At 37.6% G+C, this 53,393-nt stretch overlaps 1 protein-coding gene across 2 annotated transcripts; it reads left to right on the forward strand.

Annotated features, from left to right (window-relative positions):
- The first annotated feature begins 8,219 nt into the window (after window positions 1-8,219).
- RAP1GDS1 (Rap1 GTPase-GDP dissociation stimulator 1) lies at window positions 8,220-45,291 on the forward strand. Of its 2 annotated transcripts, none has more exons than XM_015817400.1 (12): window positions 8,220-8,334; window positions 9,309-9,434; window positions 25,166-25,294; window positions 26,730-26,855; window positions 30,103-30,246; window positions 30,808-30,939; window positions 32,035-32,169; window positions 35,145-35,270; window positions 37,066-37,205; window positions 38,418-38,544; window positions 40,637-40,765; window positions 44,642-45,291. In XM_015817400.1, exons 2-12 carry the CDS (start codon window positions 9,314-9,316, stop codon window positions 44,767-44,769), a joined length of 1,437 nt encoding a protein of 478 aa, XP_015672886.1. In that variant the 5' UTR covers window positions 8,220-8,334; window positions 9,309-9,313; the 3' UTR covers window positions 44,770-45,291. The 2 variants fall into 2 exon arrangements, with proteins under 2 accessions (XP_015672886.1, XP_015672885.1); XM_015817399.1 differs by lacking the exon at window positions 8,220-8,334 and adding an exon at window positions 17,653-17,799 and having other exon boundaries at window positions 9,288-9,434.
- The last annotated feature ends 8,102 nt before the right edge of the window (window positions 45,292-53,393 follow it).

The following is a 53,393-nucleotide window of genomic DNA, read 5'->3' on the forward strand; positions in this document are numbered from 1 at the left end:
TTTTTTTGACACTCAGTCTCACCCAGTTACAAGAAGATAAATGATAGCAGAGGCAAGCATATCTTCCTTGGGAGAGTTTCTATAAACCCCAGGATTTTTCTTCATTTCAGAAGTCAGGAAATAAGAGTACAGGCTCAGATGTCAACTGAAGAGCATAACCTAATGTATAGAAAGCAAGCGCTCCCCATTAGAATTGCTGCAATTGATATCCAGAGAGAATGTTCTCTACAGGTTCCTAATTAATCCCAAAGAGAGTTCTGAAATAAAAACAAATGGAAGCTTCAGATCATATATTCAAGAGCATATCTATCTCGCTCTTCAAATAAATGAAAATACTTAAAGATATTCCTTTTCATTTTGATAAAAATAACTGGTTGATCACCACACATCTTAAAGATCTGTGTGTAACAAATGAAGGTCTTTGATAGGAGAGGATCCTTGAAAAACATACTTCAATGAGTGTTTGTATCATCTGAGGCAGAATATGTATACCTATTCATTATGCATGTTTTATTATATATTATGTTCTGTGAATAAATACTTTGTAATAGAAAATAAAAATTAGGTTTATGATAAATAATTCAAAAGATAGATTAGTGTTCTTCACTTTGAAAATAGTAAGTATAGGATTCAAACTAACATTCTCTTTGAAATACATATGAAATGTAAGGATTTAAAAAGCTCTCGCTACTAACAAAATGTTTGCAAATTGCCTTCCCTCAGCAGCCCAGAAGGTAGAAATTATTTTAGAAGTTTGATTTTAGTAGCAGTTTTCTGATCTGAGCCCTTGGTTTGTTAAGTCTGCTAGAATAAAGAGTCACAAATACATTTTTAAATATGACTATGGGAAAGCCTAAGAAGTACTGTGAAATATACTGAGGTTGATAATGTCTCTCTCTCTAGGAAGATAACTTCCTGCACTAGGATAAGTAATCAGAAAGGGATAGTTCTTCCTACCCTGATCATACCCGGGTCTCAGATATAAATTATACAAGAAAATATTGTGGTAGTGAAAAAGCAAAGTCTGAAATTTTGGTTAGCAAGGATAGAAGTATTATAAACTAATCTGAAATAGCAAAACCATTAATCTTATTCATTTGGATGGTTCTGTTTTTAATGAAACATGGAAGGAAATAAAAGGGCTTCCCTAACTTAAATAATATTAAATATCAGAGATGTCACTGCCAAGGTTACCTGGTCATTGGTAGGGTTTAGAGTTGGCTCCTGTACTATCCCCCCCCAGTCCAAGTAAACATTAGATTATTAGAATTGACAGGGTGTGTCAGAGGTAGCCTTCTAAGTAATATAGTCATACTGTCATTTAATACTCTATTGCCCCATATTTTAACATTTCAGGTTTTTAAAATTGTTTCTAACCTTAGTACACAGGTATATTAAAAATTAACAATTAGTTAAAATAAAACTAGGATACACTGACAGTCTCAGTAGCTGAAGAGCAAACAAGTACCCTACAAGCCTTGTGAAAGGTTTTCTGTGACCTATGTGCCCATTCGTGACAAAGCTGAAAGGCAAGAAGGGCCTCAGGTTCATAAAGGGACAGGAGATTGTTGAGATGTACCTGTCTATATTTCATTACCTTGTAAGCCATTTGAATGGGTGAAAACCATCCTTGAAGTATGTTTTTCAAGGATCCTCTCCTATCAAAGACCCAAGAGATATATAAAAGGTAGTCTTGGATACTTAATAATTGGGTTGCTACAGAAGATGAAGAGCATATTTCCTCCTATTTTAAAATGTGTTACAATTTTTCCTCTCTTATAGTTATTAATTCAGATTGCTTAAATTATTTGGTTTGGTAATAACGTTGCGAATAGATTAGATTTGAATTTGGAGTTACAATTCATATGATTCGTACCTTGGATCTCTCAACCTTCAGGATCCAGGCAGAGTCCACTAATATATTTGATATCAGTAAACTGGCTTAAAAAAATCTGAATTGGAGCAAGATATCTTGCACAAATATTGCTGTGATAATATGGAGAGTAATTTTGTCCCTAACTTTGTCTGCACGGCTATTCCAGTGTATAGGAGAAAATTCTTGTGACTTTAAGTGCAAAGGATCTTTTGAGCAGAATAAAAATGTATGTCCACTTAATGATGAAGCTTTCTTGTGGTGGTATGGTTTCTAGTTTCAACTTTTGCTTATATAAGAATGACTCACAGTGAACTGAGGATAATGAAGGAACTTACTTTAGAGGCTGAGGTTTTTTTTTCTATAGCAGTATAGAAAAGCTCTCATTGAAATGTTGTCAGCTTCGACTCTCAATAATGTAGCTCTGGAAAATCATATGGCATAGTTATATAAAATGTAGCATTAGCATTATAAATAATCTTGATAGCTTCATAAAATCAAAACATACACTTAGATTAGAGGTTACCAATCTTTTCAAACGTTGAAGCTTGCATAATACTTCAAGGATCCCATCCCCTTAAAATGTCATTTGAGACCACAAGGTATTGATATTCTAATGTGAGATCTGTCATCTCATGACTCTTATGCAGGATCATGGAAAACCTTGCTGTTTGTCACTTTCAGAAATTTCTGTCCTTGTCTATGTGTGTATAAGAGAGTACAGTATTCATTCTCAGGTGACATGGAGAAGTAATGGATGTCCTGGTGCCTGAAGACATCGTGCTGGCAACCTCTGTTTTATAAGGTTAAATTGGAACTTGGGAGAATTAAGTTCAAACTGGCATTGGATGAGTGATCTTGAGCAAATTATTCTCGCTGTAGGATTATTGCAAACATAAGAATAAAAGTGAAGGAAAATGTCTGCATTCTGCCTTGGATACTCTGAAGAAAAATGGATAATACATATAATGCAACAGTATAAATAGTCCTTGAATTTTATTAGGAAGTAGGGTAGAATCTTGCTTTAATGTAAAAAATACTGTTAAGCTGCACAGTATATGTGCTAGCTTTTATCTGGAACGTGATTCCTCAGGATGATTCTGATCTATTTTTAATCAATTCAAGTTGAATACATCACCCTTGATTTCAAAATTTAAAAGCTTTTCCATGTTATGACAGTGTATTTGACAAGATAAATGATTACCAGATTTCATTAAGAGGAAAGCTTTTAGGAAAGGGATCCAACCTTAATTTCCAGACTCAAAAGTAGACATTCTTAAGCGGATTCAGAATGTTACTTCTCCCTCTAGTTCTTTCTTCCAAAGCAAACACTCCTATGCTTGCAAACAATCAAAGTATATTGATTGTTCTATAAAATGACACCTTGCCACATCTCTTAAATTTGTGCAAAATCTACTAAATCAGTAAAGCCCCTTCTCTGAAATTTTCTGCTAGAGCTTGCTCAATTTTAAGATGCTTTAGTTTTAGTTGCGTTAAACATAAAAGCCATTCAGTGAAGAGCATGGTGACATTGGGTGATTGTGCATTTCGACTAATAATTCCTGTAATAGGTTTGGGGAATCTTTGGTATTGAAAATGAAAGCATTGCACATTTAATTTGTGCAAGTGACAAGTACCGCAACATACTGTGACATTTCCTCTCTTCTATTTAGAGTCATAGTCTCTTTTAATTTCTTCGAAGTCTTTGTACATTATTTTCTGGCCTCACTAGTTCAATTTTAAATTAAATAAAATAATAAATTCACCAGAAAGCCTGGCATTGTTACATAACAGTTTGAAGAATTGGAGAAAAGAATAATAGACTAAAATGATATCTTTTTGTAATATCTTCTGTTACGTCAAGGAAATCTATTTCATGTTATTGGTTACATTAGCTTTGATGCTGTTTACTTATCTCCAGATAAATTTATTGTTTTATTATCCTGTTATTATGACCTTTAACTGAGCAAAACAGTGCATCATAGAGTAACAATTTTTGAACCAAGGTACCTCAAATGGGCTAACTTACAGAATGTGTCCAAATTCCAGGACCCATGATTCCCAAGAGAATGAAATTTGGGAAAGTTGTGGCTACTTCAATGTTATGTTGCTGTTGCACTGCTGGGCCACTGCTACGGTCATGTGATCTTCATTTTCAATGTTCCATGACATTTTCCCAGCCAATCTCGCAATCCCTTACTCTTTCTCCTACCCAGCAACAGCCACTGACATGCCTGCTGGAAAGGGAAGGGAGAAGCAGGAGAAGCAGGCCCATACCACCACACATGCATTCCCCTAATCTATGCAACCCATACATGCACCTTCCCCAACCTCTTCTGCCCCTCCATGACCCATGCAACCCCTGTTGTGACTCATGCAGCACCTGTTGTACATTCTCAAGTGACACATGCTGCCCCTACGCACCTCTTCTAATCTGCATGGCACTTTTTGCAAATACCCCTATGAAATGACCCAATGGAGCACAGGTTGTCTAGTTAGTTTTAAAAAGCAGTTGAACTGTCCAGTAAATTGAAAAGTAAATAATACTTGGCTCTTAAAAGTGAATTGTACTGGATGAAAACTCAAAAGGTAACATGCTGATAGTTAGGTATCTTAGTATCCCAAGTTCATAACTGCACATTTTTGTAGTTACTCATCTACTGCAGTGGCTATGAGCAACATGGAATATTTTAGGTTACATGCCTTTGATTATCATGGTTGCTTATATAATATTCATTTCACAAGCTAAAGCAGAGGTTCCCAACCTTTGGGCTGAGGCCCACTATTGGGCCGCAGCCCATTTGTAACCAGGCCACACCAGCGGTGGATGAGTATGCACACGCCGGCGCTCTCAACCCCACGTGCGCAGGAAGCAGGGGCCGGCACTTGCAGGCCCAATCACGCAAGCGGCAGGCACCCACGCCTGCCGCTCACACAAATGAAACTGTGCACATGTGCGTGCACACTTGCCCCTTTTGCAAAACCATCCCCCTCCCCCCCCCGCGAAAGGTTGGAGAATGCTGTGCTAAGGCATTCACAACGTTTGTTAGATGATTTGAAATAGAGGATATATTCAACAGGTAGTACTGTTGGGCAGGTCAAATTCTATTATGTTGATCAATCTTTGTGGACAAATATTTGCAGTGCTGACTAAGAACCAGAAATATTGATCAATGTTGATACTTTTAAATTAATGAAGAAAGATTTGGCAAGTTTAATTAAAAAGCCAGAGCACCAGCAGTGTTGTAGCTGATCTCTGGTATGATAAAATAAGATTAAACAACTGCTATCAGAAGTGAATTTAATAAAACAATAGCACAGGGTAGAATTTTGATTTCCCCCCCCCCAAAAAAATCTAGAAATACATGTCCTGATCATAACATGGATGCTGGGTTAACAGACAGTAATAACTTAAAATGAAAAGATGTTACATTGGTCTTGACTTTGTAGAAAAATGGAAGAAAAATGACATATCATTTAAAGCAGAGTGGAATCTGCAAAAGCATTTTTTAGGCTTTTGTGTCTCTTTTGTTAAGTAGATTACAGAAGATGCAGTCTTAGCTTCCTGCATTTTTTCAGGTATTTTTCAACAGATGATGTTTATAAGCAAAGCATCCTAATTTTGTTTTCAAATTATTTCTTGATGTTCTGGTAGACAGGTGCTCTGATACACTATTTTTATTCTGGCTGTTAATTTTTTTTTAGATTTAAAATGTTAGCTATACTTTATCTCTATAATCCTTATAGTAGCACTCAATATTGGCTTCTTTAAATTAATGAAGTGGAGGTTCTAAGGCAGAGAGATAACACTTATCCAAAGTCATTCAGTGAGTTTCTGGCTTTGGGAGCAGAATTGCAGGCTTCATATAGACTTTATATTTCAGGAATGTTACCATGTATGTGTTTCCCTCAAACTTGTGTCCAGATGGAGATATTCCTTGGCTAAGACTCATAGCGGCTATAAATACCTAATACCTACTAATCTTTCAAATCTCATAAGTAGAATAGTAGAGTCATTTGAAATCTTACGAGTTCATTTGTGATCTTTTGAGAACCAGCCTTTTTCACATGCTTTATTGATTTATACATTGACCACTCCTTAAATATGTGTCTATAATGTTGATCCAAACCAAGAGGCGTGTTACTGTTTCTGCAGTGATAAGTTGGGAGACCTTTCTGCAGATGGGTTTGGTATCAATCCTTAGTACTTTTCATTATAATGATTGAAGTTACTGGGGGAAAAAACAACCCCCTTCTTTTCTCTGGAGAAGTTGCTGTTAGGGTACAAAGTGTCCAGTAGGTATATAAAGTAGCATTCTGTATAAAGGTAGGTAGGTAGGTGAGTTGATGGATGGATGGATGGATGGATGGATAGATGGATGGATGGATGGATGGATAGTAGGGAGGAAGATGGGAGGGGAGAGGTTTCAATAATAATAATAATAATAACAACAACAACAACAATAACAATAGTTGGAAAGGACCTTCCACGCAGTGACATTGACAGACTCTACCTACCAAGGCAAATAGGTGGGCGTGGAATGCTGCAAGTACATCAGATGGTTGAAGAAGAAGAAATGGCTTTGGAAGAATATCTGAAAGACAATGATGAAGATGCACTGAAATTAGTATATCAGGAAGGCTTACTGACTACTGGAGAGACCAAACTGGCCTACAAGAAAGACCAAATGAAGAACAGAATAGAGGCATGGGAAGAGACAGCACTACATGGCCAGTTCATTAAAAAAAATAGCTGGGAAAGCAGATAATAACAAGACCTGGCAATGGCTAAGAGCAGGAAAATTGAAGAAAGAGACTGAGGGACTAATTCTGGCTGCACAAGACCAAGCCTTAAGGACAAATGCATACAAAGCCAAAATTGAAAAGACAGCAACAGACAGTAAGTGCCGCCTATGCAAAGAAGCTGAAGAAACAGTGGACCACCTGGTAAGCTGCTGCAAGAAGATCATACAGACTGACTACAAACAGTGGCATGACAAAGTAGCAACAATGGTGCATTGGAAGATCTGCAAGAAATATCACTGCCTGTAAGCAAGAACTGGTGGGATCATAAAATAGGGAAAGTCATAGAAAATAATAAAATTAAACTGCTCTGGGACTTCAGAATTCAAACAGACAAACACCTGCAACTTAACACCTCGGACTTAATTATTGTCGATAAGAAAGACAAAAAAGTCTGGATAGTGGATGTGGCAGTGCCTGGAGACAGCAGAATAGACGAGAAAGAACTGAAGAAGATAGCAAAATACAAAGACCTACAAATAGAAATAGAAAGACTGTGGCAAAAGCAAGCAAGGGTAGTACCAATAGTACTAGGCGCCTTGGGTGCAATCCCAAAACAACTGGAGCACCACTTGAACACCATTGGCATTGACAAATTCGCCATTAGTCAATTGCAAAAGGCGGCCTTACTAGGAACTGCTTCCATCCTGCGACGATATGTGTAATACCATCAAACATCCACATCTGCCTATCCCAAGTCCTTGGTAAGGACTCAATAGGTAGACAAAAATGCCAAATCCAGTCTGAACATCTGGCTGACTATGCGATGGTAAATAATAATAGTTGGTAGGGACCTTGGAGGTCTTCTCGTCCAACCCCCTGCTCAGGCAGGAAACCCTATACCATTTCAGACAAATGGTTGTCCAGTCTCTTCTTAAAAACTTCCAGTGTTGAAGCATTCACCACTTCTGGAGGCAGGTTGTTCCACTGATTAATTGTTCTAACTGTCAGGAAATTTCTCTTCAGTTCTAAGTTGCTTCTCTCCTTGATTAGTTTCCATCCATTGTTGCTTGTCCTGCCTTCAGGTGCTTTGGAGAATAGCTTGACTTCCTCTTCCTTGTGGCAACCCCTGAGATATTTGAACACTGCTATCATGTCACCCCTAGTTCTTCTCTTCATTAAACTAGACATACCCAGTTCCAGCAACTGTTCTTTATATGTTTTAGCCTCCAGTCCCCTTTGTATGTTTTAGCCTCCAGTCATCTTTGTTACTCTTCTCTGTACTTTGTATTTCAGAGAATCATGGAAAGGGAAATATTCAGAAATCATTATATGAACAAATAGCAGAAGCATTCCTTAAGCCCTCGGAAAGGAGATAATTGTAGGAAAGATTTAGGCTGGCGCCTCACTCAGTGGGATATAAGAAGGAAGCGAAGAAAAACACAATCAGATTTGCCAAATTTTATTAATATAGCCTCTTAATAAAGCTTATATCTGGTTTTCTTGTGGAGTCGGTTTCCTGATAAAAACAACCTTAAAGAGCTGACAGTGATCTTCTTTTATAAAATATAGTGTTGTATATGTTTTTTTTTCAGATATTGAGACAAGTGAAAAAATCCAGAAAAGTGGCACTCTCCCGGTGTTTGCAAGCCTATTGACTCCGCAGTCTTCCTGCACTGCAAAAGTAGCTAACGTCATAGCAGAAATAGCCAAAAATGGTGAGGTTTTCCACAAAGCCTTTTTTGCTGGAACATCTTCAGTTTTGCAGATCACGTTGTCAGTATGTTTTACTTTTTTTAAGTTTTCATTTTATGGATGTTTCCATTTCTCTCTCTCTCCATGTTTTTGTTTAGTTCAATCTTTATGTTATACTAGTAACTAGTGCCATCAAAAAGAACATACTTTCAGAAATGTGTATTAATTGCAAGTGAGCATTGAGCATACATTAAATACAAAGAGTGGCAAAAATCAGGATATATGGGAAGTATTCTAATGATGAAAAAGACAAGACTGTGCCAGAGTGTACCTTAAGGATAAAAGATATGAGGTGGAATTGGTCATGGTATTTGATGTTTTAAACCTAAACAAGGCATATGCACCAGATTTTTTTCCCCATTTTTTTCTAGCCCCAAAAGATGGGCTATTAATTGCTATTAATCACTGGCTTATTGCCAAAATGTAGCAATACAATTCCTAGGAGTTCTCAGGGTCATAAAAAATAAATTCAAAACCTTATGCAAGGTGCATATTCATTGCATTCTTTAAAATCTACCCCTTTATTGAGGGCTTAGTTACAAAGATTACCATTTCATTCTGTATGCAGAGCACATTGAACATTTACTGCTTTACAGACCCTACTCTACTGTCAAAGTATATACTCAAAGCCTAGCAAGTAATAATCATACTTCAGAATGAAAATTCCCCCACCTTTTCAGGCAGTAAATTACTATGGGCTGGATTCAGATTTAGCCATGCTTAGACTCACTGAAAGTAAAGGGATGAAAGGATTTGCAGATATGAAGAAGGAATAAGAGATCCTCATTTTGTCTAAACATGAGAGTCTCGGGGTAAAAATTACAATGCTTAAATTTTGAACTTCATCTTAAAACAACAGCTGTTTCAAACGTACCAATAAATAATTCTTAGGCAATAGTCTTTAATTGATCTTCGTTTCTTTTTCCATGGATTGTAGAGTTTATGCGGAATCCATGTGTGGATGCTGGCTTGATCCCACCTTTGGTTCAGCTCTTAAACTGTAAAGATCAGGAGGTGCTTCTTCAAACGGGGCGTGCCTTGGGCAACATATGCTATGACAGCCGTAAGTCTTCAAATATCTATATTTTTATTTTTAAATCTTACCTATTCATTTTTTATAGTATTATTGGAGCTTTTGTGCAAATTTTTCTGAGACATTAGCAGGTGTTGTCCTACATGACAGGTTTTCATTGATTTAAATGGAAGCAGGCAAATCCTTGACAAATAGTCTAAAGATCTGAAGACAGAGATAGAAAAATTGTCTTGTGTGTTTACTTGTTTTACAGTTTTCTGTAGTGGAAGACTTGCCAAATTTTATTTTTATAAATAAATCAGTAGAGTTATGCAATGCAATTTTACTCCAACTCACAAAATAAAACTGGATGGAATTTGCCATATTTAGGTTCCCACTGATCATCGTATGTGATGTTACAAAATATGAATCCAGATTCTCATGTGTATATGCTTTGCTGTCAGTTCTGCTTTTTTAGCAGAAGGTTCAGTTAGCCATGTAAACCAAATAAAATAAAATAAAATAAAAATAAAAATTTCAGACATAGAAGCAGATAATTATCAGAGGGACTGTAGACAGTAATATATTATAACTGCTATATCACTGTCAAAAAGTATACCCAATACTTTATTAGTAGATGTTTTTACTGCCAATTTTACCTTGCTGGAAGAAAGGAACCACAAAAAATATATGCTGAATTTTATTATGAATGGAACAGGTTGGCAAATATTTAGAAGGCCCAAATATAAAATTGTAACATCAGAACAAGAATGAAACTGCAGCTGATATTCAGTGTATTTTAACATGTAGAAATATGTTTCATAATTATATTTGTCTAGAGATGAAACCAATGTTTCCTAATATATAAAAAGAAGCATACAGATTCTCGGTCTTCAGAGATAACTTTTTTTTTTTTTTACAAACATGGGCATGATATCTACATCTTTGTTCTTGGTTATTTTGTTGTTTGTTTTCTTGTTCTGATTACCATTTAGAGTAGGGGTATCAAACTCAATTTCATTGAGGGCTGCATCAGCATTGCGGTTGTCCTCGGGGGGGCGGGTAGGTGTGGCCAGGGTGGGCGTGGCCTACTGGGTGGGCATGGGTGGAGTGTGGCCTACTGGGTGGGCAAGGCCAGCTCTACATCGTTCGCGTCAAGGGTGCCTGTGGGGGCCTGGGCAGGAGTGGGACAGATCTGAAGGTCTCTGGCCGAATGGGGTGGGACTAGGGCAAGTGCCAAGGCATGGTCCACTGGAAGAGCCTGCCGAAACCCCTCCCCCGGAGCCCATCAAGCCGGATATGTGAAGTAGGCAAGGGCCATTTGGTGGCCACTTCCAGGCGATGGTGCATTTCTTCATTCCTCACAAAGGGTGACACCTCCCCAGCATGCACCCAGGAGGTGGGGCAGACGCGGCAGGGGCTGGTTCCTCACTGTTTCCAGACGGCCTTGTGGAGCTAAGACTGAATGCGTTTTAGCATAGATGGCCACCACAAAATTGTATATTGGCTCCCAGCTGGCCTGGGCCAGGGCCAAGGCAGCGGGGGCCGTTCCCTCACTGTTTCCAGGATGGCTTCGTGGGCCACATGAAACCACGTTGCGGGCCGCATCCGGCCCCCGGGCCTTGTGTTTGACATGTCTGATTTAGAGCCATACACAACATATTGTCTAATAGTTATAGAGACATATTTTAATTACCACTATAGAGGCATATTTGGATATCACAGGATTATGACATCAGCTGGGAATAGTTCCCCAACCTTTCCAGCTTGGTGGCTCAGAAGGAAAGGGAGTTGTAGGGAAATGTGCACGCGCACAGCCAACGGGCGTGTGCACGATAGTGGTGCTAGCGTGCGTGTGCATGCACAAGTGGGCCACACACATCCATGACACGCTGACGCCTGTGCGCATGCGCAAAAGGGCCACTAGCATTCATGTGATGCTGGTGGTGGTGCTAGCGTCCCCACACATGCGCAAGTGGGGCCACTAGTGCCTGCGCAGTGGTGCTACCGCGAGTGGGGCGGGGCCTCGCAAGCTATTTCCGGGGCCTGGTGGCCGTGGATCGGTACCGGGCTACGGACCATAGGTTGGGGACCCCTGCTTTACAGCATTCTCTGAGCAGTTTACAATGTCAGCATATTGCCCCCATTTTACCGACTTTGGAAGAGTGGAAGGCTGAGTGTGGAAGGCTGAGTCAGTCTTGAGCTGGTGAGGATCAAATTCCCAGCAGTGAGCTGAATTAACCTGCAGTACTGCATTCTAACTACTGTGCTATCGCAGCTCCTATAAAATAAACAATGGGAAATCAGGAATGCTCCAAGCAAATTATTATTTCCTTATTTGTGCAAAATGAGAATAAGGAAAATAGAAGTAGAAAAGTTTTGCTTCTAACAAGTCTAAATTGGTTTATCTACAATAATATGTTCCAAGCATCATAAATGGGGATAAATAACATCAGTTACATTCCTCAACGGTTTGTTGTTAAGAATAGTTGCTTTCTATATAATTCATAATTGCTCTGTTCATTCATATCTAACATGAATGTCTAAGTTATAAAAGTGTTAGTGTTTTATAACAATTAGTTCGTTGACGTGGTACATAGGAGCTAAAGCTACATTATGTTGTTGGCTATAGTGAGTTGACTGTCTGCTAAGAGTCCCCTTGGCAATTAATATTATTTTTCTTCTTTGCCAGGATAGCAATGAAATACTACATTAATTAAAATTGCATCATTTTTAACAGTGAAATTATAAAGAGATTGTTCTGGTCACAGGTTTATTTTAAATGTGGCAAATATATTGTCCCCTAGTGAATGAAACAGCAAAATGGTAGAGATCACATATTATTTCTTTTTGAACAGTTTATTACCTGTGTATCAATGAATATTTTGAAATACATCTACTGAATATTCCAATAAAGAGCTTCTTGACTGTTTAATGTTTATATTGTATGATAAGAAAATGATCATATACTGTTGTTTATCTTATAATTCCATTACAACAATGGAAGACAATAAAACGGATCCTTGCTCCAGCTACAAGAAAAAACAGAGACTTCTACCTACCCACCCTTTGGCTTAGCAAGTTATATGTCTGCCATGGTAGATTACATGGCACAAGATAGTTAAGCCAGTGATGAATCCCTAGTATGTCTGTCAAATAAACCAGCTTACTGCCTGATTTCCAGGCTGTTGATTATCATTGCTTTACTCTTAAATAGATTCATCTTCAGCCATTTTAATTAATCTAGCTAAGCCGCTAATAATTCAGAATCTGGGTCAAAATGTATTTGAGAAAGAGGAGATTATCTTCTTGTCTGTGTTACTGCTCTTGGAATTCTTAAACCAGATTTCTCCAGCTCATGTTCTTCAGAGGTGATGCTCCCATAATTTGCATAAGGTGATTATGAGCAGGATGTTTGAGTACATAGAGTATGCAGAGCACCTAAACATTTAAGTATGCAAACATGGCTGTAAAGCAAACTCCAGTGAATATTTTGAAGCAAGTTCAGAAATACAATACTTATGTCTTATTACTTAAAGACTGTCCTAGACTAGAGAAAGAGAAGAAACTTCATCAAATACAGTGATTTATGATCGCCATGGCTTTAAGTTATTGCAAGGGAAAAGCAGTCCTGAAGAGTAAGACATTGGAACTGAATTGCTAAATCCTCTTACAGAAAAACAGTAGCAGTAGCAAAAGCAAAATAAAGCATCCTTTAAGTCATCTCAACACATAGTGGCTTCATGAGCAACCTTTGCTTTTTCTTTCTTGGTAGTGGTACAGAATTAGTTTATTATTGCCTCAGGGATTTTATTTTTACTTCCCCATTTATCCTACAGCCTGAAATTTCCTGGTGGTCTCCTTTCCAAATATTAATCAGATGCAACCTCAGTTGGCTTTTCAAGTTCAGCCAGCTTAAGGGGAGCAGCCTTGTATGTATAAATGCTATAATTTTATGCCTGGGTTTTCTTACGCAAACAGGACCATGCTACGTTTCACCTTTTGTTGTTCTTGAGGAAGACTTATTGAGAACAGTCGTGATGCAAACTGTGTGAATAGAGTTTGTTTGTTAGGTTTGCAACCAGCAGAACATTTTTGCTTTTTTAAAAAAAAAATATATACTGTTTATTTCAAAAGGCAGCAACACCTTCCAATTTATTACAGAAACTGGGAATGTTTTACGTGGGAGTTTACTTCGCCGCTGAACTTGACAAGGTAATAGACAAACAGAGAATAAGACAAAACAACATGTTCCAAACTTGTTTTGACTGGGATGTGGTGGGTATATTTAGCAGGCAGTTCTCCAATACTTTATGCATGGAGAAGAGAGAGAGACGGTAATTAGAATTGTGACACCCTGAATTTACAGTGTGGTTTGTCCTTTCTTAAAGGGTGAAGACTGCTGGAACATAGTCACAGAATCAGCATTTCTGGCAGTTTCTCTCCCCAAATTAATTTTGATTAATTTTAGATTAAGTGGATCTAAAAAGGCACTGGTGAGTTTTCTCACTGTCAAGTCCTGTAAATAAACAGTTCTGTAGGCAGATTTACTTCACATCATCTGCAAGAAGGAGGCGGCTCAGGGAGGCTAAAGGGAAGAGGGGGGAAATTCCCCTAAACAACAATCTCTGTTATTTATAAGACCTCATAGAGTCCACCTAGTCTTTGGATCTCATGTGCAGTTGATTTGTTTTTGTGTGGATTTGTATATCATACGATAAGGCAGGGGTCCCCAACCTTGGCAACTTTAAGACCTATGGACTTCAACTCCCAGAATTCCCCAGCCAGCATGGCTGGCAGGGGAATTCTGGGAGTTGAAGTCCACAAGTCTTAAAGTTGCCAAGGTTGGGGACCCCTGTGATAAGGAACAAAATCTCTGGGTGCTTTACATACAGCCCAGCAAATACCTGCAAACTATGTGGCTTTTTTCAGCTTATTTTTACATATACACAATTTGGATTGCAAGGAGTCTCTTAAAAATCAGTTCATTTATGGTAACAAAAATGTATGTATATTTTGATGGGTTCTAATTGCAGAATATTGGTGTAATATAATATAAGTCGTAGGAATAAGCATTAGTTTCCTGGAATGCTTACTTGCTTGACCATTTTTTATCCAGTTCTCTCTCCAGAATACTTAAGACAGTATATACGATATTTTTAACTCCACGCTACTGATCAATCTTTACAGCTCCCTTTTCAAAACAAAGATTAGCCTGAGGCTCCTCCCTGGATAATTTTTGTACCATTAAAAACCAACATCTGATCCCCCAAAATGTTTGCTGCAGCAAAACATGACTGAGTCATTTGGTTTGGGGGAATTTCTTGTCCCAGTTCATCACAATAAGATCTGTATGTAGCATTTGATATGGAAATGCCTTAAACATGGTGATGAAAATATGATATTTTTGCACCCTTGTGTATAATCAAATAAAACAGAAATCGATGACCTTTCCTTTGTTCTAGAGAGGAAAATGTGTTTGTACATATGAACTGTTTTTGTGTTGGAGCTCATGTGTGTATCATAGCTCTTGTATCCAAAGTTCTTTACTTGTAGGAAGGAAAGAAAGGCATACATGTGGATTTTGACAACGTTGTTAATCTCTTTACCTTTCATAACAATTTTTATGCATAATAATGATTGCAGAGATTCCTTACATCCTACTATATTTTTTCTTTTTTTGCTAATGGACTGTGTTAAATGAATTGCCTCAAGATTTTCTTTTGCAAGGCATTACTTTATTGTCTGGGAGAAGGGATTTTAATGTTCAATATATTATATTCATATTACAAAACAAATGAGAAACATTATGATACATTATTTTAGATTATATAAAAATATTATAATACATTACTTTAGATTATATGATCCATAAAAAGTTCAGCAATCAAATAATGTATAATTTTGGGGGGGTTATATGGTCCAAGCATAAATGATTTCTTCTAAAAATATTGCTACAATATGCTTCAACAAATGGAAGACTAACTTTGAATCACTTGTAGTTAGATAGCAAACTAGGATCAAGTCCTATTTGAAGAACTCTTTGCAAAGTATAGTTAATGGAATTATGTTATGGTACAATGGCTAAACTGGCAAACAATGACTAATACCATTGCTCTGCTGCTAGATTTCTTTATACCATAGAAGAAAGGATTGAGTAGGTGGCAAGCAAATGCAAGCAGTTGTAAATAACAGCTGATTGGATAAATAAAGCAGAAAACAAAGCATTCTAAACTATAACTTATCTTTTGGAAAATATGACAGTCTGACTCCAGATTATGCTGAATGCCAGAAAGATACCATGATCAGCATTGTCAAATGCCACCAATACTTCTTACAGGACTACAAAGAAGTTCATGTAGTTCCTGACTAAAGTCATCTTCCAGAATGACCTATTCTGTTTCTTTCTGTGACAGAAAGAAATCTAAATAGTCTATGCCTTCTAAGATCCTGTATCCTGAATTCCCAACCACTTTCTCGACCACCTTCCCTAAAGAGGGAAGATTGGAAACTGGTTTGAAGTTGTTTAATATGGTTGAATTGAGGGATAGCCTCTTGAGCGGCAATATATTACCACTTCCTTCAAGGTGGAAGGTGGTAGAATTTTGTCCTTCTGTAGAGAAGCATTAACTTCCTCCTGAATCTGGATGTAGCCTCCAGCACCACCACTGTTCATACACAACTTTGACTGAGAATTTCTGACAATGGTAGCTCATTCTTTGGTCATCATGTAATTTGATTGTTGCAGTATGTTCTACATTTTGAAGGCAATCCCAAAGTGGCAATGAGTTCAGAAAACAGTGACCAGACTGTTAGTAGAAGAAATGCACTTTTGTAGGGTCCTTCCTATTCTGCAGTTGCTTTATTTTGCATTTTCTTTGGAAGTGGACTTCCAAGACCACTTCAGGGTTCTGGTTATAACGTATAAAGTCCTATATATCATAATGTCAGTATATATCAGGGGCCACCATATTAAACATGATCTTGGCTGTCTTATCTGAACTTCTAGAGAGGGCTTACTTAAGACCCCTCTCCCCATCCTCCTGGAGTTAAGAGAAGTATAAGCTAGAAAACAAACCTTCTCAGAATTGGATTTTTCATTCTGAAATGTGCTGTCCCAGAAAGACATCATTTTTACTTCTGACAGTTTGGTGTGCATGGAACAATCATTTTGCCTTAACAGATCTTTGCCGTTTTGTGAGGTGGTGTGGCAACCATCTAGTTTTTATGTTTATTGCAAAGCGTTTTTAATGTATTATGATTTTGTATATTGACCAGATTGATTAAATTGGGGATGTATATAAATGTTGTCAAATAAATACCATTAAAACAGCCTTTGCCTTTTAGCTGCTAATCATTATAAACACTGATTATCTGATCTGGCGATGGACCTCATCAGCATTTTTTCACATAACCGGCATACAGGTGCAAGCAGCTGCTTATGTATGTATGTATGTATAAACACATGTAGTCCATCAGGACTTGTTAAAGGAAGCAATATTTCAAAATATTTTACCTACAGATAGACTTATCTGATTTTGCAGGAATTCTCTTCTTGATTGACCTACCTTTTTTATTGGCTAGATGGATTTTGTAAAATGTTAATATTATTTGAGTATAATTGACTTTCCAAAATCCAGAGATACCGTGTGATATATCTGCGATAAAATAGGAGCTATGCAAGGTGATCTAAGGAAAATATATGCCTTTCAGGAGATTCAATTCTTCGTATTTTGTTTCCTTGTGAAAAAGAAATTCCCCTTCTTAACTCGCTACCTTCAGAAAGCCATTGAGATGTATTGATTAATATTTTGTTTCCTTGTGAAGAAGACATTCCCTTTCCTGACTCCCTACCTTCAGAGTGCCTTTGAGATGTATTGATTAAATTGTTGGATTGGCGGCAGAGAGACCTAGATTCTGCTCTCACCCATGGACTTCCTGGATCAGATCAAATAATTTTCATTTAGCTCACAGAGTATTTCTGGGGGGGGGGGGAAATGGGAGGAAGATGCTGTGACTCAAGATCATGAACAAAACTCAGCATGTAAATCTAATGAGTGTTTTCCCATGATATTATAGTCCCTGAAGTTATCCTAAGCATCTCTGTCATAGATAAATTATGTAAAATCCTACTGAAACATTCTTGCACAACACATTTACAATAGCACTAATAATCCAAGACCTTTATTCTCTTTATGATTATTGTTATGTTTGGAACTCTTAAGTGCCTTTTTAATTTTATTTCTTAATTTGACTCTTTGTTTTACAGATGAGGGCAGAAGTGCTGTTGACCATGCAGGTGGGGCACAGATTGTAATAGACCATTTAAGGTCACTGGGCAGTAAAACAGATCCAGCCAATGAGAAGCTCTTGACTGTCTTTTGTGGCATGCTGGTGAACTATAGCAATGAGAATGGTAAACAAATATGCTAAAAAACTGTCTTGCCTATACCTTTATCTATCTATCTACACACCTATTAGAAAAATAAATGTAGGGTTTATAAATTGAAAAACAAAGATGGGCGGCCAATTGATTTTATTAATTAAATTACTGCAACATTAATAGGTATCATCAAAAAGTCAATGCATACAGTACATGTCCCAGTTCAGACTTCCATGTCCTTCTCTGTGTTCTGGGAGTTTCCAGGAAAGTAGGTACTCTCATTCTTTCTAATGGAAGGGATAGCTTGAGTGAATGGGAGAAAGATTTTATAGCAGCTTCTAATTGCTAGGATAATGTACATAGCCAAGTGAGCTCTTTGCTTGTGCAGTGGTTTGTCCAACAGTAATTGTCCTTCTACACACTACCACCACAAAACTTGAGAAAGAACTTTCATGTTTTATGGTGGTGACTATAATTTTACATCCCTTTAAAACTCTGCCTATGTTGCGTTTAGATTCCAAACTTCATAAGCCTCAAGGTGTTAGATGAGCAGTGTTCAAATATAGGTTTTGTTCATTCTTCCCTTCCGTGTTTTTTGGTTCACAAGGATCTATATAGAGAGTCCCTGTTCCAGGCATAAGGAGGGCAAGGGGGTGGTTTTCAAAAGGCTCTTGTGCCAAAATTGGCACTTGAGAAGAAGAGAAATAAAGGACAGATACACATTTTTGATACTCTTTCTCAGTTTCATAGATGCCAGGAATCATTAAGAACCAGGTCAGCCTCTGACTGGTGTCTATGTATTGGGAACTTGCTTATATGGAAACACAAAGGTGAATATTTATAATAATACGTTGTTTTCTCCTTAAGAAACTTATATTAAACTTCTATACCCTTTCTTGTAGGTGTCATCTGCCAATCTGCCATCTTACTCTGTTAACTCTTCTCATTCACGTTTTTTTACCTGTAACATTGTTTCAATTTAAATGTTTGTGTGTGTATGTGCGTGTGCGTGTGCGTGTGCTGAAATAACTAATTGGATTTCTTTGAACTTCTCTTGAATGAGGGAGTCATTATTTCCAACTGATAGTTGATTCGATGGCCCAAGTGAATTTGCTTTCCATCTCATCCCAAACCTGAGGATGATCATTATATTCATTTCATTTAGTTATCTATGAGAGCTTTTTTGAATGAAGTGATTATAATATAAATTCCCAAATAAATTGCAGTCTTCACAATATAACACTAAATGAACTACTAATTCCATCCAAGAGAAACATTTCAAAGAAAGTCCTCTCCTGGATGCCAGGTCTCCAACTAAATTATCATAATTAATAAAAACGGCACTTGACTGTGTATGTTTTCTTAATGTTTATGTGGCAAGGCACACTTAGAAAATTTGAGTCTGAAAATACTGCTCATGGTTTCTCCTTTTACTTGGGGTATACTGCTTTATTTTGGTACAGTTATGTATTGCAATGTTAGCAACCAATGTGACTTCCAAACTTGGAACCTTCTCCCATTTGTGCAGCAGCTCCACAATCCGGAAGCTCTATCTAGTCAACACCAGCTGTCCTTGGAGTCAGGTGTCACAACCATGGCAAAGAAGTAGACTATGCACAATTATGGCTGGCATGCCAGCTGTGATTCTTCCTGAACTGGTCAGATTTGGCAACAGCAATCCATGGTTATATCTAATCTTTTAAGCTGGTCATCTCACAAGAAAGCTATTCATAGGGTGTCCTTTGAAATATGTCTGGAGTTTGCATTTGATGTGAAACATAAAAATTAGACTACTAACCTGTACAAGATACAGGGATCCAGAAGGTTTGCCCTGATTGTCAAGTGCTTCCTGAGCATAATTTAAGGTAGATGTGTTTGTATTTCTATTACTATTTCAGGCCTTAAAAATCTTTGAGCTCTGTGTATGTATGCTGCTGCAGAAGGACTCCTTCTTAAGATGCTTCATTGCCTATCTGGTGCAGAAGAATTCTGCAATACACTTGGGCTGTTGAATGTTCTTCAAGAACTGATTTTGACTCTCATTATCTCAGCATATAGAAAATACATGTTGCCTTGATTGGTTTATATTTTACCTTTTTACATTTCTCTTTGTTCTTTTAAATCTGAAATAAGCGAAAAAGAGAAAAATAACCAACATTCTACTTTGATAATTATTTTATCTACCAAGGCTTATGACTTGTTAACTGCTGTTTGAAAGCTGTTTCTAATGACAGCTAGAATTATGTTGTAAGTGGAAGTAAATTGTATAATATGATCTAATGAGTATTATTGAGATTCAAAACATTTACATGGAATTTGTATGTTTAGTTATCCTTTGTTTGTATAATAATAATAATAATAATAATAATATAACAACAACAACAACAACAATAATAATAATAATAATAATAATATTAATAAAGTTGGAAGGGACCTTGGAGGTCATCAAGTCCAACCCCCTGCTCAGGCAGGTAACCCTATACCATTTCAGATAAATGGCTGTCCAGTTTCTTCTTAAAAACTTCCAGTGTTGGAGCATTCACAGCTTCTGGAGGCAGGTTGTTCCACTGATTAATTGTTTTAACTGTCAGGAAGTTTCTCCTTAGTTCTAGGTTGCTTCTCTCCTTGATTAGTTTCCATCCATTGCTTCTTGTCTTGCCTTCAGGTTCTTTGGAGAATAGCTTGATTCCCTCTTCCTTGTGGCAACCCCTGAGAAATTGGAACACTGCTATCATGTCCCCCCCTCGTCTTTCTCTTCATTAAACTAGACATACCCAATTCCAGCAACCGTTCCTTATATGTTTTAGCCTCCAGTCCCCTAATCATCTTTGTTGCTCTTCTCTGTACTCTTTCTAGAGTCTCAACATCTTTTTTGCATTGTGGTGACCAAAACTGGATGCAGTATTCCAAGTGTGGCCTTATTCTGTTACTTGCTATTCAAAAGTTACTGATGTAGTAGCACAGGGTAAACTTAGTGTAGGTAATCCTCACATACCATTTGCCTGAAAATTATGATGGTACTGAAAAACCCATACTCAGAACTTGTGGCAGTTGTAGCATCCCGATAGTGATCATGATTTGGGCACTTGGAAACTGGCATGCATTTAGGATGATTGCGGTGTCTCCGGTCATGTGATCAGTATTTGTGACCATTAGAGCTGGTTTCCAATAAGCAAGGTCAGTGTGGAAGCCAGCAGAATCTTGCAAATCATAGTCACAGGCTATAGTACTTAATGACCCATAGTGATTCGCTTGACCTCAGAGGAACTGATGCCATACTGTAAGTCCAGCACGGTCACATTATGTTTCACTTAACAACTGCATTACTTAGTGACAGAATAGACAGTCCTTTTTCTATTTGTTAAATGAAAATTACTTGTATGGAGAACAGCGTCTTAAATTGAATTTCACATTTTCTTTTGGGTGAGACATGAAGAATATGGAACCATTGAAATTAAGAAATGGCCTAAGTTTCACTTTTTAATGAAACTTGATGTTAAAGTAATGCTGTATTTGTTTGATTGCTCATGTTTTAGAATATATTTTATATTACAGCATTACTTTACAGTGAAAACTTAATTCAGCTAATGAAGTCATACTCCTGGAACTTTATAATGCATAGATCCTATTTTAAGCAGTTATGCTGCAATACCCAGTTAATCTTAAAAAATCTAAGTGGTCTTGGACCTAGTTGTATTTGAATAGAAAAGTAGTAGAAAAACCTCTGTACTGTTGATTAGACCTGGAAGTTTTAAAAAATCCTGGGGAAAAAAGCAATATCAGACAGCTTCTGTTTAATTAAGAAAATATGGATTTGTGCTTAACTCAATACTCAGATGGTGAATGAAACATTTTTCTTCCAATTAAGGGCCACATGATATAATACTACAAATGAATGAAGCTATGTGAGTGGATAAATAATGGATGGAAGGACATTTTTTAGATGTGTTGTGCATTTCTAACATTTTCCCATCTTTTTTATATAGTATGAAATTACACCTTCATTTGTAGATAGAATGACATAACATTTTAGCAACACAGTTCTTGATCTTTGATCATCACAAAAAATCCCGAATCTTGAAAACATGGGTCTCTGTTCTTACATGATGATCCTAAAAATATTAAACATGCATGCTGATATCACAATATAAGCTGTGCTTTTTTTGTATTTGCATTGTGGCATTACATAAAGTTTGCACACAACATTGTGACACAAATTTCATCACCCCTCTCCCTCCCTCTCCCCAATCCTATAAATTGTAACTTGCCTTCTCTGGCAGTATGAAAACTGCTATAAAAGAAATTCCTTGTTCATCCTGCTTGCTATACATTATGTTTTCTGCCATGTCTTTGTTTATCATAGAACCATAATTTATGATCCCAAATTTACATGAAGCATTTCAAGTTAAAAGAGAATGGATTTTGATTTACCTAAACATGTAGAGTAGAAATGCAGTTATCTTTAAAATAGATTGTTTCCTTGCCTAAAATTATACTTTGTCAGCTTTGTAATGGTGAGGTCTATGGAAGGCCTACTCATAAATAATCCCAGTGAGTGGCTTTTCATGTTGATTTTCTAGAGCTGAACCAAACACTTTAATCATGCTTGTATTTGCCTGCTGTTGGCAAAAACTATCATTGCTATTTTTTTTAAAATAAAAGAACTACTACTTTTAATCCAGATAATTTAAGGTGAGCCTATAATAGGAACACAAGTTATTTTTAAAATGCAATTTGTATATGTCTTCTCAGAAGCAAGTTCCACTGACTATACTCTGAATTGTATGAATCTGCCTATAGAAAGCTTTTATCAGCCAAAATTAATAATAAGGGATTATTAAGTATATGAATTAGACTGATATAAATGCAATCTGAGTGCCAGTTTTGTGTACTGGGTAAGGCATCAGGCTAGAAACTTGGAAGCCATGATTTCTAGGCCCACCTTAGGTGCAAGCCAGTTGTGTGACCTTGGGCCAGTCACTTTCTCTCAGCCCTTAGAACAGTGGTTCTCAACCTGTGGGTCGGGACCCCATTTGGGGTCGATCAACCATTTCATGGGAGTCGCCAAGCAAGGCTGTCCGCCATTTTTTTGTCCGCCATTTTTTCCCCTTTTCCAGTGGGTGCCTTACCTCCCTTGGGCTGGGCCAGCTGGTGGTCGGCCTGCTCCGTCTCTGCCGCTTGCCAGCTACACCTCGGCCGGCGCCGGGGGCGGAACCACGCATGTGCGGCGCTCCCGGGCAGGGAAAGTCCTCGACTTACGACTGGTTGGGTAGTCCTCAACTTACAACCGGTTTAGTCATCGACTTACGACTGGTTTAGTCCTCAACTTATGACCGGTTTAGTCCTCGACGTACGACCGGTTGGGGTCGCGGCATTAAAAAGGTTGAGAACCACTGCCCTAGAAAGAGCCATTTGCAACCATTTCCAAGGAGTCAAGAAAACTTCTGGGGGTTGTCTAAGCAGTCTCCAAGAATTGGACCCGATTGAATAGAAAAAAAAGTGCAATCTAAGCTGGGAGTCAACAGCATAGTTCCTACTTGAGTTTAACTCACTCTTCAAGTTTTTCAAAAGTTCAGGCCAAAAGGAAGCCAGTTTGTTATCTAGACCTTGTATTTTACATCTCTTCCAGATTCTTGGGCTGTTCACTAATTTAGGGATATATAGATTACGAGTAGTTAATGGTGGTGCTTTTTAACGCCCCATACATATAATTTCAACTGGTTCAGAAAAAAACTGTTTCAACATTTCTATTTATTGAAAAGGTAAGACTATCTAACATAAAAGAGTGTTCATATTTAGAAAATAATAAGAAAAAATATATTATCCTAAATTGGTGTTCCCCAACATCTTGGACTGTAATCTTTGTTTTAACTTTTAAAAATTGAGTGGTATATCTCAACTGATAATATCTACAAAAAATGTGAAGTAAACATGTATACTTCTAAATGTTATAAATTTGCCAAACAGTAGCCTCACCCCAGTAGTACTTTTCCTTGCATCTTCTATTCTTTGATGAACTTTTTTTCTTGAATGGCTTGCAATTTGTGTAGTGATTGCTTGTTTGTCCATAAAAATATTTGCCTTTGCTGTAGGTGAAAGTTGAATTCTACATTTACTCTTCGTACATCAGGTCATTGACTAAATTTGTAATCTGCAAATAATGTTTGAAATCTAACATTATTTTCAGATTAGTTTTCTAATCCCAGCTACTCTTTTTAAGAAAAATTTGTTTGGGGGAAAACTGCTTTTGACATATTCCTATGAGTATTAATTTTTACTAAACAGACTCTCTCATACACAATTCTTCAAAAAGTATGTCATGATGGATAACACATTTTTATCAAAGAGTTAATGTGATTCTTATTTCATTGTGGTAAAGGTAGACATGTAGTTATTTGAAATGCTGACATATATATATTTTCAATAGTTTTAAAAGAGATTTGGAGACTCCTAAATAGACATTTGCTGAACAGCAGTTCTCATGTCACTAGGAGATATAGTTTACCAAAACTTGGAAATTGATACCTTGCTTGTTTTGTTTGTGACAAAGTTCATCTCTATTAAATACCGTGATCTTTCACACGGTCACCCACATACTGTATGCAGGCATTCAGCTGGTGGGAAAATAGGTAATAAAATATCACACTTCTCATCTCTGTTATATTTCAGTATACATGTGGAGATAGATTCATCTCCTCATATCTAAACTGCAAAGGATTAAATTTTTCACCTGCACCAATAATAGTTTTGCTCAGGATCATAGCAACTTAAAAAATAAATGAGCAATTGAATCCAATTGTGGTTGGATTTAGTTGTTTATATAATTGCCATCAGTAGGAAGTGGTTTGTGTTATTCCATTGATTGCACTGAGCCTGCTCAAAAAATAGTTAAATCTAGATCCAACCCAGTGTTAGTATACAATACTTAGAAACTTGAATGTGCAAAAACTGGTGGATTGTTGACAGCAAAAAAATCTACTTCTTGTTAATAGATCTGATGCCTAGGTCTCTAAAATGTATAGTATTTCCCAAATGACCACAATACTTGCACTTTTGTAATAAAAAAAACCAAGGACAACCTCCATAAACTACTTTTTCTAGGATTTGGGGACATTTTTCACTATGTAATTAAAATTATATAAAACTAACATTATTAGATAAAAATGCTGAGAGGTAGTTTCTCTCATGCATAGAACATTTTCTTTCCATGATAGCTCTGAATGCTAAGCAGACATCTGAAGAACAAGGAAGATAAATAATTATATTGTACAATTGCAGTTGCCTCAATGACATGTTGCTGGTACTGGACAATAATTAAGGAGCCAGTTATTGGAGGTTATATTGCAAAGTGAAACTCTAATTTAAATGTGTTTGCCTTTTTTGTTTGTCTTATCTTTAGATACTCTGCAATCTCAGCTCATCAACATGGGAGTTATTCCTACATTAGTGAAGTTATTGGGCATCCATTGCCAAAATTCGGCTTTGACTGAAATGTGCCTTGTTGCCTTTGGAAATCTAGCAGAACTTGGTAAGCTTTGGATGCAACATCAATTGCAACATTTTAAGCATTTTTAATGGGGATGTATGGATGGAAAAAATAGTGCTACTGTTGTCATTTGTGTTTTTCTCTAGCAATCCCATTTAATTTTTTTTACTGCTTTCTTGTTACTGACATTCCTATTCTATTCACTGTTCAATAAAAAATACAAAAAATACAAAAAATATTGTACACTGGATAAAAGAACAATGTCCTAAAGAAAAAGCTTCAGTGCAGATTTGTATGATTGGGAATTTACATGCTTGGACAATGATAATAAGGCACTTGAAGTGCATTGCATGCAAGCGTCAATAGAACAATGTTTGATAGAAAAACTTAAGGAGGAAATTAGAAGTGAAAAGACATTTCAGAGTATTGCAGTGGGCAAGGGGATCAAATTCCTCACTGTTACTTGTTGCATTGACTCACATTCTGTGTGATGAAAGAAATTGCTTATGAAATTTTGATGAAATTAAATTCTGATATCCCTGCATTTATTAAATTGCAGGGCACAGATGTCTCCCTTGCTTTGTAATTATCTCTCCTGTGGTTGCATCATTCTTGACTTCCTCATTCACAGCAAAATGGTAGCCAGTGTGGTGCAGTATTTAAGATACTAGTTTGGGAGTGAGAAGATCCAGATCAAAGGCTACCCTTAAGCATAGGAATGAGTTCCTTGCTCCCAACCCAGCCTTTCTTGACAGGAGAGGTATTATAGGGATAAAAATGAGGGGGTTCCCCATGTAAATTGTAATATTAGTCTAACAAATAAATTCAATCTGTTGCTCAAATCTTTTCCTTTGCTTCAGTCATCTTCTGTCTAAGCTTTAAAAAATTTAGTCCACTAAATATTAACACCATCTATGATGGTGGAAATATTTGCCAACTTAACCTTGGTTGCCTTACCACCCTAAAAGGTGTGAGAGAGGTCAGTAAGCCCAAATATTACCTCTGTGCCTTAGGTTAGCAGACAAAGCAGTTCGAGCAGAATACCTACAGTAGATGTTGCTGTTTTGAAATGGAACAAATTTCACCAGTTTATAGCCATGAAAATACTAAGGCAGCGGACCTGACCTTTAATTTTAGCATTTGGTGATCTAATACACCCGTTAGGTAGTTTTCCTTATTTGTCTGAAGGCAGCCAAAGGCTAATTTGCTATGTCTGTGGGTATAATCACCTTTTACTGAGTGCAGTTTCAAACAGTTGTTAATAATTCAGGTCACTAGGTCTTAAATTTCCTAGTCATTTTTCTTTTCATTTAGTGACAGTTTTAAGAAGAGGAGTGTATTATTCCTGACAGTATAGTCAGTGAACTCCATTAATCACTGCATTGTGTGACCTGTTTAAGAAACTGAAAAGAAAATAATTCTGCCATTTGATTTTTGTTCCTTTATGTGCTTAGCTTCTTACTTTTTAATTGCACAGAATCAAGTAAAGAACAGTTTGCCTACACAAATATTGCAGAAGAACTTGTGAAGCTCTTTAAAAAGCAAATAGAACATGATAAGAAGGAGATGATATTTGAAGTTTTGGCTCCCTTGGCTGAAAATGGTGAGATTTTGAGTACCAGTTTTATTTCTGAGTGATTTATTGATATTTCCTTTATTGATATTTGTGAAGCTGGCTGGTGAGGCATCTCATTGTGGAAGCTTGAACACCCTTTATTTATTTAGCTACATATGAATGTGCATACACACAAATATATATTTTAAATCAGTGATTTAAGGAAAAAGGGATGGATTTGGCATGCAGTGGAAATGATTTTTGGTATAGTTACGTATATGAGACTGAAAGAACTCTTTTAAACTTACATTTGTAAGGCTTGCTTTATCTTAAATTTAAGAAATTGGATGAAATCTGCTGTTATGATAAAACTTAATCTTACCAAGTTGTGTAGGACTGAAATCTTATTTATTCATTAATTCCTTTTATTTATTTTGTTGATCAATGCATTTATTTGCAGAAAAGATTGAAAAGTAAACAGTGCAACTGAGCACTTATAAAAGTTTACTCTCATTAGTTTTATGTACAGATAGTCCTCGACTTACAACAGTTCGCTTGGTGACTGTTCAAAGTTACAACGGCATTGAAAAAAGTGACTTATGGCCATTTTTCACACTTAAGACCTTTGCAGCATCCCCATAGTCACGTGATCAAAATTCAGATGCTTGGCAACTGGTTCATATCTATGACTGTTGCTGTGTCCCAAGATCATGTGATCCCCTTTTGCAACTTTCTGACAAGTAAAGCCAATGGGAAAGCCAGATTCACTTAACAAACAGGTTACTAACTTATCAACTGCAATGATTTACTTAACAGCTGAGGCAAGAAAGGTGGCAAAATGAGGCAAAATTCACTTAACAAATGGCTCATTTAACAACAGAAACGTTGGGCTCAGTTGTGATCATAAGTTGAGGACTACTGTTCTTGTATTTTTATTGAAGAAAAAATCTACACTATGATGTTGTAATTTAATATATTGTGTACCATACATGGTAACTTGGATCTTAAGAATCAGAATGTTGACCACACCTTTGAACAGTTTTCTATAAAACTGTTCAAAAAGAGCCATCTACTGTATTACTGAAAGTGATAATGCACTTTTCCTGTCTGTGGATCTTCAAGTTGAGGGTAAAAAGCCACCTGAAACAGCATTTTCTGTATTATGCAAGGAGTTTCCCAGAGTGCTACCAGATTTCTTCCGGCTCTTTGATTCTATGAAAGAGACTGCAATTTACTGATATGGATCCTGATTGATTGATTCGTTGATTGATTTTTAAAGACTTTTATAGCCATAGTAAGCAACAGCTATAAGCAGTATAGCTTATTGTAAACCCCGAATAGCTCACAAAAAATAAAAACAGCTAACTTCCTCTAAAATCAGAATAGGAACTCAATAAAAACTTGATCCCTTCACCGTATGATGAATGTGGACAGGCTCCAGAGCTCTATATGGCTACCTGCTCCTCATTTGTGCATCCCAGATTCCTCTCTTGCTACAATTGCCAGTAATACAGTGGAAAATAAAAAAGGCTAAAATTGGCTTTATATTTTAAAAATTTAGGACTTTTTTTTAAAAAAAGTTTTAAATTTCTCTCTTGATCCCAGAAAAATAGAAAAGCCTGGCCTCCATGCTTCCAAGACCTCCTGTTTCACAGAGCAGAAGTTGGTGGATTTATTTTGAGGTTGTTCTTTCTTGAACAGCATGACTGATGGAGCTCAGTGAGCCAAATAAAACAGGGGGAAATTATTTGCTTGATATTGATTTCTCAGGTACTTGACATTCAGGACTTGTATCTATAGAAATAGGAAGATGCCCAGAACATCTGTTTCTGTTTGTATTACCATAATTCACCCAAGATGCTTTTGCATTATTAAAAAGTATCTTGGGGGAGGGAGATAGCTTTAAAAAAACAGTAATCTTATTATTTTGAAAATTCTCCTGCAAAGCATTTAACAGAAAAATAAATTCTATAACTATTTGTGAGAATCTTATGCAACTGTTTGTCGCCAAAGTGCCTGTTTGTTGATAATGGAATTTAGGCATTGCCTTAACTGAAGTAGTTTATCTATCTATCTATCTATCTATCTATCTATCTATCTATCTATCTATCTATCTATCTATCTATCNCCACCCACCCACCCACCCACCCACCTATCTATCTATCTATCTATCTATCTGTCAATAGAGACAAATACAATATAAAATGTCAAAGCCACTGTCCTGGACAAAATCCAGAGCATAAAGGAATACATCAATAAGACGACACCCAAAGATTGCTTCTGAGAGAATATCTGAGGCAGCAGCAGATATGGGAGGTAAATGAAGCAGAGGAAGTGCCTTGTCAAGACAACACCCTGCATAGAATGGACCAATGACAGATACCTGAAGTGACAGACATTGGGAAATACTCCGAATGGCTGGAAAGGGCTAGACTAAAAGGCAGCACTGAGGCACTGATCATAGCAGCACAAGAACAGACACTAAATGCCAAATCCATAAAAGCAGGAGTCTACCACACTAGGCAGGACTCAAGGTGCAGGGAGACCCCAGAGATAGTTTATCACATAGTAGGAGGGTGTCAGATGCAAGCAGGAATACTATACTGAATGGCACAGCCAAGTAGCTGGCATTGTTTACAAAAACATCTGTTTACAGTATATGGGCTAGACTCTCCAAAATCCAAATGAGAGATCATAGAAGGTCATAGAGAATAAAAGGGCTAAGATCCTGTGGGACTTCCAGACACAGAAGATAGGCAGGTACCAGCTAATCAATCAGACATTGCGGTAGTAGATGAGGACCAGAATACAAGAGTAGATGTAACATGCCAAATGACAGCAACATCAGGAAGAAGGACTGTGAGAAGCTGGAGAATACTAGGCTCTGAAGGAGGAACTGGAGAGGATGTAGAAAGTAAATGTCAAAATGGTCCCAGTGGTGGTAGGAACACTGAGGGCTGTGATTCCTAAGCTGGGATCAACAGATCCCAGGAACGACATCGGAGATCCCTGTCCAGAAGTGTAGTGCTAGGAACAGTTAAGATATTGTATAAAACTCCTAGGCCTCTGGTAGAGGACCTTAGATTGAAGAAGACACATATACCACCCATAGGGGTGGTGAAAAGAAAAACGTTTTATATATTCATTCATTCTTCATACAGCTGCACTCATTTAGTCGTTAAAGAACTTTTAACAGTATCCAAATAAACTGAATGAATAAATAGTGTCTGCACCAATATTGTAGTAAAACATGTTGTTTCATGAGGATGTTGGGATTTTCTCATTCATCATTTAGATATCATTAAACTGCAGCTGGTTGAAGCAGGTCTTGTAGAGTGTTTACTTGAAATAGTCCAAAAGACAGTAGACAGTGACAAAGAAGATGACGTTACTGAGCTTAAAACTGCTTCTGATCTCATGGTTCTTCTACTTTTGGGAGGTAAGTTTGATGTGGGTCACTCCATCCCATATCAGTTATAGGCCACTTATTACATTACATTTGGGGGGGGACATGTGAGTGCTGAGAAGCCAAAAAATATGAAAACCCTAACATTTCTTCCACCTCCAAAAAAAACACAGGCTCACTTTTTTTCATAAACAAGTATTTTTTAAAACCTTTTTCTTGATATGAGGGCTTACTCTGCTGGTTTTATTTGTGTTAGTGAAAATTATAATTAATACAGTTTTCTACTTAAAAACAATACTGAACTTCTACCAGACACAATAAAAAATAAAAATACAGTGCATTTAAAATATTAAAATATGCAGATGTTTATCAGAAACACAAGAAAATATTTCTAGGTTTGTTAAGACTGTGGCAACTTTTGTGTTGCTAGCTTGGAAAAAGAAGTGGATGCACCTTGTCGTGATTTACTACGCAGTAGAGTAGCTGCAAGATTCCAAAAGCAATGTCTGGTTTATAGATGAGAACTTAGAGATGAACCATGGGCAATGTGGATTTTTTTTCCCTCTTTCTGTCTACATATGCTTTTGCTTCCAGATGAATCAATGCAAAAATTATTTGAAGGAGGAAAAGGCAGTGTGTTCCAGAGAGTGCTTTTATGGATTCCTTCTAATAGCCATCAACTTCAACTCGCAGGAGCATTGGCAGTTGCAAATTTTGCCAGAAATGGTGAGAATATTAGTACTTAAAAGTAAAGTGCAATTGTGTTGCTCTGTGTATTTGTGTATCTAGCTGCATTTAAAAGAGTCATATACCAGCCTGTCTTATGTAAAGATTTGTTTTCCTACCTTAGAACTTACATAGCACATGATGAAATGTGAAGTCTTCTAAATATAAAATGAATGATGAAATGGTACCGTTAACTAAAGGGGCAGGCAGAATGCCAGTTGAAATTTTGCTTTCAGGACATGTTTTATTAAAAGTACTTTAATGTTTTAGATGGGGAACAATCTATTTCCACTCAGTGCTGCATTTAACCTTTGAACGGCATGCTAGGATGCAGTTCAAATGCAGTCAATAAATGTAAAATGACTTCATAATATTAGGATGATTGCTCAGATGGATTTAATAACTGTTCTTTTCTGCCAGCTGTCCCCCAACTATCAAAATGGTGATACCTTTTGGAGAAGAATGTAACTTAGAACTTTCTGTACATCTTTGGTTAAAGGAGAGAAAGAGATATATTTTCACTAAAGAAGAGTTACTTCCAAAAAGCAAGCTATGCAAAGGCTGGGTGGGATTGGCTGTATATTTAAAGAAGTAACATCTGGACAAAAAATCCATTGGAAAAATAAGTGTGAAAGCAGATTTAAAGAGGTGCTAGATAAGTACATAGAATACTATTCCAAAATTGCTTAGTTTTTCAATAGTCTACCTCTCCTTTCAAAGAGTCTTCAATTTTTCTACCTCATTAATAGAAGAAAAAATTTCCATTTTTTTCTTGGAGATATTGAGCTTATTTTATTGGAGGGGGCGGACAACTAGTCCTTCTTGTTACACCTCTTTCCACCCTTCTAATGTTTCCCCAACTGAAAAAGCTCATTGAGCGAAGTTTTTCTAAATGTAAAATCTTTGGGTATAAATATATTTGGATTTAATGGAAGACTTGACAAAAGATTGCAAACCTTTTCTAAGTTTAACTAATAATGTCCAAACTATACTTTTAAATTAAATGCTGTCTTGCCATTGGATAAATCCAGGATACAAAAATAGCCATGGTACTTAAAGAAACATGAATTGATGATGGTCTGCCTTCATCTGCAGATGGAAACTGTATCCATATGGTGGATAATGGTATTGTCCAGAAACTGATGGACCTATTGGACAGGCATGTGGAAGATGGAAATGTGACAGTGCAGCATGCGGCACTGAGTGCTCTCCGAAATCTTGCAATTCCTGGTAAGCAACATTCTTAGTGATTCCAAAGTTAGTAGGCTGATGCTTTGCTCTATAAATATCATGTTTACCATCTGTATCTATTTACTGAAAAGAAAATCCCACCTTGTTTTTGGACCTTATTATTCTTCCTGGCTGAAATCTTATCTTCATTTTTCTAATAAGTTATATAATAATGAAATCAAAGAGCTACAGTGGGAGAATACTACTTACAAGTTACCACCTTTAGGAACCTGGTGGCTACCATGTGTATTACAACAACTCCCAGGAGGCCAAACCAGAAGTGCCAACATAATTGAAAGATAATCCTGAAGGAACCTCACCAGTTCACAAAGATGTATAGTTAGAGATTAAAACATAAAATATAGGGATATATATAAACACAACCCCCAACAAGAGCTAATACAGAAATCTCTAGCAAGAGGACGTCACTGCCCAAATGTCTTCTGGAAGTTCTACAGTACATTTTAGACTTCTTCTGGAAAACAACAAAATGAGAACTAGCATAATTTCCACTTATGCTGGTTCTCATTTTGTTGTTTTCCAGAAGAAGCCTAAAATGTACTGTAGATCTTCCTTTGGAGACCACTTTAAAGGAAAGCAGCACCTCTGACCCTTGACTGTCCTCACCTCCCTAAATGGGAGAATCGTCATCAGCTTCTTCTGTCAAGACTGAATTGACCAGGCCGATTGTAACAGGAAAATGCACTCCTATGGATAATCTGGCACCAAGCTTTGGAGGACTTTATAAGTCAACACCAGCATTTTAAACTGCATCTGGAAATCTATTGGTAACCTGTGCTGGCCCACAGCAGAGGTATAATGTACTCCCATTTGTGGAGTAGTAATTCCCCATCGGAAGACATTAGTGGAACACACAGAGAGATCCTGATGGAGAAACAGTAACTCATCTTGCTAAGATTCTCCTATCCAAACTCTCTCAGCCTCCAGGGACGAGGACAGAACTTCAATGGCATCAACCTATTTTAAATACAGTGGGGAAATGCCAGATAATTATTAAATATTGGCTGTTATTATTGATATATGATATAAACTGATACAATATGATATAAACTACTATGGCTTTGTTTCCTTAGTTTGGTGCATTGCGTGAACTCAGCCAATTGCAGCTTATTCAATAAATGACAGTTAACCAAACTATGGTTTAGTATGATGTAAAAGGTTGGCACAGAATTTAGTATGTTCATTTGATAATTAACCAGATCTAATAAGGAATAAGGATTCTTTCAGGTTTTTTTCACTCTTATACCAAATGCATACCCTAATGTTTTCATTCCTTCTCAGATTCTTCTTATTTAGCTCTGAGGAATTACATAATTTCTAGGATTATTTTTATACTTTCTAGGGAACCTTAAGGCCTGTTAGAATGCCAGGCACATAAGTAAATATTTTGTTCACATTTTGTTTTCGATCTTCATTGCACGTAACACAGTTTTTCAAAACAGCAAGATAACGGAGAAGAACTGTAAATGCAATATTAAAATTCCTTCTGAATCTCTTTTAAAAAGCAAACATAAGCTTCAATTCTAGAAACTCTCCACCAGAACGAGCAGCATCTTGTTAGACTGTATTTTAAATGCCAGTTCGCTTCTCACTTTTAATTACAATGCACTATGAAGCAGTGTCTGTCTCCTGCTTTGCACGTGGGGGTGGAATCCTGTGCAGAAACAGAACAGGTGTGGTTACCATGAGCAGAGGAAGAGAGGCACTGTGAGACAGGGGGAAGAAGCCCAGAATCTTCACAGTTTAATCTGTGATGTAAATTGCAAAATATAGTTCATAATGTAAGTATGACAGGTAGAAAGCTCCAAAGGCTGGATTCTTGACTACAAAGTGGAATTCTTGCACACATTTAACTATTCCAAGAGACAAGTATACAGCCATTTATTATGTATTCTATTTATTTGTTAAATTTATTTGCTGCCTCTCTCACCGTGGGGCTACTTTAGGCAGCTTACAATGAAAAGGGAGAAATGAAAAAGAAGTGTAAACATAACAGTAGTAAAGTAATGAAACAATAGAATAAAAAATGAAAAAGAAAACAATGATAGACCAATATCAGAATAGAAGATGAGTCGGTGGGGAAGCAGGGAAGAGTGAAGGGGGAAGGTAGGGTTTGCTATCAATCTAGTGGCTACCTCCACTGTGGTATTCCCCCATTGGGTCCCATTAAGACAGACCACACGTTAAGTCATTCTTACAGAAATACAGAAGAGCCTAATCTTACATATTAAGATAATATGTGGTCAAGCTATGTTAACACAAGCCACTGCTGCTACTGTATGCAGGAAAGCTCAGCAACTGTGAACATACATTTTACACGTTTATTATTGATGTTAATATAACAAGAATTGCCAGACAGAAAGTAGTCAGAAGTGTAGTTAAAATCAGATGTTAGGGTCCTGTAGTGGAGCTGTGGTAGCGAGCTTGGAAGTTAGTAGATTTGGCTTCAGTTCTCTTTCTGTCCCAGCTCGCAGTCAAAAGTGATTCCTTTATTCTACACTTGCTAGGACTGTCATCCATATAAAGAAGCATATTTTCCAACACACACCCCTAGTTCAAGAACACCAGTCAATGCAAACTGTATTAGTTAACATTCGTGAAAAAATTGATTTACTTTTATTTGGATGGCCTTGAAATGTACATTAACAATTATTTTTCTTAATTTTTTCATCCTTTTTACAATTATATTGAATGCAGGATAACTTTTAATTTAATACAGGTTATATATAAAGACTCTGTGGATATGCATGTGGGTTCCTGTATCTGATATGCTCTTCCACTACCCAATCAAAGTGGCAATCAGTCTGGATCTCAATTTGAACATCTTCACCAACTCTCATCCTCAATTGTTTTAGGAAAGAAGAGAACTCCCTGCAAAATAACTTTCCTGCTGTAGTTTAAGTGCATTGTTTCTGCATTCTTCTGAGATAATATCTTTTTTTATTATTCCACAGTTGTAAATAAGGCAAAAATGCTGTCAGCTGGTGTGGCAGAAGCAGTATTGAAATTTCTCAGATCCGAAATGCCGCCTGTTCAGTTCAAGCTGCTGGGCACATTAAGAATGCTAATAGATGCACAAGGTAAAATAAGCTGTTTTCTTTGTTGAACTTTTGATCAGTTGCTTCATTTTTTTTTCCCAGAAGAAGAAAAGGATTTAAAGAAAATCCTTCAAATAAACTGAATGCATATGCAAAAGGAGGACAGTTAATGAACTGCTTCAAGGCCCCGTGTTGTGTATAGCACAACGTTTAAAAGCTTGACTCATCTGTAGATTTAACAATTGTATGACATGGAATGTCATATATGCATTATATATACATTATGATATACTTCTACAAAACCATCTTTTCGTTTTAAATACCTCAGCAAAACTGTGAACAATTTCTTTAATTACAACAAAGTGATTTGAACTCCCACAAGTAATATATACAGAGTTCTTTAATATTTCTGTCCTTTTGATGGTTTCTTTGATTATGTGTTAACAAGTTAGTGTCAACTCTTAATGATCACATGGATACAGTTTCTCTAGAACAGTCTATCAGGTCTTCCAATAATCCAAAATGGTCCAAAACTCACAAGCAAGACTTGTAAGATGTCAGTGTTTATCTTTTGCTTGAAAAGATTGCCATCTGTATTCTTCTCAGTTTGCACTTTACAATTTAACCCTCTAAGAAAAAAGTGGTTAGGTCAGTGGACTTTAAAATTAGGCCAAGGTTCTACATATAACCTCAGACCAAATTCACCATCCTCAGCTTAAACACTGAGCTCCTTTTACCTCCAAGCATCACCTAACAATCTAGTAAAGCCTTTTTGTATGTGTGTGCCTTTGAAGTCAGTGTTGACTCCTGGTGACTGCCCAGACAAGTCTTTGCAGTTTTTCTAGCAAGATTTCAATGGTGGAAAGTTTGTATCTTTCAGACCTGCAAAATTCCATTAATGTAGCCTTACTGCAAAGTAGATTCAAGTTTCCTCTGTGTTTTACCTGGGAGGGCTCAGCCTTGCATGTCTGAAGGTACACTTTTCTTTTTACCACTTTTAACTGTCTGATCAACTAGACTGGGTCTTTTCAAATGTCTTTCTCTGACCGTTGAGTGACAGTGGGCTCCTCCGTCTCTCTGTCATCGTCCAAAGTCATCCGCACATTTCATTACATCCAGCCAGCCTTGTACCTAGTGTTGGACTAGAACTCACAGTCTCCCAATTTCTAGCTTGATGCCTTAACCACTAGACCACTGGCTCACAGTAAAGCCATTAAAGGACATTTGTCCATAGTATGCAATTCTGTAATCAGCTATGGGAATAGCCTTGAAGAACAGAAAAAAGTGACACAATCAGGACAGTGGTCAGATGAAAGAAATTTGAGTCCAAAGCAGAAATGTAATTTGAGAAAATGTCTCAGAATTCACCTTCTATAGTTACCTTGTAGATAAAGGCAGGGAGGGGGAGGCTCTTTCACTTGCAAGATTATGTTACCGTAAACCTATAATAAAAGTACTATTAGTATTTATAATTTTGGTTTCCTAATCTTGTCCACCTCGAAGGTCTGACATCAATTTTGCAAGTCTGCAATTGTCTCCCCCTCCCTTCCTCCAGTTCCTCAAGTTTATTCTCACAGCCCATTACAAATGCATCCCAAGTTCCTCTAAATCAGTAAAGCAGCCATATGTCTGTAGATAAATACACCGACTCTTCAGGCATCGATTCTCACAGAGGTCAAGTACAAAGTGCCATTTGAGAAAACAGGTGAATACTACTACTTCCAAGTGCTTTCTTATATTTACAAAAAGAAGTCCCATAAGTAGCATCTCAAGGGAGGAAGGAGCTCTTCTTGTTTATTTTCTTTTTAAATTAATGTTGACTTTGTAATACATGCAGCAGAAGCTGCCGAGCAGTTGGGAAAGAATGTCAAGCTGGTTGAAAGACTAGTGGAATGGTGTGAAGCCAAGGATCATGCAGGTGTGATGGGAGAATCCAACAGACTACTGTCTGCTCTTATACGACACAGCAAGTCCAAAGTAAGTGACTTGTGCAAAAACTGCATTGCTTGAGGTTTCCTTACCTAACAGTGTGATGCCTGTTCAGTGAGAGAACTGTGCTCCCTGGTTTCACGACTATATTCTTATGTTGGTCCAGATGAGGGGTGCATAATCTTTTTTTGAGGAAAGAGGTGCAGGGGCAGACATGCAGGGGCAGACTCGGAGATAGTGGAGGACAGGGGCCTGGCGTGCTATAGTCCATGGGGTTCAAAGAGTTGAACACAACTTAGGAACTGAACACTACAACAACAAAAATCTATTGCAATAATTCAGGCAGAATCCACCTGGTCCACAATGTAAATAGTCAATTATGTTGCTCTCTTCAATATTGGTCATTGGCCTCCTTACTTAATTAAAACATTAAATTTTAAGGATATTGTTATGAAGAACTCAAGAAGTTTTCTTAAGCAAGGCAAGCAAGCATTGTAAGCTTGACAGCAAATCATAAATAAATTAGTGTCCTTTCCCTGTACAGGTAGTCCTCAACTTACAACAGTTTGTTTAGTGAGTGTTCAAAGTTATAACAGCACTGAAAAAAGTGACTTATGACTGCTTTTCACATTTACGACCCTTGCAGCATCCCCATGATCACATGATCAAAATTCAGACACTTGACAACTAACTCATGTTTATGATGGCTGAAGCGTCCAGGGGTCATGTGATTATCTTTTGCAACCTTCTGACAGCCAAAGTCAATTGGGGAAACCAGTTTCACTTAACCCTAATTTACCAACTGCAGTGATTCACTTAACAACTGTGACAAGAAAAGTCGTAAAATGGGACAAAACTCACTGAACAAATATTTCACTTAGCAACAGAAATTTTGGGCTCAATTGTGGTCGAGAGTTGAGGACACAGTTGCTTGTTGTGTGGCTACATGTGCATTGAATTTTTCACTTCCTGGAATAGTGAGATGGCACGTGATAATTAATCTGACAATAGGCAAGCTTAAGATCTAGCAGCTCTCTACTAATGGTCAGGGTAGAATAGAATACAGCAAACTGATAAAAGGACCACCTGTAGGCATGGGCATCTTTTCCAGTATTCAGTGTGGCAAAGGCTAAGTAACACTCCCTTTGTTTATTACAGCAGTCTATTACAAAAATAGAATGAAAAATTAACAAATTGGCCTGTTGTATTTACCTGTAAAGCACTGCAATCTTGCTTCATATTCTGTTACTTTTGTTTAAGGATGTAATTAGGACCATTGTTCAGAGTGGTGGCATTAAACACTTAGTTATCATGGCAACTAGTGAACATGTAATAATGCAGAATGAAGCTCTCGTTGCTCTGGCATTAATAGCAGCTCTAGAATTAGGTAAGTATTCCAATGGTTAATGTTTTGTAATTTATCTCATCTTCAATGGTGCATGCTAAGCCATGATATTATGTCACTGAGTATCATGTACACATGTATGCCAATGGGTGGGAAGACGCCCTATACATAGCTTTAAATCCTTCCTAGGATTTATCTTCTACTCTGCTACTCAACTTCAATGCCATTCTTTGAGCCTGCCTTAGTTTCTCTGAATTTTTCTTAAAAACATCTGCTCAGAGCATTACAGAGTAATCAAAGTAGAGTCTGTCTATTGTAAAATACAGTGGAATTATTATATTGACTGATCCAAAATTCAGTTGTCTTTTAGTCAACCATTTCATATAGCTAAAATTATCAGGCATAAAAAAACAGGTCCACAAGTGAAGGTTCAGTTTAACTGATTTATTGCTAAAAGCCTATGCACAGGAATCTTCTCAATGGTCAGCACCTGGTTAGATAAGGGTCAGCTGCAGTCAAGGGGAACTCGACTTTGTGACTACATGAGGACTTTAAACTGATCCCTCTTTTTACTCTTCCTCCTGGCTCTGCCATTCCTTCTCCTATAGCAGTGGTGGCGAACCTATGGCACAGGTGCCAGAGGCGGCACTCAGAGCCTTCTCTGTGGGCACGCACACCATCGCCCCAACACCCCACATGACACCCTCACCAGCAGCCCCCTGGAGGAGAGTCGCCCCAGGTGCAGCCTGCACAGAGCAGTGCAGCCAAGGACATGGCAGCCGGGCAAAGACTCCGCCCTCATGCCCCATTGCGTACAGATGATGCTGTGGAGCGCGGACAAAGGGCGTGGATGCCATGACGCTGCTGGGCTGCCTGGGCGATCTGCTGTGGCGGGCCGTGGAGGGTGGTGGATGGCCCTGTGGGCAGGAGAGGCAGGGGTGGGGCAGGGACGAGGTGGTTTTTGGGCACTCGGTCTCTAAAAGGTTCGCCATCACTGTCCTATAGTTATATTCAGATTGTAATGAATTACAATTCTGAGGTCCTTATGTGTTATTACAAAGCTAGATGTTGCACATTTCTATTCCTGTATATTGCATTTCCTTTTTACAAGCTTAGAATTGTGCATTTATCTTTATTCAATTACATCCTGTTTTTGTCAGCCCAGATCTCCAGCCTATCAAGATCACTTTGAATTTGTTTTCTGTCATCTCACGTTTCAACAGTCACTCTATTGAAGAAATCAGATAAAACCCAATACTTATTTCCACAGAGTTATTTTGTTTACCATTTATAATGAGATTTAAAACTGTGATACAGCAATTAGTTTTTACTATCTTATGTTATACATAGGCAGGTAATGGGAGTTGAAGCCAACAGTATCTTGTTTGTGTGTCAAGATTTGCAAGATGGGCAGAGTGCCATGATGTATGCTGTACCCCTTTGTACACATGTGGCACACTTGCAAAATGTGGGACTTGTATTGACATTGTTTCCTAATATAAGACAACTAATACTATTGCTGTCTCTATCTCTCTATCATCTCTCTGTTTATTTGTCTGTCTATCATCTATCTATAATAAAATCGGTTCCTAAACCCTAACTTTTCAGAAGTTGCACCAATCTTGGATTCCAAGATTTCGAACCAATCTTGGAGTCCATAAAATATTTTGATTGCTTCCATGTGCTAGCTGGAGATCTACAGCTTCAATTTCTCTTTGCCAGTTTGTGGAGGAGAGTTTGTGCCACCTGGCCTATTTCTGTGTATCTTGAGTTGAAAAACATTGTTCTAAAATGTGAGTTATCCTACCCAGTATTGCACCTTCTGCAAATTCAAATTTAGTAAGCATTTCTTTTATCTCTTCTCCAATTCATTTCTAAAAATAAACACAGGCCAGTCCTGTGGTACATATCTTATCCCAGTTTAATAAGGAACAGATAAAGTAATGTTCAGTAGTGTGAGTACATTTTCTTAGCCATCTGTGAAGCCATCTAAGAAGATACGCCATCCAGTCCATACTTAACTAACTTCTTAATGAGAATATCATGTTCCTTCTCAACACACACATACACTAAATTGCAGAAAGCAAGCATCTGCAGTATCTGATTTACAGTTCTCCTCTGTTTGAATTCACAGCCACAGCAGAGAAAGATCTTGAAAGTGCACAGTTAGTGCAGATTCTACACCGGCTCTTATCAGATGAGAGAAGCGCACCAGAAATCAAGTACAATTCCATGGTGCTGATCTGTGCACTTATGGGGTCAGGTGAGTTTTCCCAAGTTTTGTTTCATGTTTGTTTTGTTTCAGTCTTTAAGAGCAAGAATGGGTACATACAACTAACAGCACACATAAATATACACACAGAATATTCATTTTGTCAAACTGGGGATAGTGGCAATTTCTGTGACAGTTTAAATTTTGTTAAAGTTTATTGAATTGAAAGTGCAATAGTGGGGAAATCAACTCTATGGCAATTAAACACCTCATGTAAAGTTCTCTCTCTCTGTATATATATTTCCCAAAATCCTCTCTGGGCAAAAAGAAATCTCTCCAGGCAGAACTTCTCTAAGACTAGAAACCTAACATATTCAGGAGGTGGGGGGAGATTTACCAGCATCACCCTTGTAAGTTTTTTCTATCTGCAGTAAAAAAAAAACCTGTAGCATGAAGTTGAATGGGTCCAATTCTTGACATGGAAGGATACTTTTCTAACGGTCATTGCCACTTATTACAGTGGCAAAAAGGGAAAAGAAATAGTCAAACTTTAAGCTTGTCACGTTTGAACAGAAGATAAAAGCAATATATTATGTGAACAAATCACACTCCAGTTATTAAATATGTGATAAGAATTCATACCATGAAAAAGCATTTGGAATTTTTTTCCAATTACTTCACATTCGTTTAGTTTTGAAATTTGTTGCAAAGGAGACAAGGAAGTTCTAAGTATTTATTAAAAGTTGGTTAAGGAAAGCATGTTAATTTCTTGTCTTCCATTTCACCATTAACTTGCTAGTAGTTTGTAGCCTCAGTGGCTTCCCACATTTTCCCATTAGACATTTCTTACTGGAAAACATAGGCAGTCCCAAAAGCTAGAGATCTGTCACCTCTAATAGTCAAGCTCCAATACAATTGCAAGAGAAATTGAAAGAAATACTCAAGACTTCTGGGAATAAAAGAAGATTTTAGCACAGGATTATTGACAGTCGTCTTTCTAAACTACTTATCTGATATGTCCATAATAGCAAATAACTGAAATCTAGTTGTAGATTGTCCATGTATTAGAGGAGACTGCCATCCTGTGTGTAGTTTCATGTTAACGCTCGGACCCAGTATAATGTGAAGAAACAACATAGGACTGAAACAGCAGCCGCTGACATTTTAAAAGCCCCCTCCACCCCCTCCTATATTGTCATCTTCACTTTCTCCTTCCTAGCGATGAAATTAAAGCCCTTTTTTTTTCCCTAGCCGGACTTTTCTAAGCCTGCAGCTTTCGTGGCTATGCAGTTCAGGAAGGAAAATTTGTCTCCTTACACTCTCCATAAAATGGACAAATATTAGTTGCCTCTTGACCTACCACCTTTTTGTCAAAATAATTAGCAGAGTTCTTTTTCCGTTATCTTTATAATATCACATGTGTATCTATAGAAACATACAGAGAATTTTAGACTGTGGATGTGTCAATTTCAACAGCTGCTGCTGCTACTTTATCTTTCTGGGCTACAGGATTCAGCGGTGATGATGCTATTGCCTCTGCTGTTCCTCTTCCCAACAGGCACCTTAGGTTTGAAAAAGATAATCTAATGGTAAATTTAGCATAAAGTTACACTGCCCAGGGTCACACCATGAGATGGGCAGTCTAAATTTGATAAATAAATAAGATAAAATAAGTAGGAGGAAGTGGAGCATTCAGCCTTTGTAATCAATGCTGCATATAAAAATGAAAGAAAAGGCTCAAATCCTTCATGCAGCAAAGTGAGACTGGTTTGCTGCTAGAACCTGTTTATGCTGTCAAAGGAACACCTGCAGTGAATATTAAACTGTCCTGAGAACAAGAGGCATATCTCGATGTGGCTAAATAGTCTAGGCCAAAAAAAGACTTTCCATTCAACTCTTGGGTAAACCAAAAGGCTTTTGACTCTAAGCTGGTTTCTTCCTTCCATGGTGACACAGGAAAGAATCAGTATATGGAGACTGATGGAAAAAGGTGAATATGAAGATTGGCAGGAAATCAAGAGCCAAAACGAAGGCAGGGGAAGCAAGAATTACAGAAAGCTGTAAAATTGATTCCAGTCCAGTCAAAGTGAAATCACCACCTAAAGTCATGTGGTCTTTCTGGCAATAATTTGGGCAGTCTAGTTTACAGGTCTAGGATTTTCTGATGGCTTTCCATCTAAGGCAGGGGTAGTCAACCTTGGCTCTTTTATGACTCGTGGACTTCAACTCCCAGAATTCCTGAGCCAGCTAAGCTGGCTCAGGAATTCTGGGAATTGAAGTCCACGAGTCATAAAAGAGCCAAGGTTGACTACCCCTGATTCTAAGGTGTATAGCTTTACTTGGCTTTTTCAGATCAGGCAGGGTTGGTTAGGCGCTGCTTTGTGGTTGGCATATAGTTTTCACTTGCATAAGTACATGTAAATTTGCAAGTATACAAGAGCACGCTTATCTTACGTCTTGGATTGATTGCAGTTGTCCTGGTTTTGAGCATTAATCCAGACAGCCCAGTTGCTTCCCCAAAAAGTCCCAGGAAGTTGAGCTACAGTATTCCAACCAGAAAAGATGGATCGTATCTTCCAACTTGCTGCAGAGGACAAACAAAAAGCAAATTCAAATAGCTAAACCTGCTTTCCCCTTTTGCAGATCTTACATGGGGGGGGGGAATCATTTGAAAGAGAAAAAATGCCCATACTCTGTGCCTTTATTTGCATAGGCACCTGAGGTTGGGTCCTTCCAATCAAACCTGACCCTTAGTGATTTCATGGACATATCCATTTACTTTTCTTGGCAATAATAAATGGCTTGCCATTGCCTTCTTCCAGAATTGTTTTGTATATCCCACTTAGCTTTTCTTCAAGATCGTTCAGGATCAACCTACTGCTTTCTTGAGTATTGTGAAAGCAGAGGCAGCCTTCTTTTGGCAATGATGGTCAAAATTTACCAGCTATCAGCACACTTTTTCATTTTAGATATAGACTACAGCATGGATGCCAGAGTCCCCCCCCCCCTTCCCTCCCCATTCCAAGAATATGTTCTTCAGCAAAATAAGCAGTAATATGGGAAGGCAAGTTGACCTGCTTGCAATCTTGAAAGTTTTCAACTAATAAAAAGCTGAATTTCCACATGCTAAATATTCAGTGTAAAGGGCTTGCGCACTGTGCCATTTTATCCTCTGCTGATTGCAGTTCTTTAATCAAGCTTTCAACTTATTCTGTCATCCAATCTGATGCCTTTTCAGTTTCCAAAACACATCATTCGTTATCTTAAAATTAAGCTTGGTCCCAATTTCTGCAAATCCCATGATAGCTATTTTAACTTCAGTAAGTTCCAAACCATTAAGATGCCTGTGGCATCAACTGAGCTTTTATCCTAGTCTGCCATACAAACATAGCCTGCAAATGGAATTGGTCTTTGTGGCTAAATGAAGCCGAGATTAGCATAACAGGAGCTACATTTTCTCAAGACAACAGCTCCAAACACCTGCTCTGTCTGGTACAGGCAAGACTGATTGGGAAAACTGAAGCCCACACATCAAGAAGATAACCAGCTCTGGTTAGACTTTGATTCAGGCCAAAGATAGATTGTAAGAAATGGGTTTTGGTTTTTTGTCTCTTCTGGCAATAGCTCCTAGAACATAAGCTTGTGTACATTCTTAGTAGGCTTCTGGAATGGAAGCGCTTCTTTTTTCTCAGATTGTTCCTTTGTTTATTTCCCTGTCTCTATACAATTTAAGGAATTGGAAAGAGCAATTTGCATTGAGCTGCTTGAAAGATGCCACTTTTTGCTCCCTTCCGTTTTTCCCTACCAGCCAAGTGGTGGTTTGATAATATCTGCATTCATTTCAGCTTCACAGCAAATGCAGACAAAAGAGCAGCTGTTCCCAGAATGGCCCAACGGGGAAGTAACAATCTTACCTCTGTTTAACAGAATCTCTTCACAAGGAAGTGCAAAGCCTGACTTTCCTAGAAGTCGTATCAAAACTCCGCAGCCACGAGAACAAAACGGTCGCCCAGCAGGCTTCCCTCACAGAGCAGAGACTCGCTGTGGAAAGCTGAGGAAGGGGGCGCCAGTTCCACATTAGCATCATGTCACTGACCTCACCTCCTGTCCTGTCCTGCTGCTGTTACTCCAGCCGTGTTTTTTCCACCGTCACTAATGCATGCGTGTAACATCCCCACACCACACTGTTATAGGTACCTCTCTAAATAAGATTTCTAAAACACCCATAGCCAATTGTCATAGGATCCTGTCTTTCTTATCCACACAGCAGACGCATACATGCAATCTGCAGCCTTGTTGTCGTTCTCCTTGTATTCTTGTTGCTTGGGCCACATACTAGAATGTGCATGTTGTAGTCCTGTAATAATGTAAAAGTGGTACAACCGTGATGACACCTCCCCTCAGACTCCCTACTTCCTCAGTAGAGGCAGCAAGACGGTTGAGATGAGGCTTGGGAGCACACCTCTCTTTTTGCTGCTTTAGATATGAAAGAGGGAAGAGGGAAAGAAATCTTGCTGCTCATTCACTGGTCTTGCCTACTAATGTCAATCCTGTGGTACCTAGAGATAAAACCAATAAAATCCAGTGCTCTCACACTTTTCCCTGTGGTTTGTCTTTGTATCCTGGTTTATTTTCAGGGAGCCTTCAAAAACTAGCTGTGTGTTGTGGAAAGCTGTACCAGTAGGGTACATGTGCATCCTAAGTACTGTTGCCTACTTCTCTCTGCCAGTATTTGAACAAATACACAAAATACACTGCTCTCCTTCAAAAACCTCCATTGTCTTGTGCCACACCGTGCCTGTTTTGCTCTTGTTCTACATAAATGCAGAGCACTGGGGATTGTTTCCAAGCTTTTGAAATGAGGCTGAAGTCTGCCAGTAGCTTTAATTCACTTTGGACTAATCTAAGCAACAGCTACTTGGTTTGAGTGCTGCAGCAACCTCAGGTTGGGATTAAAGTATCTTTAAAAAAAGCTATAAGTAAACCTCAAATGATTTTATAATCATCCTGACCCTTAGAAAGTCAGCTACAAGAGGGAGCCGGATGTCATGTGTCTGATTAACAAAACACTTAAAGGGACTTTCAGGCATATTTCTATCCTAAAAGCATTTATTAAGGTTACAGAGAAGATGTGATTTACTTCTGGTTTCTTTTTTCCGGGCTTTCCTTATTCTCCTCCCCTTTCACTGTTGCTTGATTTAACTATAAAAATACCAGACAGTTCTGCATATTGTCAAAGCAAGAATATACAGTATTTGCAGCGTTGGCCCCGGGATTGAGTCAGTAATACGTTGTTAAAGAGTATTTGTGTTTGTATGGACATTAACTAAAATTGAGATTAAGAGGCGAAGCGGTAATTTACATATTTATACCAGATCCTGCAAAAAGGAGGCATGCTACATCAATAGGTCCTATCTAAGTATCCTTAATTGTTTTTTTTACCTATGCAAGAGCTCCTTTCAGTCAAATGGTGGGGATACTTCCACTAACTCAATCTTTTTGGTTTGACGGAGAAACTATAAGAATGTACATTCACAATTACAACATTTGAAACCTGACCAGGTGTTCTATTCTGGAGTGCTTTTAAACATTAGGTATTTATGGAAGAATCAGGAACAATTGTATTTTCCTAAAGAGCCTTAATTCTGCATCAACAGTAACCCAGTATTTCAATTTATCTGGTTTCCAAGTTTTCAACAGACATATTTTCTTTTGCCTATTTATACATCTAGTATCTCAACAAGCAGGTGATCTATCTAGCATCTGCCAAATGTTTTGAACTTCAGTTTTGGTAGGTCTCAGCCAACAAAAGAACTAACAAAGATTTCTGGGAGTTCTGATCCAGAAATCTAATGGAATATATTTGTATGTATTGCAAATGAAAACAAAGATTCTTGGATCTAAATTATATGACTTTTTCTTTACAAAGAGCTATTATGAACAAAGGAGCAATACCCATCAGAGATTCATAAACCACAAATGCAGTATTTTATCACATTCCATCTCAGCATCTGTTTATTTTCTCACACATCCAGTGAAATGTTTAAGCGAAACTTTTATATATGTGAGAACAAGGAACAGAGCCAAAGTGTCACTCCATTTTATTTGTAAAACTAATCATACTAACAAATTGCATATAAAATGATTTATTTCAAGTAAAATACAGAATACTGCACAACTAGTAAAACTATGTTCATAAATGTATTAAAACATTCTGAAAATTTGTTTCTGTTAAAAAAAAGACAAAGAGCATGATGAATCTCACTTTCAATACCTTAAAAATTAACACAAAATAGTGGTGTTAATTTCATGTAAAAGTTCAATTTTGTCCACTGAAAGCTGCATGGCTACTATATACCATATTCTACTGTGAAAGAAATGATAAATTAGGTAAAATATATTCACTTCAAGATGAAATAGGAGCATGTGGGAGTGAGATGACACAATCTCAGTCAAGCTGTACAGGCATGCACTTTCCTTGTAACAATACTTTTCATTATCAGTAAGTGTAATTGGCATTTACAATCAATTCAGCAATGCACAAGACTTTCCACACAGGTAAAGTACATTCAAATATAGTAAAGGGTAGGGGGAACCACAATGGTAACTACAGTCATTGCTTTCATTGTGACATGCAATGCTTTAGAAAAGAAAAGGTTGGAAGTTAATGTAGCATACCTAAACCTGACATAAGTCATCCTCAATCTTCAGAAAATAAACAGAAATACTTGTTGCTGGTAGACTTCTGCTATGCATGGCAGTTCTAACTTTTATGGTCATTTACACCCTGAATTAAGTTTCCAATCGGGATACCTCTAGGAATGTTGGAAAGGAATTCTGAGAGTTTAAAGACTTGCTGGAGAACGCTGTTTTCTATTTTTATCTAAATTGATTTCATAGGACTGATTCTGAGATTTAAATTATGTTCCCTAGGCAGGTCTTTCTGCATTTCTTGCTCTATCACTGCACAAATATCTACATTAACATTTCCATTCTGACAAGGTGAATCTGGGATATCCTGTACAATACTTAAGGGTGTGTCTCCTCTTTCTGTGAGATATGCAATTAACAGGCATCAAACAAGAAAGAGTTATACATGAGTAAGGGTAAAACCAACGTATACCCATACTGAAAATTCCATGTTTCTCATCCATGATGTAGCCTACAGTGTTGGAAAAAAAGAGCACAGGAATATAGGAACAGCATCTTCAACCTGGATTAGATGTCTCTAGAGGGCCTAAATTTTTTTCCTGTAACATTCAGGAGACAGAACCTGAAGCCTACAATCCAGCTATAAATATTCATATATCATCTAATTTAATACAACCCCATTGGGAAAAAACGTATTAAAACGGGCTGTTTTGCTCATAACACCTCATTCTTCCTTTAGACTGTGTCAAGTTCAGGAATTAGTCTTCCAAATGAAAATGGAGAGAACAATTTCCACAGAGTAAGCCCATTAAAAGTCCATTCGTGTTTAAAAAAGAAGTGGGCTGCAGAGGAAAACTATGGGCAGGATTGTGGAATAAAGGTCAGTCTGCCTTAAAATGCATCTGCCCTGGGTTTTGAAAAGGTGGTGTGATGTTTTCTACCTGTCTTCATGAATCAAGCAAGTTGCCTTCCCTGTGACTTTCTCAGCCATAAAATGCACATATAAGAGTTATGTGCCAAAATAAGCCAAGGCAGAAATGTGAAAACATAAAAATATATTCTAAAGACGCTTCACTTTAAAAGACTAAGGGAGAACTATAACGTGCCTACAAGCATCAATAGTTGACAGTGAACCACTGAAGAAACTGAAATAGCATATTATCAAGAGAAATCTGCATCCACAACGTAAGACTTGAGAAACTTTTGGGGTCTTACAGAACTAAGTTGTATCATCAATGGGAAAGATAAAAGGCACACAATAAGCAACTCCAGCAAAATATCGTGTGGCCCAAGACGAGCCCATGGCTGGGCAGATATAAAATTTTATGCCTCCATTGTTTGAAAGCTGAATTTCTCCCTGCTGGACAAGATTACTGAAGGGGCAGAAGGAAAGTAAAAACACCACTTTGGCATGTTTAAGTTGCCATTCTGTTCCTCAGGAAAGCAGCCACAGTGAAAAACTGAAGTATGGGAACAGGATACATGGATATGTAGTCAGTTCAGAACAAAGACAGCAGGCTTATTGAGCCATCCAATATATTTTATCAAATGTATCACTAAGCAAGCAATTGAAGACGCTATGCCCGGAATATCCTCATTCACATCCCTTTTTTTGATAATGGTGACCAGTGAATATTTTTTTTTCCTGGGTTACTAAGAACAGAAACCACTGTATTTGTACCAGTTTACAGTTATATTCATTGTCAAAAAATAATAAAATGTAAATATTCAAAGGTACTGAATTAAAGTAACAAAAATTTTAAAGATTCTTAATTTATTAAATTGCAGAAATGCCCAGCAAACACTAGATGGCAGCCTATTAAAGCAGTTTAAGTTCCAACCAATAGATAAGCAAAACATTTATGCCTTCAGGTGCTTTGGAGAATACCTGAAGGCAGGACAAGCAACGAATGGAAACTAACCAAAGAGAAAAGCAACCTAGAACTAAGGAGAAACTTCCTGACAGTTAGAACAATTAACCAATTTAACAACCTGCCTCCAAAAGTGGTAAATGCTCCAACACTGGAAGTTTTTAAGAAGAGACTGGACAGCCATTTGTCTGAAATGGTATAGCGTTTCCTGCCTGAGCAGGGGGTTGGACTAAATGACTCCAAGGTCCCTTCCAACTCTATTATTATTTAAATGAATGGGATTTTTCAATTTTCTCAAAATATATATTAATATGTGTAAACCTGTGCAGGAATGATTCCACAGTTGTGCTATTCTTTACATTTCTGAGATGTACACACCACTGGACTATATAAAGACTTATCTAATTTAAAGAAACAGGAATTGGCTTGAAAATGATGACAAAGCAAATGGATTTCCAGAGATTCAGACCAGAAGTTAGGAGAGGAGTTCGCATATTTCAACCAAGATGGATTTGGCAACACAATACAGTTTATAGACACTGCCATTTCTTCAGAAAAAGCTTGGACCAATAATAAAAATCAAAATAGTCAACAATCTTTCAGAAAAAAAGATTTACAGAATTTTCTAGCAAAGCCACTCCCAAAAGTTGTTTGTATAACATAGGATTAAGCCACTACTATACAAATGTCACGATGTGATATGTAGGGAGATCTAGCAGCAAGCAAACACATTGATACACACATTCTGTAAAACATAATCCATAATGTATGTGCAATTTGTTAGGTGGGCATGAAGCACAAACTTGCTTGACACGTGTACTGCAATCATTTGAAGGGGTTCTTTTGACTCTTCTTGCCAAAAACTACAGTACTATTTAGTACAATTATTAGAAAAGATGTGGAGAGAAAAGACATGAACAGCAGCTACAAACTTTAACTTCTTAACATTTAAGCATTAACATTCAACATTAAGCATTTACATCCAAACTGACACATACTAAAACTTGCAAAGCTCACACTGAAGAGTTGCTGCATTCAAGCATTTTCTGTTCCTAAATACTTGCATGGTGCTGGTTGCTGGAAACTCCTCTAAATTCCTTCTCCCCACTCTAATAAGCATCTGAAAACTGCTGTCATTTGATATTGAATTCTCTTGCTCTTTAAAAACCCCTTCATCTTTTCGAAGAGGAAAAAGGGCACCTGGAAACATGAATACTGTACATCTATTTAGTGCAGGGGTGTCCAACTCCCAGAATTCCCCAGCCAGCCATGCTAGTTTGGAAATTCTGGGAATCGAAGTCCACGAGTCTTAAAGTTGCCAAGGTTGGATACCCCTGGTTTAATGGCAATGACTGTTGCCTTTATTCCAGTTTGTTGATTTCTCCATCACTCACTATTTTACAGTATATCCTTTTCGAGACCAGCTTATTTGAATTGAGAAAGCAGACTATAACCCAAATTTACCAATATATCAAGTTTTATTGTGGGGCTTGGTCAGAAAATTCCCTCTTGCAAACATGCTTATATGTACTGCTTTTTCCTTGTGACATTTAATATAAATTTGAAAAGAAAGCTACAAAATACAGGTAGTCCTCGAGATACGACAGGCCATTTATTTGTTTGTAAATTTTATTGGCCACCCATCTTACCACAGGGTAGAGCTGGACGGCTTACAATCGTAAACAAATAAAAACTACAAAACCTAAAAGACATAAATAAAATACTGTAAAGATCCAATTACTGAGCCCAATTAAAAGAACGTTGATTTAACAAATGCTCCAAGTTACTACAGACCTGCCCCCATTCCAAAAGCTATATATGACCCCCATGCCAAAGTTACAATGGTTGCTGTAGCCCTGGACTTTGGTGCTCCCAACACAAATGTAATTGTAGTAACAGCGGCCCTGCAATCATTTTCCTTGATGACCCACTACAGGGTCCCTGCAGCGCCCTTCCATGTCTCTCCTCCCATCCCACCCTGCTGGAACCCTGCAGTGCTTGGGCCTATTCCACATGCCCCCCCCACTTATCTTCTGAAGCTCTCCAGGGCTCACGTTGTGAAAGGAAGACAGGCTATGTGTACCTGGGTTGTGTGGCAGCAGCTGCCAGAAAAACTGCTTCATTTTGCTATCTTAGCCAGGTCTGCATAGTGCTGCAGAAGCTTTTTGTTAAGGCAGCAAAACAAATAAGTTTGTCCCAGGACACTGCAGTGGTGACCCAAATGTGGCTGCCACTTTGGTGATAGGAGAAAATGACAAAAGCTTTCACAATCGTGTCATGTGGCCATGCAAAGGAGGTAGTCATTTCGGTACTCTGGAAGGCCTCGTAGTACTTCAAAAGGAGAAAGGTATTTGGCCAGTGGAGGAAGAGGGGGGGTCAGACCTAAGGCCTGGGAGTACCCAGTGGGAATGGGAAAAGGCCTGTTGGGACACAGTGGAGCATGGGGCGTCTCGGAAGTGAGGGGAGCCTTGGGAGGGCCACGGCAGGTAGGACTGGCCCTGTGCTAGGCCTCCAATGGCTTCCCCCACCCAACTCCACTTAATGACCCACACGTTCATTTAATGAGTCATTAGGGACAGCAGGGGTGGGGGGGTCATTAGGTGAGACGTTTCACCTACTATAACTGCGGAGACACGCAACTGTAATGGGCAGGGTCCTTTACTGTCATATCTCGAGGACTACCTATAGTATTTCAACACTCTATACAGATATAATCGGCACCTATTTTATTACTTCAAAAAACTTTACTATATAGCTGTAAAATTTCTATGGTACAAAGATTGTAGCTTTTCATTAGTTAGGGCCTATTAGTAATTAAATTCTATTTACCAGATAGAGCCTCTGAGATTAATGTTTAACTGGGGGTACTAGAAGTGGGTAAAACATTTCTAATTCAAAATATTTTAAGCTAAAAGAAGTTTGCTTGGGCAGGATGTTTCATGCTTGAAACAGGGTCATTTCCAGTTCTGGACAATTTTGGTAAGATTATAAAGGTTTCTCCCTCTAAACATTTCAAATTCAAAATGTTTTGCATTACCTTTTGGAATGGGCATGTCCTATGAGAAAGTTATTTGAAAGCTGTCTCAAGCTCACCCTTGTTTTAAAAGCAAATATGGGATTCTGGAAGAAATATGTGAATTATAATCATGCATAGGCAAATAGAAGGCAAATACATACCCAATAATTAAAATTATATTATCTCTTTGCAACAAGGGACAAGACCAAGGCAAAGTAAGGACGGAGCTATTTTAAAAAAATAAAGAGTTCCTGGTTTCCTGCAGGACTCCAAGAAATAAACATGCTTTGTATGCAAACAAAATGATTGCCATTTTTCACTTTCTATATAAAAATGTTATTAAGCTTAATCACCACTGGGACGAAGAAGACAACCTCTTAATGCTGTACAATCAGTAAGACATTTCAACATCTTTTACCAAAAGATAGAATGATATGCCTAACCACATATTTTGTTCCATTAATAAGAAAACTTTTATCACTATAATATGATAGTTTACCCATCTATCAGTTATAAAACAGCTTGGTAATGGAAGAAAAAAAAATAACAGGAAAAGAGAAAGGAAAACAAGGGTTAAACATCTGAAGCACTATTATATCTAATCAGAAACATGGAAAATTTTTCAGAAATGTAGAACAGCAGCAAAAAGAAGGAATGTTTATTCAGTACATCTTATAGTATCAGGATCTTTTATGTTTGGTTTCTGGAATGTTCCACAACTAAGCTATTCAAGTCCTAGAGATTCATAAAAAGTCATTCAGTTTTCATCCACTGTACGTTTTATTCAGCATTGTTTGTTTCCTTCACTTAAGCAATTCAAGGACTAAAAACTAAGAGAATCTGTTCACTGAATGAGACTGACACAAATATAACTTCCTTGTGTAAATGAGCCTCAGTTACCCATTCTAGGACCCTGATCAGAACTCAGTTACCTAGACAAAAGATCATGTGAAGTCATACTAGACCCAGTTAGAATGTTTAGCTCTGTGTACAAAATGGGAGAGTTGAACAAGACATTCATGCATTTACTTGTTTTCCTTTTCAAATTAGGGCAGCATTCCACCTGGTGCCTATCAATGGTAGCTGTGAATTCTTGGAGTTGTACTCCTAACATTTCTGGTGACACCAGGTTGGAGACGTT

The sequence above is a fragment of the Protobothrops mucrosquamatus genome, unplaced genomic scaffold, assembly GCF_001527695.2.
Source record: "Protobothrops mucrosquamatus isolate PMUCROS unplaced genomic scaffold, P.Mucros_1.0 scaffold585, whole genome shotgun sequence".
Lineage (NCBI taxonomy): Eukaryota > Metazoa > Chordata > Lepidosauria > Squamata > Viperidae > Protobothrops > Protobothrops mucrosquamatus.

Coding starts and splice junctions, on each gene's coding strand:
- RAP1GDS1 (XM_015817399.1), top strand. CDS start 9,314: ATGCGGAATCCATGTGTGGATGCTGGCTTGATCCCACCTTTGGTTCAG. Junction 26,856..30,102: donor GGCTCCCTTGGCTGAAAATG/GTGAGATTTTGA, acceptor TTCATCATTTAG/ATATCATTAAACTGCAGCTG. Junction 32,170..35,144: donor CCGAAATCTTGCAATTCCTG/GTAAGCAACATT, acceptor ATTATTCCACAG/TTGTAAATAAGGCAAAAATG.